This window comes from Dromiciops gliroides, chromosome 3, assembly GCF_019393635.1.
Source record: "Dromiciops gliroides isolate mDroGli1 chromosome 3, mDroGli1.pri, whole genome shotgun sequence".
Lineage (NCBI taxonomy): Eukaryota > Metazoa > Chordata > Mammalia > Microbiotheria > Microbiotheriidae > Dromiciops > Dromiciops gliroides.
The window spans coordinates 200,294,449-200,366,537 of NC_057863.1; the positions used below are offsets into that span (position 1 = coordinate 200,294,449).

Sequence of the window (72,089 nt, forward strand, 5' to 3'; positions counted from 1 at the left end):
AAGCTAAACCTCAGTCTTCTGATCTTCTGGTTGGGTAAGAAATTTCCCCTACCCTAACCTAAATCTTAAGTACTGCTGAATTGCCAGGTGTTTTTCCTTTAAATTTTTTCGAATGGACCTTTTAAACTCCCTAATTATCCTATTTTTGATTTTAGTCTGTTTAACCAGACAAATGGGAGATAAGATCATGTTAATGCTTTGTTTTTGTGGATTTTCTATTTTTCTTTTTATTTTTGTTAAAAGAGCCAGCAACTTACTCACACAAGGAAATATCTCTCCCTCTCCCAACCATGCTTTTTCAGAGAAACCTGAAGAGATTCCTGCAGCTTTTCCCAGTTCTAACAGTAATTGTTGCTTTAATTTTGCATGCCTGGAGGCAATGACCCACCCTCTAGAAGCTTTTAATCCCCTAGCACCTGGAGGCAAAGTGGGGGAAGAGGAATCCAGGCCTGAGTTCAAAATCAAGTCTGATTCAAATTGCTCTGGTCCCTCCCCTCCTCTCCAGACCCCACCCTCTACTCCTCCTATGGCCAAGCCCATAGCTTCCCCTGCCTGGGAAGTCCAGAGATCTGATGCACATGCTCAACTTTTTCTACCTGCATTTGCAGCTTCAGGCTCAGCCCTTCCCTGGCCTGGCTGTGCTTTTGAGACAATCTTAGAAAACTCTTTAAATTCCAGATATGCTCGATTTGTTCATAATTTTGCTAACCTGCTTTTGTCTTTCATTAGTAATCTTATAAAGCATTTGTATGGTGAAAAGCCCGACAGACAATATAGAGGGGTTAAAGAAGAAAAACTTAAGCTGAATAAGAATGACAATCATCAACATAGTTCAAGACTCTGCTTCTTTTGGCATGGAAGGGTATATATTGTACAGAAATGTAGAAGTAAACAGCAAGGTATTGATATGAGTATTGGGGATTTTAGATATCGGAATCAAAAGTGTTCTAAATTCACTCAGATTATTAATAGTATCAGTTCAGAGGTTACATAGGATTTCTATGCTATTACATATACATTTTGAAATTAATGGTATGGGTTTATTTTCATAGAGATTTTCATGCTTTTGAGATTGTGTCTTATACTTAGTTTTTAAAACAAGGAGAATATTTGTAAAAGCTTTTTATAGTCATGTGATCAAGTTTATATTTTATAATACTCTTATTAATATTAAGTTCACATTCATTTAGTCCTAGTTTGAATTTCATTGTTTTTTATTGTTCCATGTGTATTTTCTTCTATTCGTTTATCTATCTAATTTTGAAAAATTGCAAGATGGTTTTGATTTCATAATACAATGTTAATTCTAGGAGTATTGTGCTCCCATATTCTGAGTTGTTTGTTTTTGTTTTTCTCAACTGATTATTTGATCAAACTCTTTAAAGCATTTCCTTGGCAAATTGGTTGCCATGGCAAGTGTAAATTGATTCTAGAAGTATTATTTTTGATAAGCACATTCCAAAAAAAAAAAAAAAGAGGGGAACATTTGTAAAAGTTTTCTTTTTTCAAAAAAAAGTTTTCTTTGAGATTCTGTTGTGCTTTAACTTGTATTTAAATATGTTCAGATTTTTCAAAAAAGTAATTGTATACTAAGTTAAAAAAAGGGGTATTATTTGAAATTGTTGCATAATTATATATTGTGTTCTGAGTCAAGATGTATTCACATTTTTTGCAATCATTTATTATCCTCAATTTTTAAATCCATATGAGACTTGAATTATGGGAACTTATCATTTAAGACATTAATTGCCTTTATTCTGAGTTATCAGATGCCAGTTGGCCAAGATGCCATCCATTCACAAGAGGAATACATGCAAGAGCAGACACTGAACTGTCACATGAGGGGAGACATGCATGAAGTCAAGGTATGGCCGAGGGAACGGCTTTTGACAAATGTTGAGGTTGGATTCTCTTGGTTTAATATTTTATTTTCTTTTTCCCCACAATATTGTACAGATGGCTGGAAGTATTCATCCCACCCATCTCGCTCCTACACCTGGCTTCTATGCTCCCTCCTATATGCCTGATGCCATGGACATCTCAATCCCATGCATCTGATTAAGTCTGACTCAGTTTCCTCCAATATGTTCGGTGGCATGGACATATATTCCATCCACCTATTTTAAGCCTGGCATACTGCATGGGCAGTATATATTGCTCAAGTGTAGGAATGCTCATATCCCATCATTTCTCTGTTCTTTTATGGTAACCCCCATAATTATCTCAGGTGTCATGATAAATACACTGTTGAATTTGGCCATGACATCTGTTACCAATTATATAAGATTTTAAAATTTCTCATAATGGCATGAGGATAATTAGGCAGATGATGCAAAAAGTGATGAAACAAAGACAAAAATTATTTTTAATAATTAATATCGCAGCAATTGTCTTCTCAATTACCCTCCATAAGGGGGGGACTATAGTAATATTATAATTTTAAAGAATGGTTCAATTTTTTTTTATTATATGTTTCATGTGTAACAACTAAGATTCTGAATTCCCTTAGACATGTTTTTGAGAACTTTCATTGTTTGATTTGATTATTGACAAAGCTATTTTAAAGTTGTGTTAAGCTCAATTTTGTAGGAAATTTTCCTGGCTGATTACCAGCATCCACACATCAACCCCTGAAAAGACTTCCATTCCACGACTACACCTAGAGGACATCTGAGAAAAGACTTTCAGAGACTTTAAATGAACGGTTTTGATTTGTTGTTTTTGTTTTTTTTTTCTCTTTCTGTTATAATATACACCATCTGTAACATGTATTCTCTGCAGAGGCCCTCCCTTTGCAAGACTAATGTCAAAGCGTCGGTTCATGAGGACAAAAAAAAAATCGCCCCTCTGGACAAAACTTTCCTCTCTTCCTTTTCTATATTGTTGTTCACATATTATTAGTTAGCAATAGTTATTATATTGTTTTTACTGTTCCGTCAAGGAAACATTTTGTTTCTTGAGGAACAACAGGGGGACTGTAACGATTGGAATGACACCACCTGCTGGATACTTACTGTAGAAGAGTTCTGCCCATGAAGCGAAGGTCTTTGAGGGCAAGACCAGGAGTCTTTTCTTTGGCGGGGAGGAAGTGACGCAGACTAGTGGGAGGAGGAAGGAAGAGACTGGCGCTGACTCTAGGGCTTTTTCCTCTGGACTCGGGTGGAGAGCGGAGCTAGAAATGTGCTCTCCCTTTAATAGATAGGAATCTAGGCCTTTCTCTCTCTTTAACAAATTCTTATTCTCCTTAATAAATGCTTAAAAGTCTAACTCTTGCTAAAGCTTATAATTTATTGGCGACCACTCATTAAATATTTTAGACAGACTAGCTAGAATTTTAGCCCTTAACATCTGCCCTTGTCAGACCTCATCTGATATATTGGGTTTAACCTGCCATAAGTTAACAAAGACATTAGTAACTTTTAAAAAATCTAAAGGAGTTAAACCAAGTTGTTGAAGGACTTTGACTCAGTGTCACTTGAAGAACTCAATATTCTTGTAGAAAAGAAAGAGAAGACATAATATCTATGATAATTTGTTCAATTATTTGAAAATCTGTCATACAAAATAGTGATTATATTGTTCTGCTTGACCCCAGAAGGCAAAAATCATGAGCACTGAGAAATTTTAAGGAGGCAAAATTAAACTTGATATCAAGAAAAACCTTCCAAAAACTATAGCTGTCCAAAAGAGGAATGAGTTGCCTTGAAATATAGCAGCTTTTCATTATGGGAGATTTAGAACAGAAATGTCAGTAATCTTATCAGTTATGCTGCACTGCAAACTCCTTTCAGGTACAGGTTAGACTAAATTGCTATAAATGTTTTGCCAAATCTAATAGTCTATGATTACAGGAGAACCATAGGTTGGTAAGATATAGATATACATCATATCACATCACAGGTATAAACATGTTTATATAATATATCATTATATAATATAAATTGCTACATTGTATATAAATATGTATGCAATTTTATTGAAATTTTGTATTAGATTTATATTATCCAATATATAGTTCTGTTTTATGCTTTAACACTGGAAAATGTAAGGGGGAGCTGACTCATGAGGAACAAGTTTTGGGATCATATAGATTTTTGGTGAGCCGACTTGAAGGAATGTAAAATGGAGATCCCTGTTCTCTACTTCAGAGAATACACAGATATTGTATAAACATTTAGTGTCATTTTACCATCAGTAAAGAGAGGTCACTATGTCTACTTAATGCTTTTTATATGTATAACTAGTTCTGACTCAGCAGCCTATCAAAAATACCTTTCCTTCTACCTAAGGTAAGGAACACCTTTGTGTGCTATGAAGTGGAGATCAAGATCCTCCATTACAGGCACAACTAAAAATTGGTCCACAAAAATTTGCTATAAGAACATGTCTCTGTAAAGTTATCTAAGATATTAAATTTACTTAAATAATTCACCTTATCAATTATTATTCAAATATTATTATTATTCAAATATTGTTATTCAAGGACAAACAAGTCAAGTATCCCTGTATAGGTTTATTCTTTTGTGCCAAGGATGGATTTCAAATAGTTAGACGTATTCTGGAAATCTCACTTCTAAAAGAAGAGCAATTTATATATCTATGTCATCTTAATGATAATTGAATCTTTCAAGCAATGGAGGAACAAGTAAAATCTTTTTCGTATGAAGTTATGTGAAGAAGTAATATAAATTTATAAGAAGAAAAGCCATTTCACTATGGATAAATGGTCAAAGAATGTGAATAAATAATTTTCAAAGGCAGAAATCCAAACTATCAGCAACTATACATTAAAAAATGTTCCCAATAACTAATTAATAGACAAATGCAAATTAAATCAACATTTTTTTTATCTTGCACTCATTGGTTTGACAGAAATGACAAAAGAAGATAATGAAAAATTCTGGAAAGACTAAAGGAAAATAGACACATTAATTCACACTGGGTAGAGTGTGAATTGACACAGACATTCTTGGAAGGAATTTGGACATATGTCCCTCATTCACCAAACTCTACATACCCTTTAACCCAGAGATAACATTAATAAATCCAAAATGGATCAAAGATATGTAAAGGAACCATATGTACAAAAATATTAATATCATTTAAAATTCTTTCCATAGCTGCAAAAACCTGGAAAATAAGGAATTTTCAACATCTTGAGGAATAAATAACAAGCTGTGGTGAATGAATTTCATGGATAATTAGTGTGGCAAAAACAGAAATATATAGGTCTAGTGTAATTTGGGGAAATCACAATGAACTGATACTAAGTTAATGGAGCAGAAGAAGGATAACAATGTATACAATGACAATATTATAATTAAAAAGGGAGAACTATTTGATGGAATTTAAAAAATTTGTGCAAGTGATATCAACAATTTATCTACAATATCGAAAATATTTGTGAATGTTCCTCACAATTGCCTTGTAGATGAGATGAAAGCCATTAAACATTCTTTCCTTTCCCATTAAATGACTACTAATTTGCTGCTCAACTACCTCTAGAGCGTCTTATGGGTGATACTCATCTCTCTCCAGGAAATATGCCATACAGGAAATCAACTCTTAGGTGTCAGGTCTTTGATTTGTGCTGAAAAAAGGAAAAAAATAAGGTGAACAGGAACTTGAGGTCCAGAAAATTTGCTGAGGGCCACCAGATAAGTATTTATAATTTGTGATATGCTTCTATCAAATTACTTCTGTTAAGTGAGATAGTAGAAAGGAAGGTATTGTCATTAGGAGTATCTGTTCATATTTTTCATATGTTCAGTGAGGTGAAGCTATGGATAGAAGTGTATTTGGAGTCAAGAAGACCAATTCAAATATAGCTTTAAATAATTATTAGCTCTTTAACACCCCTCAAGTTTCCTTATCTATAAAATCAGGATAAGAAGGACAAATACCTCAAAGATTTGTTGGAAATATAAAATTAGATAGTATTTATAAAGTGAATTGAAAACTTCATAGTACTATATAAACATTAGCTTTAAAATGAGAGGAGAAAATAAAAAGGTAAAAAAGAACCTGAGTCCTTAGTTGAGATTAATTTTATTGTCTCTTGCTAAGGGGTGGCACCTCTAACAAAGGTGTATAATTCTATTATTTCCAAGCCAAACAGTTCATTTGAAGAACAAGGGTAGTCATTGAAAATTGTCCTTCAAGCAGTATCAAAAGATATACTGATATCCTCCTTAAAGAGATAAAATTTTTTAAAGTCCAAACAATGGTGTATTTTTCAATTTTTAATCAAGTAATTTGTTCAAGTTATTTAATAATTATATCTTTTGATCAATCTATTGTAACAAAAAACAGTTTTTCAGCAGCTTTAAAAATAAATTTTACTAGTACAGAAGGGGAAAAGTAAAGCTAAAAAATAGTGAATCAATGATTTGTAAGTCAGGTAGCATTTATTAAGCACCTACTATGAGTATGCTGTGCTAAGTTATATATATATATATATATATACATATACACACACACATATATATACATACATACACATATATATACACATATATAAATATACATATATGTTATATATATGTGAATATATGTATATATGTATATATATAAGAACGTAAGCTCAAACTTAGCACAACACACTCATAGCAGGTGCTTATATTATATATATTTATATAATCTATCTCCTTGCCCTCAGGGAGCTTACATTCTAATGTAAGAGGCAACATGCAAAAAGTTATAGAAAATAAGGTATATACAGTGTAAATTAAATATGATCACAGAAGGAAGGCACTGGCAGTGGGATGATAAAATGTTATTTGAAGAAGTTGGAATTTGAACTGATTCTTGTATAAATTTAGTGGAGGTGAAGTCAGAGAGCATTTCAGACATGAGGCACAGATTGTAAGAAAAAAAAATGTTATGTCCAAGGAATAACAAGCAGATTGGTGTAGATAGATTAAAAGGTAAATGAAGACTGGAAAGATAGAAAGGGGCCAGGTTGTGATGGAATGCAAAAGCCAAATGAACTTTGTTGTGAAAATAGTACATTTGGTAAGTGTATATAACATATAATTCTAAATGTCTAATAGGCATTTAATAATGTGCAAATAGAGTCCAGGAAAGAGGTTAGGGTTGCATAAATAGATCTGAGAATCAGCTGTATTTAGATTATAATTGAACCCATGGGAGTTGATGAGATCAACAAGAAACAGGATATAGGAAGGAAAGAAGGGCAACCAGGAGGGAGCCTTGGGGCATACCCACAGTTAGTAACCATGACCTGGCAGGAAAAAAAAAGTCACTGGGGTTTTAGAGGACTGAAAATGCTATATTAACAAAGATGTTTAAAAGAGCAGAAAAAAATGCTATTGAGAGTCTACATGAAGGGAATCCATTGGTCTAAAATGAGGGAGGTTACAATTTTGAAAGGACATTGTCAAGTTTAAGAATCTTCTGAAGATAATGGTCATAATGACAAAAGAACTAAGAAAATATTACATATAAAGCCAATTCAAAGGATTCAGGAATACTTCACATGGGGTAGAAGACAATTAGTAGAAACATGATAACTATATTTAAACAGAAAAGATACTTATTTGAAGGGAGATTAGACTTATTCTGCTTGCTTCCAGAGTTTAGAACTAGAAGTGATGTGTAGAAATTGAAGAAGCAAATTATTATTAAAGGAAATAAAAATAATCTTTCTAACAATTTGAGCTTACTCTAGTGTTATTGGGTACCTTGGGAAGCAATATATTTCCACACAAAGAAACACTCAGAAGTAGTTCTTTGGAATGGATTAGAAGACTTAGATTTTTAGATTTGTTAGACAAGATATTATTGATATCAATGAATCAATAATTGATCAAGTTCATATTATGCATGAGAAACTGTACTATGTTGATGCAAGGTCCAAATGAAGCAGTCATTTCCATTGTGAAGCTTGCATTATCTCAATAGGGCCACATTTCCATCTTAGTTCAAAATCTGTAAGTATAGTATTAGTAACGAAAATAACAATAACAACAATAGATAAAATTTATAGAGCATTGTCTATGTTCCAGGCATTGTGATAAACACTTTAAGAAGAACAATGAGGATGATGATGGTGGTGGTGGTGGTGATGATGATGATGATAACGTGTTTTTTTTTTTTTTCATTAGTACTAAATCACTTTATTGGGATGTAAATGGTGGTAGTTTTTTGGTACATTTTATGAAAATGTCAAATAACCAAAATATGAATGCACTGAAAATCAGGAGGAGTGGCACCCATAGTTCCCAGTGGTGGGGGGAGCCAGGTGTGGCTTAGCTCCCATTGTCACTGGCTCCAAAGTTGTGCTTGTCAAAAAGATATTCAACCATGTCAGAATTGAGGCCCCCATTTTGCACAGGTTGGTTATGTGATCACCCAGTTGTTTGATGGACTTTACCTGTTCGTCCAGGTAGTGGGTTTCAATGAAATCACATAAATGGGGTCATTTCTGTCAGTTGCTACCTTGTGCAGTTCCAGTAATGACTGACTTTTTTTCCAACTGCAGAGCACACTCCATTGTGTTCAGTTAGCTCTCCCAGTCATCTCAGTCTGGTTTCTTGATGTCCTCCAGGAAGATGCGGCCACCTCATTGATTCTGCAGTTTCATCAACTTCTCAGCATGCTCCTGCTCCTCGTGGAACTGATGCAGGAAATACATGGCAAAATTCTTCAGGGCCATGTCATCTCAATCAAAGTAGTAAGATACAGACAGGGAGATGGAGGAGTTGTAGAGCTTCAGGTTGATGGTGGCCTCAGAGTCATGGTGGTAGTTCTGTCCCACCTGAGAGGGAGATGAGGTCGTTATGGTGGTGGAGATTGTGTAGGCTTAGAAGAGGAGGCAGAGGGAGGAGGTGGATGCACAGTGTCTGTGGCTGAGGCTGGGGCAGCAACAAGGCAGTGACAGCCAGGGTGACTGAGGTGAACGCCAGCTGCTTGAATGGTAGGACAGAGAACTGTTGGTTAGTGGGGGTGAAGGTGGAGAGGTGGGTAAGGAAAGCTCCAGACAGGAATCTAGCAGTGGGTTCCATTCAAGCACTATTGAAGCAGGAAACCATAGCTACCAAATTCTCTTCCTTGCTCCTTTATACCTATGTAGTCTTGCAAAACATTTCCACATTAGTCAGATCATGAAAAACAACAGGCAAAAAACTTTAGAAAAAAGAAGCAACAAAAAAATGATGCTTCAATCTGTATTCAGATACCATCAGTTCTTAATCTGTACATGGATCGCATTTTTCATAAGTCCTTTAGAGTTGTTTTTGTTCATTGTATTACTGAAAATAACTAAGTCATTCATAGCAGGTCATCTTACAATATTGCTGTTATTTTGTATACAGTACATTTCACTTTGCATTAGCTCATGTAGATCTTTCTGAGTTTTTCTGATAGCATCATGGTCTTCATTATTTCATAGTAAACTACATTTATGTAGTACTTTAAAGAGAGACTTCCTTATAATAAACCTACAATGTTGATTATTGCAACAACAATAATAGAATTTATATAGTACCTAATACCTGACAAAGAATTTTCTTCACAATAGCCCAGCAAACCAAGTACCACAATTTTTATCATCCTCATTCTCATCATTACCATCATTTTACATTGTTCTTACCTCTGCTTCATTTTTTTTTCACAGTTATTTTTGGTGTGTTTTGTCACTAAATTTTCTAAGTCCAATGAAAAAAAGAAACAGCAAGGTCTCCAAGTAGTAGAAAATATGTTTATTGAGAGAGGGCTTATCTGACAATAAAGCTGGTCAGTAAGGAGTAGGAAATGAAAGACCCTGAGCCTAGGGACTCAGTGATTTTTATACCCATTCAAGGTTTAAACAAGCTGCTCCCAAATACACAAAAGATTAGAAGTTTTCATATACCACAAAAGACAGAGGGTAGATATTTTTATTGTCCCTGGTTATACTTGTCACATCACATCCTCTTGACCTTCTTTCAACATGTCAGTCTCCAGTGCTGATTAATTCCACATTGTTCTTTTTGTGACAAATACCTATAGGTTCATTTAGCACAGTGGATATTGGTAACTTTTTCTCTAAAGTTGATTGGTTCCTTCAACTTCAAAGATGCTATTTTTAATACCTTATGGTTAATCACAAGGATCAAGAGACATCCATTATAATGATCAAGAAATACATTTGCTACATAAAAACATATTACTGTATTTTCTTTATCCACTAAGGAATATTAAGAATACATAAAAACAAGTTACATATTTTAAGAGACTATGAGTAAATCAACATTTGTAGCCTATTATCACATATCTAAGGAGTGGGGAAAACCTCATTCACAATTTCTGTCCATCCTATTACTTCCCCATTATATTTACTCTATATTCTATCTTCTTTCACCTTATCCCTCCTCAAAAGTGTTTTGCTTCTGACTGTCTCCTCCCCCAATCTGCCCTCCATTCTTTCAAACCTCATCCTTATCCCCTTCCCCTCCTATTTGCCTGGAGGGTAATATAGATTACAATACCAAATTGAGTGTGTATGTTATTCCCTCCTTGAGCCAATTGTAATGAGAGTAAGGCTCACTCATTCCCCCCACACCTACCCCATCTTCCCCTCCACTCCATAAGTTTTTCTTGCTTCTTTTATATGAAACACTTCTCTCCATTCCACCTCCCCATTTTCCTTTCTCCCAGGGCATTCCTCTCCCCTAAATTTTATTTTTTTAAAGATATCATCCCTTTGTATGGAGCAAACTGCCTCAGTTTACCCAAATAACTCAAGGAGACCACCAAGTCAAGAAGAGACAGATTTATTACATTCCCATAGGAATGGGCAAGCTCAATACCTGAACCGCACCAGCTAATACATGCCTTGACCTTATATAGGAATGTTGGTCAGAGGGGAAGTCCCCACGCATACTAGGTTGAGCTCACAATCTAACATCCAATCCTGTCTCACCCAGGGTGCGTGTTCAGCTCATGATCAATGTATGGAGACATGCATACATGTTCCAGGAACAAGGGGGAAAAGGGGAGGGGGAACAAGGTCAAACCAAAGGAAGAGGAAACAGAGGAGTGACAGTCAGATGTTTCAGATCTCACAGTTCCCACTGACTCCCCTCTCCCGGCCCCTGTCTCTAAAGATATTCAACCTGAATAACAGGAAGAGTCACTCAGGTGCTTTAGCATTGTTTTGTAGTTGTGTTAATTCTAGAAGGATGACAGGGTTAAAATTTATCTTCGGCTATGTTGGGAAGAAAAGAATAATCCATTGTTGGGACCCCAGGGCCAAGGGGATTCTGCTCTGAGAAAAAGAGACAATGTCACTTAACATCTGGTCTCAACTTAATTGCTGCATCCTGTGCCGAGCCCCATCCTTTCTTCTTGAGTCCCGAGTATTGACTTGGTGGGCAAACTCCCTGACCCACTCAACAGGGACTGAGGTTCTGACACATGATGGATTGCAGACAAAACTAATATGTAGCTGACAAGTGGGGAGACTGAGCAGAAGTAAAAATACTGTTAATTGGCAATAAAACTTAAAGGAGACAGTGAGAATTTGACAAGCAATAAACTTCTAAACGAACTATACTGGGCCAGGGCTGGGTACATTCCAGACCTCATCCTCAGAGTTTAATCTGACTCAAATCCATAATCATATCATACACCTTCATATTCAACTCACACCTATGTTCTGTCTAAACATACTCCATTCAGCTGCCATAATAGTGAGAAAGTTCTTATGAGTTACAGGTATGATCTTCTCATGTAGCAATGTAAAATGTTTAACATTTTAATATCCCTTATGATTACTTTTCCCTGTTTACTTTTTTACATATTTCTAGGGTCTTATATTTGAAAGTAAAATTTTCTATTCAGCTCATCAAAGACGCCTAAAAGTCTTCTATTTCACTGAATTCCCATTTTCCCCCTGAATTATTACAGTTAGTTTTGCTGGGTAGGTGATTCTTGGTTGTAATCCCAGTTCCTTTGTCCTCTGGAATATCATATTATAAGCCCATGGACTCTTTACTGTAGAAGCTGTGCAATGTTGATGATACTGCGTACAATGTTCTTCTGATTCTGCTCATCTCACTCATCATCAACCCATGCAAGACCCTACAGGTTTCTCTGAACTCCTCCTGCTCATCATTTCTTAAAGCACAATAGTATTCCATTGCATTCATATACCACAACTTGTCCAGCCATTCCCCAACTGATGACCATCTCCTCAACTTCCAATTCCTTGCCACCACATAAAGAGCAGCTATAAATATTTTTGTACATGTGGGTCCTTTTTCCCTTTTTTATGACCTCTTTGGGAAAAAGACCCAAAAGTGGTATTGCTGGGTCAAAGTGTATGTATGGCTTTATAGGCCTTTGGGCATAATTGCAAATTGTTCTCCAGAATGCTTGGATCAGTTCACAGCTCTCCTAACAATGCATTAGTGCTCCAATTTTCCCACAGCTTCTCCAACATTTATTATTTGCCCTTTTTGTCATTTTGGCCAATCTGATAGGTGTCAGGTGGTACCTTAGAGCTGTTTTAATTTGCATCTCTCTAATCAATAGTGATTCAGAGAATTTTTTCATATGGCAATACATAAATTTGATTTCTTCATCAGAAAACTGCCTGTTCATATCCTTTGACCATTTGTCAATTGGGGAATTACTTGGATTCTTATAAATTTTATTTAGTTCCCTATATATTTTAAAGATGAGGCCTTTATCAGAAGTACTGGCCACAGAAATTGTTTCCCAGCTTTCTGCATCTCTTCTAATTTTGGATGCTGAAGCATAATATATTTTGCTAGAGCCTTTTACCTTTGCTTTGTGTGCATCTCTCTGCTTCAAATATGTTTCTTGTAAACAGCATATTGTGGGATTCTGGTTTTTAATCCACTCTGCAATTTGCTTCTGTTCTTTGGCAGAGTTCATCCCATTCACACCCACAGTTATTATTACTAGCTATCTATTCCCCTCCATTCCATTTACCACTTTTGTACTTTCCCCCACTTCTTTCACCCTATTCCTCCTCACCAATGTTTTGCTTCTTACCCCTGCCTCACTCAATCTGACCTCCCTTTTATCTCACCCTCCCTTTTCTTTTACCTTTTCTCTCTTGCTTCTCCCCTCTTCTGTCAATCCCCCCTTTTCCCCTTACCTTTTACTTCCCTAAAGAATAAGCTAAGTTTCTTTATCGAAGTCAATGTACATGTTATTCCCTCTTTAAATCACATCTAGTGAGAGTAAGGTTGAGACAATGTTCACCCCTCCCTTCTTTCCCTCTATTGTAATAGGGCTTTTTCATCTCTTCATGTTATGTAATTCACCCCATTCCACCTCCCCTTTCGTCTTCTACCCATAAACTCACTTTTTAACCCTTTAATTTTCTTTGTATCATCACATCAAAGACAGTTTATATTTATAACCCTCTGTATATAATCCTACTGTCTGCCCAAATACATATATAGTTCTCCAGAGTTATAAGTATTATTTTTCAGCGTAGGGATCAAAACAGTTTAACCTTATTCAGTATCCTTTTTTCCCCCTTGTTTTCCTTTCTAACTTCTCTTGAGTCTTATATGTTAAGATCAAATTTTCTATTCAGTCCTGGTCACCTTGAAAGTCACCAATTTCATTGCATGTCCATCTTTTCCCCTGAAAGAGAATGATCAGTTTTGCTGGTTAATAGATTTTTGGCTGCAATCCAAGCTCCTTTGGGTTTCAGAATATCATATTCCAAACCTTGAGATCCTTTAATGTTGATGCGGCCAGGTCCCGAGCAATCCTTGACCTTCCAGCTGCTTGGAATATTTTCACTTTCACCTGATAATTATGGAACTTGGCTACAATATTCCTTGGAGTTTTCCTTTTGGGGTCTCTTTCAGGAGGTGATTGGTGGATTCTTTCAATGTTGATTTTATCCTCTGATTCTATGATATCAGGGCAGTTCTCCTTAATAATTTCCTAGAATATGGTGTCTAGATTCTTTTTCCAATCATGGCTTTCAGGCACTACAATGATTCTCAAATTGTCTCTCCTGGATCTGTTTTCCAGGTCTGTTGTCTTTGCAATGAGGTATTTCAAATTTTCTTCTATTTTTTCATTCTTTGGTTATGCTTGTCTGATTCCTGGTGTCTCATCTAGTCATTATCTTCCATCTGTCCAATTTCATTTTATAACACATTGGTTTTTTTAAGTGAAATTATGCACCTTTTTCCCATTTAGCCAAATGAATTTTTTTTGCAGGGTAATGGGGGTTAAGTGACTTGCCCAGAGTCATACAGCTAGTAAGTGTCAAGTGTCTGAGGCCAGATTTGAACTCAGGTACTCCTGAATCCAGGGCCAGTGCTTTATCCACCAAATGAAATTTTTAAGGAATTGTTTTCTTCAGTCAATTTTTGTGCTTCCTTTCCCAGGCTGCTTATTCTTTTTTCATAATTTTCTTGTGTTGCTTTCATTTTTCTCCCCATTTTTCTTCTACCTCTCTCAATTGGTTTTTAAAATCCTTTTTGAGCTCTTCCAAGGAAGCTTTTTGTTCTTGAGATCAATTCATCTTCCCACTTCAGGCTTCACATGTAGGTAATTTGAGAATATTATCTTCATCTGAGTTTGTGTTTGCCTCTTCTGCGTTGACACAGAAGCTCTCAATGGTAAGAGCTCTTTTTTGTTTCTTACTCATATTGCGTCTTTTTTTTTTTTAAGTTGCGGTCTATTTTGTGGGCACTAGGGTCCCTTTTTACAGCTTCTTGTGCTGGGGTATAGGGATTGTATCAATGGCTTTCTACACTGAGGCCTCTATGGCTTTTGCATTTGTCACCTCCCTGGGCTTTCTGGTGGTGCACCCTAGGATCTCTAGGCCTGTTCGCGCCTGTCCTGTGGGTGGCCCTCTAGCTGGCTACCTGCCATATCAGCTGGTGCAAGTGGGTTTCGCCACTGTCCTGCTGTACCACCAGCTTGTTGAGCTAGGATCCAGGGGCTTTAGTTTCTTGGCTGTGGCCCATAGCTTCCTGCTGACTAGCCATGACCCCCTCCACATTGTGCTGCACTGTGGTGTGCTGTGCCTCCCTTTTGCCTTAGTGAGACAAAACTTTCCTGAAGTCTTCTAAATTATTTCTCATTGGAAGTCTGTGTCTCTCTGTCTCTTTGCAGGTTCTGTAGTTTCAGAATCCATCCAGAGGCTTATTTAATGTTCTTTCTGAGGGAACTGAAGGAGAGCTCAGGCAACTTGTTAGCTTCTCTCTGCTTTCTTGGCCCCACCCCTCATTACTTACTTTTGCAAAGTAGTTTCCATTGTCTGTGCTGGAGGAGGAGAAAACAAAAGGGGGGGGGGATTGACTTGCCAAAGGGAGCATTCTTGTAACCTTAAAATGAGTTTATGTGGTTTCTTTTCAGTGCAAAATTTACATTCTTAAGAGTATCTCTACTTATGATTTCCAGAAAATAAGAGCTGACAATGAAAATATAAATGTTTCAGTAAAGTTATATATTCTTCATAATATCCAAATTAATCAGCAGTAATCTCCATCACTCTCTTTTTCTCTCACTCTCTTTATCATACTCTCTCACTCACTATTTCTCCATCCCTCCTCTCTTCTCTCTCTCCCTTCTAGAGTCCTGAGTACATTTTTTTCAATGGCAACAATGGCTTTGAACTTAGAAAACTCTTGTACCATTTTCACCAGAAGAAAAAGGGATTGACTACTCTAAAGACTGAGTTATTATAGGCTGCTAGGTTTCCTGGATATGATTTATTCAATTAAATAATAATGGTTTTGCCACATGGTGAAAACTCATATTAAAATGTCATATTTCCATTAGGAAGGAATTGATTACCATATTTCAAAAATTATAACTTTGAATATTGCAAATTATAATATACCAGATCTCTTCAGATTATTCTTTTTCATGCTAAATAGGATCTAGCTTATGGTTTCCTTATCTAACCCTCATACTATAAAAATAAAAACTTTAAAATCCTTCAGTTTGTGATGCTAATCCACTGTTGGTGAAGTTGTGAAAAGATCCAACCATTCTATAAAGCAATTTGGAACTATAGCCAAAGGATTATAGAGCTGTGTACACTCTTTGATGCAGGGATATGACTGCTAGGTTTATATCCCAAAGACATTCACAACAAGAGAAAAAGATCTATTTGTACAAAAAATATTTTTGTGGTGGCAAAGAATTGCAAATCAAAGGAATGCTCATCAATGGAAAGGCTAAAAAAACTGTTATATATGAGTGTGGTGTAATATCATTTTGTATTATAAAACAATGACAAGCAGGAAGATTTCAAAAAGGTCTGGAAAGCCTTCCTTTTTTTTAAACTTTGTGTTCCAAATTTGATTCCTCCCTTCCTCCTCACCACTCCCTAAGAAATCAAGCAATTCAATATATATCATACATGTGCAGTCATGAAAAATATTTTCAAATTAGTCAGGTTGTGAAAGAAAACAGACAAGATAACTTTAGAAAAAGGAACTAATAAAAACATACATTCAAATACTTTCAGTTCTTTCCCTGTTCATGGTTTGCATTTTTCATACATCCTTTTGGTAGTATGCTGTTCATCCTTTCTTTCCCAATTACTATTGCTAACTTTATTACCCTCTATCCTATTACCTCTCCTTGATATTTATTTTATTTTCAATCATCTTTCACCATATCCCTCCTCAAAATTGTTTTGCTTTTTACTGTCTCCTCTCCCAATCTGCCCTCCCTTCCTTCCGCTCTCTCCCCTTATCCCCCTCCCCTCCAACTTTCCCTCAGGGCAATATATATATATATATATATATATATTGGGACCAAGAAGGCCCCAAGCCCAAATCCAGCCCCAGACATAAGCCACCCCACCCTTCTTACCCCTCAAAAAGGATAAACAAAAAATAAATGCCTTACAAATATCATCCCTTCACATTCAATTCACACCTATGCCCTCTATCTAAGTATATTGCTTTCAGGTGGCCTAATACTAAGAATGTTCTTATGAGTTAGAAGTATTATCTTCCATGTAGGAATAGAAAAAGTTTAACCTTTTACTATACCTCATGATTTCTGTTTACCTTTTTACCTGTTTCCTGTTTATCTTTTTATGCTTCTCTGGGGTCTTGTATTTGAAAGTCAAATTTTCTATTTAGTTCAGGCCTTTGTATTACAGATGCCTAAAAGTCCTATTCTTCATTAAAGTCCCATTTTTTCCCCTGGAAGATTATACTCAGTTTTTCTGGGTATGTGATTCTTGGTTGTAATCCCAGTTCCTTTTATCTCCAGAATATCATATTCCATGCCCTGCAGTCCTTTAATGTAGAAGTTGATAGATCTTCTGCTACCCTGACTGTAGTTCCACAGTACTTGAATTCCTTTTTTCTATCTGCTTGCAATATTTTCTCCTTGACCTGGGATCTCTGGAATTTGGCTATCAAATTCTGGGAGTTTTCCCTTTAGGATCTCTTTCTGGAGGTGAGCAGTGGATTCTTTCTATTTCTATTTTACCTTCAGCTTTTAGAATATCAGGGTAATTTTCCCTGACAATTTCCTGGAAAATTATGTCTAAGTTCTTTCTTTGATCATAATTTTCAGGTAGTCCAATAATTTTCAAATTATCTCTCCTGGATCTATTTCCCAGGTCAGCTGTTTTCCTAAGGAAATATTTCATATTGCCCTCTATTTTTTATTCATTTTACTTGCTTTATTGTGTCTTGATTTCTCATAAAGTCATTTGCTTCTATCTGCTCTATCCTAATTCTTAAGAAATGATTTTCTTCAGAAAGCTTATCTACCTCCTTTTCCATTTAGCCAATTTGGGTTTTCAAGATGTTAACTTTTTTTCATGACCTTCTGCATCACTCTCATTTCTCTTTTTATTTTTCCTCTAGCTATCTTGCTTTTCCCTATAAGTCTCTTACTTTATCTTCAATGTCCTTTTTTAATGATTCCATGGCCTGAAACCAATTCATATTTTTCTTGGAGGCTTTGGATGTAGGTTCTTTGACTTTGTTATTTTCTTCTGAGGGTTTATTTTGATCTACTTTGCCACTAAAGAAACTTTTGACGGGCTGCTGCTTTCTCTTCCTGGTCATCTTCCCTGCCTATTTTTTGGCTTTTAACTCCTTCTTAACATGGAGCACTGCTTAGGTGGTGCAGTGGATAGAGCACTGGCCCTGGAGTCAGGAGGATGTGAGTTCAAATCCAAGCTCAGACACTTAACACGTACTAGCTGTGTGACCCTGGGCAAGTCATTTAACCCCAATTGCCTCACCAAAAACAAACAAAAAAACATGGAGCACTGCTTTCAGGATGTACTGTACCAAGCTACAGGAGGTCCCAGGTGCTATGATTTAAAGAGAGGTTCATTCCCAACCTGCCTGTCCTGTAAATCATCACGGGCCTTTAAACCTGAAGCTGAAATCTGATTCTCTATGGTTGAAAGCTTGATGTGTCTGTGCCCCTCCCTCACTGGGACACTGCCATTCAGATCTGCGTCCTGATTAACATCACAGAGCTCTCACTTGTGCTCCAGCAGAGAACCCCACACACACACACATACTATTTCTCCCTGGCCAACCACTCAAACCCTTACCAGTCCATGAGCTGAGTTTCAGAGGAAGACACTGATGCTGAAGATTACACAGCTCTGGAGGTGCCGTCTGCCTGGGGCTGGAGCTGTGCCATGAGCTAAGCTCCCCTCTCACCCTGGTACAACAGATGATCCCTGCCACCTTTTTAAGCTGTCTTTGGCTGGAAAATGGTTTCACTCTGTTCTTGTATTATGGCATTTTTTGGAGGTTATGTGGACAGATCTGTTGGGATCTCCAAAAGTCATAGCCTTTCCTATGCCATCTAGGCTCCAGCCCTCTCTGGAAAGACCTGTATGAGCTGATGTATAGTAAAGTGAGCATAACCAGAATATTTTGCAAAGTTATAGTTTGATTTAGAACTGTTAATAACTTAAGTATTCTCAGCAATACAATGATCCAAAATAATCCCAAATGACTAATTAGGAAGCATGCTATCCACCTGCAAAGAAAGAAATTATATTGATTGAACACAGACTGAAACAATCTATTTTTCACTTTCTTTCATTTTTTATTCATGTTTTCTTATACAAAATGACTAATATGGTAATATTTCACATAAATCCACATGTATAATCTATATCTGATTGTTTACCACCTCAGGAGAGAGAGGGAGGGAGAGAGGGAATAAGTGATAAAATTTGGAACTCAAAACTTTAAATAAAAATGTTTATTAATTAAAAATACTTTGGCATATTTAGGATCATGGCAATCATCCATAAAATATATAATTGAATTTTCATCCTTTAAGATAATAATTCTATTATTATTTTGACTAGACATGACCATATACTATAGAACTGCCACAATTTATATCCCACCAGCAACCTATTTTCAACCTCTTGGCAATCAATATTTGTAGTGGTAGCCTTGTATATCATATAGATGCTAGTCATCAGCATGGCTTGTTTACTTTTGTCCCATTCATGAAAGTTCAACTCAAATGTCACCTACTCCATAAAATCTTATATGAGGACCCCTGTAAGTAATGATCTTTTCTCCCCTCAAAACTCATACATCATGCTATTTTGCATCTGTCTAACACAATTATCATAAAATATTTTTGAGTTATCTGTGAATGAATCTCATCCTCTGTAACTTACATGAATATAGGGAGCATATTTGAACTTGAATACGTCCCAGTGACTAATACATGGCCCTGTACACAGTAAGAACTTAATATAAATGTTTGTTGAAATGAAATTAACTAATAGCATAAGTTATTATTTGGCCATGTCATTTTGGATACAGCACATTAATAAAGCTAATAATTAGTTATCTGAACAATTGCCTTTTATATCTGATAAATTCTATGAACATAGTAGGTGCTTAATAATTATTATTTGGATTTTAATAATAAACTTTACAGTCATCATTTTATAAATAAGCATATCAGCTTTTGTATTTTCTTTTTTTCCTATAAAAACTTTAAGCCTGAGAGTGATCTATTTAGAACATTCTCACTGGCATATATTTTAATTTATTTAATCTTCTGTCCGTTTGTTGCACAAGTCAGATATTAAAATGCATCTATTATTCCTAATGCTTATTATATTTATCTTAGCAATAACTCCTGCTAATACAATATTTATAATGTGATTTTTCACTGAAAAAATAGATGAAACATAACACCTGCTTGCATTTCATACTATCTGTATTTTTCATTGTAATTCCCACCATGCCTAATAAATAGTGGGGGATAATAAATATTTGTTGACCAGAATTAAAGTACTGCCCTCTTTAAAAGCCTTTGTTTTAACTTTTCCATTACAGCATGCTTTTTTGAGGAAAGGGAAAACAAAATGAAAACTCAGATGCAGAAAAACATCTCAATGTGTTTTTAGGCCTCATACTTGTTAAAAACAAAGAACATTTAGCATGAGTAGGAATCTATGAGCCTATTTATAGTCCCATACAATAGTTTTTAAAAGAGAAAGAGAGGAATTCATTGCTTTGCAGTTCACCAAAGAAATAAATGTTTTTGTTTGGTAATTAAGATTATTTCATCAAATTATGTCAATGTAACTCAGTCTAGTTAGGAAAAAAAAAGTACATATCAAATTCCTCCTTCTCACATCGCTTTTGGAGCAGGTAATTTTCCTAACCTTTCAAAAAGAAACATATTCCCTTAATGTACAGGATATATGTATACACACACATACATGTATATACATATATACACACACACATATATACACATATACACATATATACGCATATATGTTTGTATAGGTATATCTGTATAGGTATGCATGTATGTGTGTAGATGTGAGTATTTATATATACATGTGTGTACACATGCACATAAATGTATATTTATATATATATGTGTGTATGTAATTTAAAATAAAGCAATTTTATCGTAAAGAGAAAATTTTATTTTTGAAAACAAAGCAGAAGGGACTTAATGAAAACAAAGTTACTTAAGAAATGAGCACAGGTGATATCTCACAGTTAATCTCCTTAAGTTCTCTAGCATAGCTAACTATAGGCAAGATTCAGTCTCTAGCTCAGGGGTCAAAAGGAATGCAGAGGTGATCTTTCCAAAGCTGCAGTTCAAATTAGTCTGTCTCGTGGGGTGGTCAAATGCCTTTTCTGGGATCCTCTCGAATTTTAAATTTTGGTACTTTAGGCATTTCATACTCAACAGAGATAAAGCAAGTATGTGTTATCCATTTCTGTAGGGATTTTCAAAACTTACTCTCAGACCACATTTTATTTTAAAAAATTTATAGCATTTTCTTATTTTCTAGACCTTTGTTAGATAGTCTTGGATAATATGTGTTTTAGGGAAAATAATTAATAGATAGTGTTTTTTTCTCTTTTAAACTCCTTAGAATCAAAGAACACCAAATTGGTATAAATCAAGTAACAAAAACAGTGTTTACTTGCAAGGTGATCATAAACTTGCAATGAATTCAAGTTTCAAATTAAATTTCCCATGTAAATAAATTGAATCATTTGTACTATAAAATTATGTTTTGCTTTTTAGAAATATTTGTTTTTTCTTTCTTTTTTAATCATAAATATATATATATATTTAATTTTCTGGTTACATGTAAAGATAGTTTTCAACATTTATTTTTGTTTGTTTTTGTTTTTGTGGGGTAATGAGGGTTAAGTGACTTGCCCAGGGTCACACAGCTAGTATGTGTCAAGTGTCTGAGCCTGGATTTGAACTCAGGTCCTACTGAATCCAGGGCTGGTGTCAACATTTATTTTTTATAAGATTTCTAGTTCTAAATTTCTTCCCTCCCTCCCTCCCTCCCTTCCCTCCCTCCTTCTCAAGAAAGTAAGCAATCTGATACAGGTTATATACATGCAATCACATTAATCATATGTCTGCATTAATCACTTTGCTAAAGAAGAATCAGAACAAAATTGAAAAACACAAACAAAAACAAAAAAAGGAGAAAGAGTATGGTTTAATCTGCATATAGAGTCCTCAGTTCTTTTTTTCTGAATGTGGCGAGCATTTTTCACCATGAGTCCTTTGGAATTATCTTGAATTATATTTAATTGCTGAAAAGAGTTCAGTCTATCACCTTTGATCATCACACAATATTATCAATACTGTGTACAATATTCTCCTGGTTATGCTCATTTCACTCAGTATCAGTTCATGTAAGTCTTTCCAGGTTTTTTTTTTTTTATTATTATCGTTTTTTCCTGACATCTGCCCGAGCGTTGTTTCTTACAGGGCAAGAGTATTACATTACATTTATATACCACAACTTGTTTAGGCATTCCCCAATTGATGGACATCCTCTTAATTAGAAATATTTAGAAAAACAGTGTAATTTTACACAACATTTTAGAGTTTCAACATATTTTCAACACATCCTCTCATTTGATCACAACATCCCCATGAGGTAGGGGTTGTTTTTGTGTGTATATGCTTGCATTGTTTATTTTTGTTTTTGTTTTTTTCTTTAAAAATATCCAGACCTTCAGTTTCATTGGCTTCTTCCCATTTTATAGATAAGGAAATTGGTGTACTTAAAGATAAATTGAATTGATTAGGGTTAGATACTGAGTAATTTCCAGAGTTGGAACCAGAACTAAGATTCTCTGATGCCAAATCAAATGCTTTTTAAATTTTATTACATTTACCTATTTTGTAGCAAGTCATACAATGTAGTCATATATCCACATGCAACTTTTCTACAACTGCATCAATAATGTCTTAAAACAGATGTTTAAATGTATAATATATATTAATTCAACAGAATGGGAAAGAAATCAAAGATATTGCATGTAGGAAGAAAGGAATTATAAATTTTATTATTAAAGGTACATTGTTAAAACAAGGTGATGGATTCATATACATTTGAGTACGAAAGCATGTAGGTTTTTTTTTATTTTAAAATATAAATACTTTTAAAGTAATGCAAAACAAAAATATTGGAAGAAGATAATTATGTAAGATTAGTTCTCCACATCCCTGCATTTTAACATCAGAGTAGTTGGTTTGTCACTCCACTTCTGTAACTATGTGAAGTTGGGGCAGGATCCTTTAGGCCTGTAAATGTTACTTTCCTCATCCAGAAAATAAGGCTAACAAAAATTTCATTTCCTATATCATAAGAAATTTTTAGATGGTTTAATAAGATAATTTATCTGTAGAGCACTTTGTTTTATAAGTGTTTTATAAATGTCAATTTTAAGCTATCTTGGATAAAACTTTATTTTTCTAATTACACGTAAAAACAATTTTTACATTCTTTTTTGAGATTTTGAGTTTAAAATTATTTCCCTCCCTCACCCCCCTTTTCTCCCCTTCCTAGGATGGTAAGCAATTTGATATAGTTTATACAAAGCATGCTATATAACAAAGAACCCCTAATTTGGAGTCAAAAGACTGAGGTTTGTCCTCACATTAAAATTTAGACAAATGTGACTTTTAAAAGTATTTGACTTTCCTGGGAATTAATTTCCTTTCTTAATTCTAGGCAAGTAGGTGGTGCAGTGACTAGAGTACTGGGTCTGGAGTCAGGAAAACCTGAGTTTAAATCTGGTTTCAGACACTTAGTACTTATGTGATTCTGTGCATGTCATCTACTCCTCTTTCCCTCATTTTCTGTTTTTTGATTGTTTTTGGTTTTGTTGTCATTGTTGTTGTTTGCAGGGCAATGGGGGTTAAATGACTTGCCCAGGGTCACACAGCTATTAAGTGTCAAGTGTCTGAGGCTAGATTTGAACTCAGGTCCTCCTGAATTGAGGGTCAATGCTTTATCCACTGCACCACCTAGCTGCTCCCTTTCCCTCATTTTCTAATCTATAAAATGAGCTGGAGAAGGAAATAGCAAGCCATTCCAGTATTTTTTCTAAGAAAAAGTGCTATTGTGTCACAAAGCACTAGACATGACTGAAAAAAATAAACACTAATAATACCTACCTCCCGGAGTTGTAGTGGAGATCAAATTAGATAATATTTTCAAATAGCTTTGAACAATATTTGACACATATAATTAATTATTAATAAGTACTTATTTCCTTTCTTCCTATAAAATACTATTGTTGATTTAGAAAATGCTAAGTTCCCATCTGTTTCCATCAGGGTTATAGCTGCACCATTTTACTCTCTGTTTGGTAATTAAGATAATTGAATTGTTTAAAGTTAAGTAGTCATATTCTTATATAAGGAAAGATAATACTTGAGGATTAACAGTAGATTTAGCATAAAGGAATTGATACCAAAATACCTCAAATTATAGGACACATAAATTTGGACACAGAAGAGAAATTCTTAAGCAAAAGAATGTGGCCAGAAATAGAGTGAAATTTCAGCAGTTATATGGATGACATACTAGAGACAGGGGGACCATTCATAAATAATATATCAGTCCTGATATGAGAGGATAAGAGTTTCAATTATAGTAATGGCTTCAGAAATAAATATCAAACTAAGGTCCAAGCTATGGAGTAGGCCAGTAACAGAAGAATCAGAGAATTGATTGATTGAGGAGTTTGGAATCAGGGCACCTGGACTCCAGTTCTGGTTCTGCTATTGTGTCATCTCTTTTTTTTATGGGGCAATGAGGATTAATTGACTTGCCCAGGGTCACACAGCTAATAAGTGTCAAGTGTCTGAGGCCAAATTTGAACTCAGGTCCTCCTGAATCCAAAGCTGGTGCTTTATCCACTGTGCCACCTAGTTGCCCCCCAAGAATTGATAAAGAAGGATGATCAGTATGAAAAATAAGGAAGATGAGGGGAAAAGAGATTAATTTCAATTAATTCAGTAAAAAAAAAATATTAAGTGCTAACTCTATTCAAGCCACTGTGCTAGGCATTAGAGTTAAAAAAAATACAAACTCTCTTTTTTAAATATGCTCATAATCTAATTGCATCATCATATTTACATAAAAAAGATTAAAGAAAAGCAGTGTTAATAGCAACCATGGAGAGATCTAGAAATAAATTTTAGAAAAAAAATCCATGAATAAAAAGCTCAGGGCAGTAGGTGGCGCAGTGGATAAAACACCGGCCCTGGATTCAGGAGTACCTGAGTTCAAATCCGGCCTCAGACACTTGACACTTACTAGCTGTGTGACCCTGGGCAAGTCACTTAACCCCCACTGCCCCCCCCCCCCAAAAAAAAGCTCCATGGATGAGATAGTATATAATCTGAACATTAAAGAACATGTAGCAATGGTGAAGCAGTTCATTTCTAGAATGGAGAAACAACCTAGGAAAATATATGAAAGAAAGTCAAAATTAGTAAAAACTGTACTGTAAAATGAGTCTAGAAAGGTAGATTAAAATCAATTTGTGGAGGTATCTAAATACCTAGTAGTAACATAGAATATTTGTGAATATGATTTTTCTAGTTGTGTGAAAGATGAATAGGAAAGAAAATACTGGAATCAAAGATGTTTTTGCAATATTGGAGTAGTCCAAGTAAGGTGATGAGAATTTGAACTAATGAGGAGGTAAACAGAGGTCATACTTTATAATGCTGTTGAGAAATAGTAACAACAATAACAATATCATCAAATTGGAAATCAAAGCCCATTATACTTCAATGGCTATTTATTTATAAAGATTTTATGCGTTAAAATAAAGTTTGGTGGATTTTTACAATGATCTATGTTTTCATCAATGTGGCAAACTTCCTCAATCAATACAAGTCCAAAACTTTTATTTGGGTCAGTACTAAAACTCAGCAGAAGCTGACACATAAACTTATGTTAAAGACTGTATTTGAACCCAAGTCTTCCTGAGTCCACACCCTGTACTCTCTTCACTATATTACACTGACACTTAGAATATACACTTAAATAGATATCATCTTGTTAATACACATCTTTCCTACAGTGATACAGTTAGGAATCTAGTTTTGCTTATACTTCATAGACATTGTCTCTTTCATTCTATAAGTTCACCATTTATGGTAGATCTAGCTTGTATTTGGAGGTACAGTCTTATTGACACCCTCAGGATACCAGTGGAACACATTGTAACGATTGGAATAACGCCACCTGCTGGATACTTACTGTAGAAGAGTTCTGCCCATGAAGGGAAGGTCTTTGAGGGCAAGACCAGGAGTCTTTTCTTGAGGAGTCAGGAAGTGACGCGGACTAGTGGGAGGAGGAAGGAAGAGACTGGCGCTCAGTCTCGGGCTCTTTCCTGGGGACGCTGGCGGAGAGCGGAGCTAGAAATGTGCTCTCCCTTTAATAGATAGGAATCTAGGCCTTTTCTTCTCTCTTTATCAAATTCTTATTCTCCTTAATAAATGCTTAAAAGTCTAACTCTTGCTAAAGCTTATAATTTATTGGCGACCACTCATTAAATATTTTAGACAGACTAGCTAGAATTTTACCCCTTAACAGATGGCTGACCACGAAGAGGAAAGCTAACCCTCAGTCTTCTTCTGATCTTCTGGTTGGGTAAGAAATTTCCCCTCCCTCTCCCTTTAACTGCTAAGTACTGGTGCACTGGCTGTGTTTTCCTTTAAATTTTTTCGAATGGACCTTTTAAACTCCCTAATTATCCTATTTTTGATTTTAGTCTGTTTAACCAGACAAATGGGAGATAAGATCATGTTAATGCTTTGTTTTTGTGGATTTTCTATTTTTCTTTTTCTTTTTGTTAAAAGAGCCAGCAACTTACTCACACAAGGAAATATCTCTCCCTCTCCCAACCATGCTTTTTCAGAGAAACCTGAAGAGATTCCTGCAGCTTTTCCCAATTCTAACACTAATTGTTGCTCTAATTTTGCATGCCTGGAGACAACGACCCACCCTCTGGAAGCTTTTAATCCCCTAGCCCCTGGAGGCAAAGTGGGGGAAGAGGAATCCAGGCCTGAGTTCAAAATCAAGTCTGATTCAAATTGCGCTGGTCCCTCCCCTCCTCTCCAGACCCCACCCTCTACTCCTCCTATGGCCAAGCCCATAGCTTCCCCTGCCTGGGAAGTCCAGAGATCTGATGCACATGCTCAACTTTTTCTACCTGCATTTGCAGCTTCAGGCTCAGCCCTTCCCCGGCCTGGCTGTGCTTTTGAGACAATCTTAGAAAACTCTTTAAATTCCAGATATGCTCGTTTTGTTCATAATTTTGCTAACCTGCTTTTGTCTTTCATTAGTAATCTTATAAAGCATTTGTATGGTGAAAAGCCCGACAGACAATATAGAGGGGTTAAAGAAGAAAAACTTAAGCCGAATAAGAATGACAATCATCAACATAGTTCAAGACTCCGATTCTTTTGCCATGGAAGGGTATATATTTTACAGAAATGTAGAAGTAAGCAGCAAGGTATTGATATGAGTATTGGGGATTTTAGATATCGGAATCAAAAGTGTTCTGAATTCACTCAGAGTAATAATATCAGTTCAGAGGTTACATAGGATTTCTATGCTATTACATATACATTTTGAAATTAATGGTATAGGTTTATTTTCATAGAGATTTTAATGCTTTTGAGATTGTGTCTTATACTTAGTTTCTAAAACAAGGAGAATATTTGTAAAAGCTTTTTATAGTCATGCGATCAAGTTTATATTTTGTAATACTCTTATTAATATTAAGTTCATATTCATTTAGATTTCCCTAGTTTGAATTTCATTGTCTTTTATTATTCCACATGTATTTTCTTCTATTCATTCATCTATCTATTTTTAAACATGGTTTTGATTTCATAATACAATGTTAATTCTAGGAGTATTGTGCTCCCATATTCTGAGTTGTTTGTTTTTGTTATTTTTTTTTCCTCAACTGATTATTTGATCAAACTCTTTAAAGCATTTCCCTGGCAAATTGGTTGCCATGGCAAGTGTAAATTGATTCTAGAAGTATTATTTTTGATAAGCATATTCCCAAAAAAAAAAAAAAAGAGGGGAACATTTGTAAAAGTTTTCTTTTTTTCAAAAAAAAAAGTTTTCTTTGAGATTCTGTTGTGCTTTAACTTGTATTTAAATATGTTCTGATTTTTCACAAAAGTAATTGTATACTAAGTAAAAAAAAAAGGGTATTATTTGAAATTGTTGCATAATTATATATTATATTTTGAGTCAAGATGTATTCACATTTTTTGCAATCATTTATTATCCTCAATTTTAAATCCATATGAGACTTGGATTATGGGAACTTATCATTTAAGACATTAATTGCCTTTATTCTGAGTTATCAGATGCCAGTTGGCCAAGATGCCATCCAATCACAAGAGGAATACATGCAAGAGCAGACACTGAACTGTCACATGAGGGGAGACATGCATGAAATCAAGGTATGGCCGAGGGAACGGCTTTTGACTAATGTTGAGGTTGGATTCTCTTGGTTTAATATTTTATTTTATTTTTCCCCACAATATTGTACAGATGGCTGGAAGTATTGATCCCACCCATCTCACTTCTACACCTGGCTTCTATGCTCCCTCCTATATGCCTGATGCCATGGGCATCTTAATCCCATGGATCTGATTAAGTCTGACTCAGTTTCCTCCAATATGTTCGGTGGCATGGACGTATATTCCATCCACCTATTTTAAGCCTGGCATACTGTATGGGCAGTATATATTGCTCAAGTGTGGGAATGCTCATATCCCATCATTTCTCTGTTCTTTTATGGTAACCCCCATAATTATCTCAGGTGTCATGATAAATACAGTGTTGAATTTGGCCTTGACACCTGTTACCAATTATATTAGATTTTCTAATTTCTCATAATGGCATGAGGATAATTAGGCAGATGATGCAAAAAGTGATGAAACAAAGATAAAAATTATTTTTAAAAATTAATATCGCAGCAATTGTCTTCTCAATTACCCTCCATAAAGGGGGACTATAGTAATATTATAATTTTAAAGAATGTTTCAATTTTTGTTTTATTATATGTTTCATGTGTAACAACTAAGATTCTGAATTCCCTTAGACATGTTTTTGAGAACTTTCATTGTTTCATTTGATTATTGACAAAGCTATTTTAAAGTTGTGTTAAGCTCAATTTTGTAGGAAATTTTCCTGGCTGATTACCAGCATCCACACATCAACCCCTGAAAAGACTTCCATTCCACGACTACACCTAGAGGACATCTGAGAAAAGACTTTCAGAGACTTTAAATGAACAGTTTTGATTTGTTGTTTTTGTTGTTTTTTTTTCTCTTTCTGTTATAATATACACCATCTGTAACATGTATTCTCTGCAGAGGCCCTCCCTTTGCAAGACTAATGTCAAAGCGTCGGTTCATGAGGACAAAAAAAAAAAAAATCGCCCCTCTGAACAAAACTTTCCTCTCTTCCTTTTCTATATTGTTGTTCACATATTATTAGTTAGCAATAGTTATTATATTCTTTTTACTGTTCCGTCAAGGAAACATTTTGTTTCTTGAGGAACAACAGGGGGGACTGTAACAATTGGAATAACGCCACCTGCTGGATACTTACTGTAGAAGAGTTCTGCCCATGAAGGGAAGGTCTTTGAGGGCAAGACCAGGAGTCTTTTCTTGAGGAGTCAGGAAGTGACACGGACTAGTGGGAGGAGGAAGGAAGAGACTGGCGCTCAGTCTCGGGCTCTTTCCTGGGGACGCTGGCGGAGAGCGGAGCTAGAAATGTGCTCTCCCTTTAATAGATAGGAATCTAGGCCTTTTCTTCTCTCTTTATCAAATTCTTATTCTCCTTAATAAACGCTTAAAAGTCTAACTCTTGCTAAAGCTTATAATTTATTGGCGACCACTCATTAAATATTTTAGACAGACTAGCTAGAATTTTACCCCTTAACAACATGGATTATTATTTGGAAATTTCTTCACCATGCCTTCTTTCCCCCTATCATATTTGATATCTTTTACTCTATTTCATAGCTCTTTATTGTAATCTATGGCTCATCATGAGCCTCTCAGTCGCCAAATGAGTGATAATCATTTTAAGTCTCCAGTGGTTGTAGTGTTTTATGATTCACACTCATATAATAGCATTGATAAAATTTAAAAATCATTTTTAATACTTATAATGTTTGAACTTAAAATAGTTTATATTCAAATAAACAAAATGTAACCACCTTATATGATATTTGTATGACTTAAGGTGAAAATTAATATTTTCTGGTCTTGATATACAGAGATTATATTGTTCAGTCATCATTATTAGTCCATGCATTTTTTGTTATTTGGATGGATTTGAATTGAAAAATCCATGTTTTCTCTTAGTAGTCTGTGTAAAGTTAAGATATATGTGTATGTACATATTTCAGTATGCTAAGGAAAACTCCCCAGCCCCCTTCATGTCATGCCCTTTCCTTTACAATTCTTACTCTAAGAACAGCAATCAAATCAATGCTACCATTCCTGAAAAGGATATGTCAATCAATCATTTGCCATAAAACTACAATCACTATTTTCTCTGACTTCCATGTCCAAAACACTTTTCTTTGATCACACTCTTCATGTGCTATCTTCCTCTATTAGACTATAATATTCGTGAGAACAGTAACTCTTATGCCTCCCTGTATTGTATCACTAGATATGAGTGAGATGCCTGATGTAGAGTAGATGCTTTATTTATATATATGTGTGTGTGTGTATGTATGTATATATGCATATATATATTTATATATATGTATGTATGTATGTATATATATATAATTTAATCAAGAATTAGAACTTTCATCTCTATAATCTGTGAGATATCAGGAAAAATATATTTTCCCCCAAGCCCAGCAAATTATACAGTAAACAAAAATAATGATCTAAGTTCAGGTATTAAATTATGAAGCTTTTCCTCCAAATCCCAGCAACAAGCATTTTTCCCATTTTTATAAAAATCATTACTTCACAAAATTATTTTGCCAATCATGATCCCTAAACAGTAGCAATTTTGATGCTTTTTATATATTTTAAATTTTATAATGGAGTAATTTATATTTAAAATAAGTGTTAAACAAAGAATTTAATTTCAGGTACCTTTTCACATGATTCATTCTCTCACTGGTAATGTGAATCTATTTTGCAGCAATCATTTAATTTAAAAACTATAAGTCATTGAAGTCAAATTTATACAATTTATAATTCTAAAAAGTACATAATTAGATAAAATAATGTATGTAATAAAACATGTCCTCTTTAACTGTTATTGCTGATACGTATGTCTGAGAACAGAATATAATATGGATCATTAATTTCTATTTTCACAATAGCTACCAATCATTTTATTTTGCTGCCTTCTTTCTTTCTTTGGTTTAGATTTAGAATATTTTCTAGTTTGTACATATTACCTTAATTATGCTCTAACTATCTATTCTTATTCATCTCAACTCCAAAATATGAAATTGTATAATCCTATTAAGATTCATACAATTTTAGATTTTTTTAACCTATTAGTGCTTATTATGAGAAATAAAATTGTTTAATGAATAGACAGGTGGCCTTAGAGGCAGGAAGTCTCAAATTTAAGCCATTTCTTATTTACCCTGCATGTATATACATTCATATACATATACACATATATACACATATGTGTACATATATACACATTTTCATGCATAACATACATAAATTCATACATACATGAATGTACTTATCTATACACACATACACACCTGTACTTATTTATATTTGTTTGCATGTTGTCTTCCCCACTAAATTTAAGCTCTTTAAAGGAAGGGACTTTTTGCCTCTTTTGGCATCCCTATCACTTCCCATAATGTTTGACATATAATTGGTGCCTATTAAATGTTTATTTATTAATTGAAAAGTCCCACCATTGATACACTGTTTGTATGACTTTGGGCAACTCATTTAACCTCTTAGTATTCTAAGCAAACTTCTAAAACTATAAGTTATAGAGAAGGTGCTGAACTATTGGTATAGAGGTCTTCATGTCAGAGGCCTTGGTCTATACTAATGAGAAAAAAGATCTTATCCCTACTTCAAATATTTTTCATAAATATTTATGAACAGTTAATGATATCTTATTTGTATATATTATGAACTCAAAGCACATATGTAACAATGAATCTGAAGCTAGTGAAATTGTCACTGAACTAAACTTTTAAAATAGACTTTCTATAAAATAGGGGGAAAAAACCTCTACTAAAACTATGGTGAAATATTTGCAATGTCACACACTCATAGGGAATGATGTGTTAGAAAAGTAGATAAAAATCACACACAGGGTCTAAACCTTGGAAGGGGCACCAGAAACTTTTTGAATAGGAACTACCAAAAATTCAAAAAATGGTTATCAGAGCATAGGCCTTAAAGATGTAGTTGTTCTAGGAAGGGATGAGCTCATACAGTACTTTGAAAAAAGTATACATCCTGTATCTGGGTAAGACTATTAAGAAAGGTATGGGGGTGGGGGCAGAGTCAAGATGGTGGAGGAGAGGCTGTGACTCCTGCAAACTCCTGATAAACCCATCCAATCACTCTCAAATAATGCCATAAAACTTCCAGAGCAGTCTAACTCACATAAGAACAGAACGAGACTATTTTCTCGCCAAAGATCGCAACTGTGATCACCTGCTGTTCAGGCTGAGAGAAGAGCTCAGCATGCATTCTGGACCCAGCCAGGAACAAACCATGCCTCCAGCACCTCAGAGTCTTCAGTGCCAGCAACTTCTTCTGAGGCTCCACTCACAGACGAGTGAGGGGGATTGGAAGTCGGCTGGGGTGAAGTGTCTGAAATCTCTGCTGGAGTTGGAGCAAAGCACCCTGGTTCTAAACCAGTGGGCTGAATCAAGCAGTGGCTGTCCAGTGTGGGAGGGGCACAGGCATGTCAAGCTTCCAAACATAGAGAACCAAATTTCAATCAGACATCAGCTTACAGGTTGAAATGAGTAGGCAAAGAAAACAGCTGACAATAGACAGCTTCTTTGGGGGACAGGTAGACCAGAATACATCCTCAGAACAAGATGATAACAGCATCAAAACTCCAACATCCAAAGGTTCCAAGAAAAATATCAATTAGTCACAGGGCATGGAAGCCCTCAAAAGGGATTTGAAGAGAAAGTAGGAGAGATAGAAGGAAGATTTAGAGAGGTAGAGGGAAAAGATGGAAAGAGAAAGGAGAGTGATGCAGTAAAGTCATGAGAAAAAAAGTCAACAGCTTGAAAAGCCAAATGGAAAAGGAGATACAAAAGCTCTCTAATGAAAATAAGTGCCTAAGAACTAGGATTGAACAAATAGAAGTTAGTGACTTTATGAGAAACCAAGACACAAGAAAGCAAATCCAAATGAATAAAAAAAAGAGGGAAATATGAAATATCTCCTGGAAAAAATAGCTCACATGGAAAATAGATCCAGGACAGATAATTTGAAAATCAGTGGACTACCTGAAAACTATGATCAAAATAAGAGCCTAGACATCATCTTCCAAGAAATTCTCAGGGAAAATTACCCAGATATTCTAGAAGCAGAAGGTAAAATAGAAATTGAAAGAATCCACAGATCACCTCCAGAAAGAGATCCCCAAAGGAAAACTTCCAGAAATATTATAGCCAAGTTCCAGAGATCCCAGGTCAAGGAGAAAATATTGCAAGCAGCTAGAAAAAAAGAATTCACCATGGCCCTGCCAAAAAAAAAATAATTCAAATACTGTGGAGCTATAGTAAGAATAACACAAGATCTAGCAACATCTACATTAAAGGCTCAGAGGGCATGGCATATGACATTCTGGAGAGCAAAGAGAGGTATGGGAATGTCATGTAGGAAGTGTCCCACCCCCATGTTACTGTCATGTTAACCAATCCAATAGATGTGAGGTGGTACCATAGAGTTGTTTTACTTTTCATTTCTCTAATCCATAATGATTTAGAGCATTTTTTCATATAACTATAGATAGCTTTGATCTCTTCATCTGAAAATTGCCTATTCATATTTTTTTTTGCTATTTACCAATTAGGAAATTACTTGTATTCTTAAAAATTTAACTCAGTTCTCTCTCTCCCTCTCCCTCCCTCTCTCTCTCTCTCTCTCTCTCTCTCTCTCTCTCTCTCTGTCTCTCTCTCTCTCTCTCTCTCTCTCTCTCCCCTCTTTCTCTCCCTCTCCCCCCCTCCATATATATATAAGTTAAATGAGGCCTTTATCTGAGATACTTGTTGCAATTTTCCTCCATTTTTCTGCATTCCTTTTCATTTTAATCACATTGTAAATAAATATAAATTTAAAAAATAATTGCATTGTTTCATTTATGCAAAAATAAGTAACCATTTTTAAAAGTAAATTTATTTTTTATCTTAAAATTTTTTGCCTTTTTAATTTTGAGTTCCAAATTGCCTCCCAGAGGAATGAGGTATTTTGTCAAAAGTTTTTTTTTTCCCCTCTATTAAGATAACCATAGTTTTTGTTGTTTTTTTTTCCATTATTGTTGTTGTTTCTTTTTTGATAAGGTCAATTATGCTGATAAGCATTCTAATATTGAACCAGACCTGCATTGCTGTTATTAAATCCATATATATATATAGTATATTATCTTTGTGATATATCCTTGTAGTATTGGTAGTATTTAATTTAATTTTTTTTGTAGTTATAGTCTATCATTTTCTTTCTCTGTTTTTGCTCACACTGGTTTAGGTATCAAAAACATATTTGAGTAAAAAAAATATATTTGAGTCTTAAGAGCAATTTGGTATGCTTCCTTTTTCTACCTATTTTTTTTTCCAACTAGCTTATGTAGAATTGAGCTTAAATGTTCCTGAAATATTTCATAGAATTCACTTGTAAATCCTTCTGGTATACAGGATATTTTCTTAGAAAGCTCCTTGATGACTTGTTCAATTTCTTTCTCTTAAGGGAGGTATTCTTTTTCCTCTTCTGTTAACCTGGGCAGTGTATATTTTTATAAATATTTACCTATTTTCACATACATTGTCAGTTTTACTGGAATTTAAGTTAGCAAAATAACTCCTAATAATTGCTTTAATTTTATCTTCATTGTTAGTACATTCATCTTTTTTTTTTCATTTCTAATACTAGTAATTGTTTTTTTAAATCAAATTAAGCCATAGCTTGTCTATGTTGTTGAATTTGTTTCCCCATAAAACTAGCTCCTACTTTTATTTATTAATTCAATGTTTTTTGTTTGTTTGTAGTTATTACTCTTTCCCTTGATTTTCAGGATTTTTATTTGGGTTTTATTTTGGTTATTTCATTTAGTTTATTTAATTGGGAATTTAAAATTTGTACTTTTTATTTTATTTTTTAATTATAGAGTCAGGAATCTGCTTCCTCTCTCTTTATGTACACATTTACCAGAATAAAATTTCCCCTAAGTACTGCTTTGGTGGCATCACATAAATTTTGTAATTTTGTTTAATTGTTGTCATTTTCTTCAATGAAAGCCTTGATTACTCCTATCATTTATTCTCTCACCTACTCATTCTTTAGGGTTCAATTATTTAGTTTTAATTACTTTTTTTTTTGTTTTTTGGGGTTTTTTTGTGAGGCAATTGGGGTTAAGTGACTTGCCCAGGGTCACACAGCTAGTAAGTGTTAAGTGTCTGATGACGGATTTGAACTCAGGTACTCCTGACTCCAGGGCCAGTGCTCTATACACTGTGCCACCTAGCCACCCCTAGTTTTAATTACTTTTTAATCTATGCTTCCACAGTCCTATATTATATGTAATTTTTGTTTCATTATGATCTAAAAGGGATGCATTTAATATTTCTATTTCTCTGCATTTTGTAAGGTTAATCCTAATTCACAACTTCATATACCTGAGAACAAAGTTTTAATCCTTTCTATTCCCATTCAGTTTTATCCAGAGTTCTATAATATCTAAATGTTGAAAGATTCAATTTATCTCCTTGATTTATTTTTTATTTATTTTATGATAAGTTTTATCTATCTCTGAGATGGTAAAAATGAGGTTCCCCCACTAGAATAGTTTTACTCTTTATTTCTCTTATTTCTTCCTCTAATTGATTTCACTTTATTTACTCTTATTTCTTCCTCTAATTGATTTCACTTTTCCTATATTTTAAAATCCATGCCATTTGGTGCATATAAGTTTAGTATTGCTTTTATATATATATATTTACATATATGTATGCACACACACACATATATATACATATTTCCATAAGTTCTTTCCTTTATAATAAATGATCCATTGATTTGTGTGATTCTGAATGTGGTCCCTTAGTACATGAAATTTCTGGCTCATTGCCATAGTTTGTTGTGTGTGTTTTTTTAATTTTATCTTTACAGATTTTGACTATGACTATCCTGGGTATTTTCAGTTTGTGGATTCTTTCAGGAAGCAAGTAGGAGGTTATTTCTATTTTCAGTTTTCCCCCTCTAGATATAATTGATCTGAGTAGTTTTCTTTTAAGATTTTTTGAAATTGCTCCCCAACCCTTCTATTTATTTATTTGTTTCTTTCTTTATTTTTCTGAGAGTTTCTTTATTCTTTTATTTTTATTTTTTGGGGGTGGGATAAAGAGTGGAAAGAGAATTTCTTCTTTCTCTTTTAGACTGGATAACTGTTCAGTGGATTAACATATGATGCCGAGATGATAAATTATATACATTTTAGCAATTTTTTTTAGTACCAAGATTCTTTCTATAAAATTACAGGCAAAATACCCATCTCCCTGTCTCCCCATGCTTTTTTAAACTAATTTTATCATTGCTTTTGGATCACAGAAGTGGGGATTTCTCTTCCAAAGAACTTACCTATAGATACACAAACCTTCTTCTATTTTCTCTCCATTGGTGAGAGTTCACATTCATTATGTCTGCTGTAGCACAGCACTCCCAGAATCTTTTGAATGCATTAATAATTTTTACCATAGTTATTCTTGAAACCTGACCGAGCTGATTCAGCAATGCAAGGTTAGATAGCAATGAATTCAGATACATAATAGTGTGTATGTGCTTCATTCAAGGTTTTATCAAACTATGATAAAGATTATTAGTGCATCCCCAACCCTTCTTACAACCACTAGCCACTTAGGACTGAAAGTGGGCCTTCCTGTGGGCAGAGTAGAGGGAGAGAGAAGGCCACAGTATCAGATTTTTTTAAACATACATGCTCTCATCTGGCCTTGCAACATAGGGAGAACTTGTGTTTCCCAGATTTATGTAGCTGATGATGAGTGTCCATCAAACCATGGAGTTCCTGACAATAACTTGGAACTGCTAAGGGCAGAGAAACTAGGGGCACTCTGGGTAGACTGTGATATCTACCACACAAGGGCCTCCACCATGGAGAGCCAACATCAGTGTATCATTCTTCCATTGAATAATTCTGTGATTTCTTTCCAGATATCCAGAATAGTGACTGCCACTGTCTCAGCCGTTCTCCAGGGACACTCTGAGATCTTGGGGTTGTAGATTAAAATAAATCTAAATAATCTATGAATATGAATAGTATGGAAGAAAATCAAGACGGAGTTTTGAAGCTGTACTGTTTCATCTGATAACAATCACAGTACCAATTAAATTCCTGAAGAACTGCTGGTAAAACAATTTTTATGGCCCGTACTTCTGATAAAGGCCTCATTTCTAAAATATATAGGGAACTAAATCAAATTTATAAGAATCCAAGTAATGTCCCAATTGAGAAATGGTCAAAGGATATGAACAGGCAGTTTTCAGATGAAAAAATCAAATCTATCTGTTGTCATATGGAAAAATGTTCTAAAAACCTATATATTAGAGAAATTCAAATTAAAACACTCCTGAGGTACCACCTGACACCTATCAGATTGGCCAAAATGACAAAAAAGGCAAATAATAAATGTTGGAGAAGTTGTAGAAAAATTCAAACACTAATGCATTGTTAGGGGAACTCTGACCTGATCCAACCATTCTGGAGAACAATTTGCAATTATGCCCAAAAGGGCTATAAAGCTGTGTATACCCTTTGACCCAGCAATATAACTTTTGAGTCTTTTTCCCAAAGAGATGTAAGAAGGAAAAGGACCCACATGTACAAAAATATTTATAGCTGCGCTTTATGTGGTAGCAAGGAATTGGAAGTTGAGGGGATGCCCATCCATTGGGGAATGGCTGGACAAGTTGTGTTATATGAATGTAATGGAATACTATTGTGCTGTAAGAAACTTTGAGCAGGAGGAGTTCAGAGAAACCTGGAGGGTCTTGAGTGAGCTGATGATGAGTGAGATGAGCAGAACCAGAAGAACATTGTACATAGTCTCATCAACATTATGTGTTGATCTACTGTGATGGATTATATTCTTCTCACCAGTGCAAAGGTACAGAAGAGTTCCAGGGAACTCATGATGGAGGAAGAGCTCCAAATCCAGGAAAAAAAAAAGTGTGGAATATATATGCTGAGTGAACCATACTGTTTATTTTGTCTTTGGTGCTGCTGTTTTTCTATTTTGAAGTTTTTTGTCATTGCTCTGAATTTTCTCTTATGGCATGACTAATGCAGAAATATGTTTAATGTTATATATATGACCTATACCAGATTGCCTGCTGTTTGGGGGAGGGAGGAGGGATGAGGGGAAGGGAGAAAAATCTGAAAAAGGAAAGCTTGTATAAACGAAGGTTGAGAACTATCTGTACATGTAATGAGAAAAAAAAATAAAATGCTTTATTAGAAAAAGTAAAAAAATAAATAAACAAGCTGCAATAATGACTAATAAGCAAAAAAGAGCCCTCTCCATTGAGAGCTTCTGTATCAATAGGGAAGAGGCAAACACAAACTCAGATGAGGACAATACTCTCAAATTGCCTACATCTGAAGCCTCCCGAGGGAATGTGAATTGGTCTCAAGAACAAAAAGCCTTCGTGGAAGAGCTCAAAAAGGATTTTAAAAACCAATTGAGAGAGGTAGAAGAAAAAATGCGGAGAGAAATGAAAGCAAAACAAGAAAAGTATGAAAAAAGAATCAGCAGCTCAAAAAAAGAAGCATAAAGATTGACTGAAGAAAACAATTCCTTAAAAAATTCATCTGGCCAAATGAAAAAAAAAAGAAGGTGCATAATCTCACTGAAGAAAACAATGCCATAAAAATTAAAATTGGACAGTTGGAATATAAGGATTCCATGAGACACCAGGAATCAGTGAAGGAGAATCAAAAGAATGAAAAAAAAATAGAAGAAAATGTGAAATACCTCATTGGAAAGACAACTGATGTGGAAAACAGATCGAGGAGAGACAATTTGAGAATCATTGGACTGCCAGAAAGCCATGACCAGAAAAAGAATCTAGACACCATATTCCAGGAAATTATTAAGGAGAACTGCCCTGATATCATAGAATCAGAGGATAAAATCATCATTGAAAGAATCCACCGATCACCTCCTGAAAGAGACCCCAAAAGGAAAACTCCAAGGAATATTGTAGCCAAATTCCAGAATTATCAGGTGAAGGAGAAAATATTCCAAGCAGCCAGAAAGAAGCAATTTAAATATCATGGAGCCACAGTCAGGATTGCTCAGGAACTGGCACATTCAACATTAAAAGACTGCAAGACTTGGAATATGATATTCCAGAAGGCAAAGGAGCTTGGATTGCAGCCAAGAAACTATTACCCAGCAAAAATGTGCATTCTCTTTCAGGGGAAAACATGGACATTCAGTGACATTGGGAATTTTCAATGTTTCCTGATAAAAAGACCAGAATTGAAAAGAAAATTCTATCTTAACATACAAAACTCAAGAAAAGTTTATAAAGGTAAACAAAGGGGAAAAAAAGCTACTCAATTAGGTTAAACTGTTTACATCCCTACAGGAAAAGATAATAGTCATAACTCTTAAGAACTATAAATGTATTTGGGCAGAGAGAAGGACTATACACAGAGGGTATAAATATAAATTGTCTTTGATGTGATGATACAAAGGAAATTAAGGGATTAAAAAGGGAGTCTATGGGGAGGAGAGGAAAGGGGAGGTGGAATGGGGTGAATTACATCATATGAATAGGTGAAAAAAAAACCTATTACAATAGAGGGAAAGGAAGGAGGGGTGAACGTTGTTTCAACCCTACCCTCATCAGATTTGCTTCAAAGAGGGAATAACATATACATTCAGAGGGATAAAGAAATTTAGCTTATTCTTTAGGGAAGTAAGAGGGGAAGGGAAAGAGGGGGACTGACAGAAGGGAGACAAAAGCAAGGGAGAAAAGGGTAAAGAAAAGGGAGAGGGGTGATAAAAAGGGAGGGCAGATTAGGGGAGGCAAAGGTAAGAAGCAAAACATTGGTGAGGAGGACTAGGGTGAAAGAAAGGGGAAAAAGTACACAGGGGGTAAATAGAATGGAGGAGAATAGACAGTTAGTAATAAGAACTGTGAATGTGAATGGGATAAATTCTGCAATAAAATGGAAGTGAATTGCAGAGTGGATTAAAAACCAGAATCCTTCAATATGCTGTTTACAAGAAACACATTTGAAGCAGAGAGATACACACAGAGTAAAGGTAAAAGGCTAGAGCAGAATATATTATGCTTCAGCTAATGTAAAAAAAAAGCAGGGGTAGCAATCCTTATCTCAGACAAAGCACAGGCAAAAAAAGATCTCATTAAAAGAGATTAGGGGGGTGGAGCCAAGATGGCAGAGAGGAAACAGCAAGCTACCTGAGCTCTCCTTCTGTTCCCTCAAAAAGAACATTAAATCAAGCCTGTAGAAGGATTCTGAAACTACAGAAACTGCAAAGAGACAGAGAGACACAGTCTTCCAAACAGAGATAATTTAGAAGACTTCAGGAAAAGGTCAGTCTGACTCGGGCTAAAGGGAGGCCCAGCGCAGGGCAGCAGCCCAGCACCGAGGGGGTTGGGGCAAGTCAGCAGGAGCTGAGGGCCACAGCCAAACAACTGAGGCCCCTGGAACCTGGCTCAAAAATCTGGTTGCTAAGAAGGACAGTGGAAAATAAGGTCAAAATGGATACACAATTTAGACATAAGAGGTGATACCATAGGTAAATTAGGAGAGAAAGGAATAGTCTACCTATCAGATCTTTGGAAAGGAAAACAGTTTATGACCGAACAAGAGACAGAGTATATTATAAAATGCAAAATGGATGATTTTGATTACATTAAATTAAAAAAAAAATTGTACAATCAGAAGCAATGCATCCAAAATTAGAAGGAAGGCAGAAAGCTAGGAAACAATTTCTGTGGCCAGTACTTCTGATAAAGGCCTCATTTCTAAAATATATAGGGAACTAAATCAAATTTATAAAAATCCAAGTCATTCCCCAATTGAGAAATGGTCAAAGGATATGAACCAGAAGAACATTGAGTGTTGACCTACTGTGATGGACTATATTCTTCTCACCAATGCAATGGTACAGAAGAGTTCCAGGGAACTCATGATAGAAGAGGATCTCCAAATCCAAGGGGAAAAAAAAAACGAGCTGCGGCGTATAGATGCTGAATGAACCATACTATTTCTTTTGTTTTTTGGTGCTGTTATTTTTTTCTATTTTGAGGTTTTTCATCATTGCTCTGATTTTTCTCTTATAACATGACTAATGCAGAAATAGGATTAATGTTATTGTTTGCGTGTGTGTGTGTATATATATATATATATTTATAACCTATATAAGATTACCTGCTGTCTAGTGGAGGGAGGAGGGAGAAAAATCTGAAATTGTAAAGCTTGTATAAACAAAAGTTGAGAACTATCTCTACATGTAACTGGAAAAAAATACTTTATTAATTTAAAAAAAGAGATTAGGAAGGAAACTACATCTTGCTAAAAGGCACTATATATAATGAAGCAATATCAATATTAAAGATGTATGTGCCAAGTGGTTTAGCATCCAAATTCCTATAGGAAAAGTTAAATGAGTTACAAGAGTAATTAGACAGTAATGCTCTACTAGTGGGGGATCTGAATCTCCCCCTCTCAGAATTAGATAAATCTAGCTGAAAAATAAATAAGAAAGAAGTGAATAGATTACTAGAAAAGTTAGACATGATAGATGTCTGGAGAAAACTGAATGGGGATAGAAAGGAATATACCTTTTTCTCAGCAGTACATGGCACATTTTCAAAAATTGACCATATATTAGGTCACAAAACCATCATAGTCAAATGTAGAAAGGCAGAAGCAGTAAATGCATCCTTCTCAGATCATGATGCAATAAAAATTACATGTAAAAATGAGCCATGTAAAAGTAGACTTAAAATCAGTTGGAAACTAAATAATTTCATTCTAAAAAACGAATGGGTCAAACAACAGATCATAAAAACAATCAATAACTATATCCAAGAGAATGACAATAATGAGACAACATACCAAAATCTATGGGATGCAGCCAAAGCAGTGCTTAGGGGAAAATTTATAGCTCTAACTGCTTACATGAATAAAAAAAGAGAAAAAAGTAGATTAATGAATTGGGCATGCAACTTAAAAAGCTAAAAAAGATCAAATTAGAAATCCCCAATTAGATAATAAACTAGAGATCCTAAAAATTAAAGGAGAAATTAATAAGATTGGAAACAAGAAAACTATAGAATTAATCAATAAAACTAAGATCTGGTTTTATGAAAAAACCAATAAAATAGATAAAATATTGGTTAATTTGATTAAAAAAGAGAAAGAAGAAAACCAAATTACCAGTATCAAAAATGAAAAGGGTGATGTTACCACCAATGAAGTAGAAATTAAATCAATAATAAGGAATTATTTTGCCCAACTGTATGCCAATAAATTTGACAATCTAAATGAAATGGATGAATATTTACAAAAATACAAACTGCCCAGGTTAACTAAAGAGGAAATAATATCCTTAAATAAACCCATATTAGAAAAAAGAAATTGAACAAGCCATTAATGAACTCCCTAATGAAATCCCCAGGGCCAGATGGGTTTACAGGTGATTTTTACCAAACATTTAAAGAACATTTAATTCCAATATTATACAAATTATTTGGAAAAATAGGTGGAGAAGGAGTTCTACCAAATTCATTTTATGATACAAATATGGTGTTGATACCAAAACCAGGCAAAGCAAAAATAGAGAAAGAAAATTATAGACTAATTTCCCTAATGAATATTGATGCTAAAATCTTAAATAAGATATTAGCAAGAAGATTACAGCAAGTGATCACCAGGATAATACACTATGACCAGGTGGGATTTACACCAGGAATGTAGGCCTGGTTCAACATTAGGAACAATATTAACATAATCAACCGCATCAATAAGAAAACTAACCAAAATCATATGATTATCTCAATAGATGCAGAGAAAGCTTTTGACAAAATACAGCCACAATTCCTAATAATAACACTAGAGAGCTTAGGAATAGGTGGAGCTTTCCTTAAAATAATAAACAGTATCTATCTAAAACCATCAGCATTATATGCAATAGAAATATTGCATTATATGCAATAGAAATAAGTTAGAGGCCTTCCCAATAAGATCAGGGGTAAAACAGGGATGTCCTTTATCACGCCTTTTATTTAATATTGTACTAGAAATGTTGGCTTTAGCAATCAGAGAAGAAAAAGGAATTAAAGGAATTAGAATAGGCAAGGAGGAAAGAAAAGTATCACTCTTTGCAGATGATATGATGGTATACTTAGAGAATCCTAAAGAATCAACTCAAAAATTACTTGAAACAATTAAGAACTTCAGCAAAGTAGCAGGATGTAAAATAAATCCACATAAATCATCAGCATTTCTATACATGACCAACAAAGTCCAGCAGTATGAGATAGAAAGAGAAATTCTATTTAAAGTAATGGTAGATAATATAAAATTCTTGGGAGTCTACTTGTCAAGACAAACTGAGGAACTCTATTAACACACCTACCAAACACTCTTCACACAAATCAAATCAGATCTAAATAATTGGAAAGATATCAATAGCTCAGGGATAGGCAGAGCTAATGTAGTAAAAATGACAATTATACCTAAATTAATTTACTTAATCAGTGACATACCAGTCAGACTACCTAAAATTATTTTGTGCATCTAGAAAAAATAATAACAAAATTCATCTGGAAAAAAAGTCAAGAATATCAAGGAAAATAATGAAAGAAAATACACAGGAAAGTGGGTTAGCTCTACCAAATCTGGAGCCTTACTATAAAGCGGCAGTCATCAAAACTATGTGGCTAAGAAATAGAGTGGAGGATCAATTGAATAAGCTAGGCACAGGAGACACAGTGGTAAAAGACACTAATAATGTAGTGTTTGATAAGCCCAAAGACTCCAGGTTCTGGGATAGGAACTCAGTATTTGACAAAAACTGCTGGGAAAACTGGAACATTGTATGGCAGAAATTAGGCATAGACTAACATCTTACACATTATACTAAAATAAAGTCAAAATGGATACATGATTTAGATAAAAAAGGTGATACCATAGGTAAATTAGTAGAGGAAGGAATAATCTACCTTTCAGATCTTTTGAAAGGAGAACAGTTTATGACCAAACAAGAGATAGAGGATATTACGAAACGCAAAATGGATGATTTTGATTACACTAAATTAAAAAGTTTCTGTACAAACAGAAGCAATACATCCAAAATTAGAAGGGAGGCAGAAAGCTGTGAAACAATTTTTATGGCCCGTACTTCTGATAAAGGCCTCATTTCTAAAATATTTAGGGAAGTAAATCAAATTTATAAGAATCCAAGTAATGTCCCAATTGAGAAATGGTCAAAGGATATGAACAGGCAGTTTTCAGATGAAAAAATCAAATCTATCTGTTGTCATATGGAAAAATGTTCTAAAAACCTATATATTAGAGAAATTCAAATTAAAACACTCCTGAGGTACCACCTGACACCTATCAGATTGGCTAAAATGACAAAAAAGGCAAATAATAAATGTTGGAGAAGTTGTAGAAAAATTCAAACACTAATGCATTGTTAGGGGAACTCTGACCTGATCCAACCATTCTGGAGAACAATTTGCAATTATACCCAAAGGGCTATAAAGCTGTGTATACCCTTTGACCCAGCAATATAACTTTTGAGTCTTTTTCTCAAAGAGATCATGGAAAAGGGAAAAGGACCCACATGGAAAAAAAATTTTATACCTGCGCTTTATGTGGTGGCAAGGAATTGGAAGTTGAGGGGAATGCTCATCAATTGGGGAATGGCTGTACAACTTGTGTTATATGAATGTAATGGAATACTGTTGTGCTGTAAGAAACAATGAGTAGGAGGAGTTCAGAGAAACCTGGAGGGTCTTGCATGAGTTGATGATGAGTGAGATGAGCAGAACCAGAAGAACATTGTACACAGTATCATCAACATTGTGTGTTGATCTACTGTGATGGTCTAGATTCTTCTCAACAATGCAATGGTACAGAAGAGTTCCAGGGGAGTCATGATGGAAGAGGAATTCCAAATCCAGGAAAACAAAAGAACTGTGGAGTAGAGATGCTGATTGAAACATATGATTTCTTTTGTTTTGGGTGCTGTTGTTTTTCTATTTTGAGGGGTTTTTTTCCTCATTGCTCTGATTTTTCTCTTATAACATGACTAATGAAGAAATATAGTTAATGTTTTTATATGACCTATATCAGATTGCCTGCTGTCTGGGGAGGGGGGGGAGGGAGGGGAAGGATGGCGAAAAATCTGAAATTGGAAAGCTTGTATAAACAAATGTTGAGAACTATCTTTACATATAACTGAAAAAAATGCTTTTATCAGAAAAACAAATTTGCAACACCATAGCATCATCTACATTATATAGGAAATGAATTTATATTGTATGTGAAAAATCAAATCTCATACATGGTGAAAAATAAAGAAAACATAATTTTCAAAAAGCCATTGAAGCATCATGACTTTTGGCCCAACCGGTACATTGAAGAACATGTGCTTAAATACTTTGAAGAAACCAAATATCCATTTGATATGGGAATCAGTATTCTCTAAATGTTCTGTTTACTTTGTGAAGGCTATATCTTTAATGATAACCCTGAAGGGGTTATAAAACTGATCAGAAGTACTGTCTTAGCAATTAGAAGCTAGAAGTAGGATCTGTCTGTGAGAAGGGGTAGGATATTTCACTCAATGGCTTCAGGAGAGGAAGTGTTCCAACCTTAGGAGGCTCCTTGGGGACATCCCTAAATGTTGACAGCTTTGTGGCATTGGTGCTAATGACTGCTGGCTACAGCACTAAGATTTGGTTTGAAAAGAGCACCAGAGAATAACAGAAAGCAGATCAAAGAAAGTAAATCAAGGAGCTAGAGGAGAAGAAGAAGGATGAAAAGCAGTGAAGGCAGATGAAAACCAACAACCCCCAAAATGTGAAAGTCTATTTTCTCATTTTCACCAATAGAATTTGATTCCCAGGAAGTTCAGAGAGATAGAAACAAGTTCCCTTACCTTGAGAAGAGTGCATAACAGAAAATCCAAGCCATTTTATTCCACCCACCATAAGATAGTAGTGACTTATTTTGTAACTGGGTTATACCTAGGATATACCTGTTGCATCATATCTCTCCTTCAAGTACTGTCACTTCCAAAGATCCATAGAATATTTTTTGATCCTTGGTAAAACAGAAGAATTTTTTGCTAAAACAGCCAACTGCTTAGATGTCAGGTAAATTGGCAAATGGATCTGCTGATGATGAATCAGTGAGAAATTACAGAACTGAGCCATGCAGTAGGCAGGTTTTACCCAATGTCTGTAACTGTGTGTCTTCTATAAATAAGAGCTTAGAAGTAATGCAAGCTAAAGATCAAAGTTCAAAATACATTTCTCTCTGTCACGAATTACGAACTCTTCCATGTTATGTGGCCTAAGAAATGACCCAACTTGCTGTGCTCCATTCCATTTGAAGCCTGGTCCTTGATTTTGTGGCTATAATTAGCAAGATGCTAAGCAATTTATCTGAGCTACTGGATAAATACAGCAAGAACTGGAACTGGAGGGAACCAGGAGTTGTATTCTAATTACCTTCTTCCAGGGAAAACTTACTAAGCTGGTTCTAAAGGCAATGATTACAGTACTTCATGGGCAACTACTTAGGGTACACACATAAAATGCAATTACAAATCAAATACTGTTGAACCTTTCTGGGGTCAGTACCTAGAATTATCTGAATGATTTGCAGAGAAAATCATAATGAGTACATGATGATGGATATGTTGACCAATTTCACAAAGATGGAAGTCCTGGAAGGGAGCAACTCTGAATGTGACTGGTAGAATAGCAGACTATTTATGATCTTAATATTTTCCTGAAGAACTTTAATCTTTGTTTGTTTGTTTTTTTTCAGGGCAATGAGGGTTAAGTGACTTGCCCAGGGTCACACAGCTAGTTAAGTGTCAAGTGTCTGAGTCTGGATTTCAACTCAGGTCCTCATGACTTCAGGGCCGGTGCTTTATCCATTGCACCACCTAGCTGCCCCCCAGAACTTTAATCTTATTTTTTAAAATATCTTCTTTTATTTCTTCCATATACTTCCATTCAAATTCAGCAGTTTCTCTTGATTCCTAGCATTCATTATTTTAGGGATCCACTTCTGTTTACTCATATCTCTAGTCTTAGATTGGGACTTTGTGCTAGGGCCAGTTTCTTCTTTCTCTCGCACTCATGCATGGATGGCTAGGCTCCTGTCTTGTCCCTCCTAAAGTCTGTATGCCTCCACCACTGCTCTGCAATAGCTCTAGGTGGGTGGTTTGTTCCCAGATTCCCTCCTTCTCTTCAGCTCTGATCTAGAACAGGAGGCTGACCATCCTTGAACCTCAAGCAAAATTTTATTGATCTCCAAGTGGTCTGGGTTCAAACATTTTGAAGGATCTAAAATAAAAGTGCCTATAGGTTTCTATCTCCCTTATACAGATCTTGTAGGGGTTGAGGAGCTTAATGATTTTTGTTTTATTGATTGTAGTTTCACTTGATGCCCCCAATTCTATTCACACTACCCCTGGGAAGTTTCTTAGGGGAGCTGGAATCAATTATAACTTTTTACATCACTATTCTCAAAATTAAGCCATATTTACTAGTTACTAAACAGTGATTAAATATAATAGCAAATATCCCTCTTATGCTAATCCCTGGCCTCTATGAAGAAGATGTGTACTTCATTTACAGTTTTCTGCAACCTTCAACAGCTTTTCAAAAACTGAATTTGGCTTACTGCTAGGGACCTTTTCTTTTACATTATTTTTTGTTTGTTTGTTTTTTGATGAGGTATGTTCATTCATTCATACTTATTTCATTATATACAAATCTTCCCATGTTTCTCCAAATTCATCATATTCATCATTTTTGCTTATAGTAATAATTACATTTATATGACAATTTTTTCAGCCGTTCTCCAATCAATGGACACCTACTTTCTTTCTAGGTTTTTGTTACTATAAAGTGTGCTGCAATTGTTTCCTAATGTAACTTGAGAAATAGGATTCTAAAGGTATTCAAGGATTCAGATTGAGTTCTGAAAGCATTTATTCAAAAAGAATCATTATTTATATTTTAATATTAAATTGCAGTCATGTGCTTTGTTGATAAAATGTTCTTAAATGACTCTATTTTCTCTTCCCCTGTCAGCACAAAGGAATGCCACATATAACGCTTCTTAACAATAATGTAGTTAGATACAAATAGTTCAAGTAAAATGTCATTATACAATTAGTGGCAATATCTGTTTCAGCAGATATTGTTCCATTAAAAAAAGATTCCCTTAAATATTTCATATTTAATTACTCAATTTAATAATGCAACAAACAGTAAAATATTTGCCAAGACAAATAATTAAAATACACCTCTCCCTAAATTACATTTGCTAACCTTTCCCATAAAAGTCATAAAAATGTGAGTGAGCAAAAATTTAATCTTTATTTTAGGAAAGTGTTAATCAAATCACAATTTTCTAAATAACAGACCAAAAAAATGATTAGGTTCTGAAAACTTCTTTCATATAAATTGACATAGTTCTTCTGATAACACAAATAGATTAGAACATGTTTAAAGGGGTGGAGGGTTTGGGGTTTTAGGGGGTTTGGTTTTGGTCTTTTGGTGAGAGAGTGTGTGCGTGAGTTTGTTCCCTTTCTTTTGCTGGAATGTATATCAATTAGAAAAATACAATTTATGCATTTTTTTAAGCAAATTATTACTTTTATCCTGATTTTAGTGGAATTATCTATTCTTACCCCTTTGTCTAAATCATCCATCTTCTTAAAGTTAATACAGTACTAGCTTAGTCTTTTGATATGCATGCTAGAGTTTAGCTACTCATACAACAAGAATTAGATTTTTTTTTTTAATGTCAGTCTGACTCTGAGTGTTAAACTGATACCCATAGAATGTTCAGAATAATGCCTCAAATTCAGAGGATGGATTTTCTTTGAAAAAGTATGGGTGACAAGAACAACACTAGGCAAGGAGGTATAAATCGGTTACAATTTGAAATATATGAAGCCATAGCCACATCAGGAAGTTAACAGATCCATTAGGTACTAAAGCACTGCAGTATTCTTCCCTATTAATTTTCTGAAGGTTCTGTAAATTTTGCTTTGTTCTTTCTTTTAATTTCTTAGTAAACCTGGTAGCATTTTCACAGTAGGATTCCTAAAATCTTCTTTTATTTACCTTCCCTCCTTCTTATGGTCTTTTTCTTTTTAAAATTTTCCTCCTAAAATTATCTAAAAATCCCCATCTTTCCTGACATTAAAATGTTCTCTCTCACTGGATAAGAGAGTATTTTACAGATTTAGAATGGTTTAGTCATAATATATTGCATTTTCTCTTCCTTTTCTTTCTTTTCTTATATTTTTAAAAGTATTAATTTTCTTCCTCCCTTGTGTTTATGTGAAAAAAACACTCCCATTGAAATGAAGATTTGGGATATACTTCAAACAACTTCTAATTTGTACAGCTAGTTAATTTAACACACATAATCTAGGTCTCTAGTATTTTTTTTTTTTGGTGAGGAAATTGGGGTTAAGTAACTTGCCCAGGGTCACACTGCTAGTAAGTGTCAAGTGTCTGAGGTTGGATTTGAACTCAGGTACTCCTGAATCCAGGGCTGGTGCTCTATCCACTGTGCCACCTAGCTGCCCCAGTCTTTAGTATTTTATAGCTTCCCCAGGGACATAGTCACCAACTCCTCTTATAAACATATATATTAAAAAGTTTTCAAAATTGAAAAGATAGATTTCAGACCCTGTGGGAAACAAATAGACCCCAAATCAAAGTTCATGCAAAATTCTGATATGTGTCATTTTACCCCTGAAGGACTCTACAAACTCTTTTACCTATAGCATAAAGAACAAAGAGAGAACTTAGAATTTGTCCAAAGTTTCTTTCAAGTTCTGGTTTTCTATGTGGCATTGTTTTTCTTGAAGTTCACATCTATGGCTATTCTTATAATAATCATTTAATTGGACCTTTTCAAAAACCTGACTGAGGCAGGAGAAAGCCTGCTCTGAAGAAGATTCATGTTCACTAGAGATCTGAAGTGCATCTATCAGAGATCCCAAATTTAGAAAACCAGAATACTTCCCTTTCTAGAATTCAGTATAGCAAGATATGATCCATAGCCTTACTCTTTCTTCAGCCTTCACCCTCTACAATTCACCTCAAAAATGCCCCACAAATAACACCAGTAACTGATATTTAGTATCTTCCTGTAGTACAATGATTTCTAAAATAGAGACTATGGAATGACTCCACAGGGGTCATGATTCAAGTGCAAAACAACAACAACAAAAAAAAAAAACACCACCAGTTGTCAACAAATTAGAAGAAAGGAATATGGGACACATGCCCCCTTCCCTTTCCCCAAGTTGACCATGGGCTTCTCTCCAACACAACTGCATCAACCCCTTCAGCTGTTTCCCCATATTGGTTCCCATATAGCTTCCATGTTCATGGCTTTTCTACCCCCTGTTATAATTTGACATAACCCAAACACTGTGATGAGTAAAACTAAATGTGTGGAAGCCTATTTCTGTCCCAAGTGTAGGGAAAGTTAGCTAGGGTTTACTTATAAACTAAAAGCTTTAGCACCAGTCTTTAGGCATTAAGTATTTATTAAAGAGTCAAGAGAGAACACATGGAGTTCAGAAAGATAGGAAGCCTATCTACCCTAGAGGAGAGAGAAGAGTTCAGCCTGGCCTACTTTTTCTCCCAAGTCTTCTGTCACCACCACCTAGTTAGAGCAACGAACTGTGTGAGAGAGAACAGCACTTCCCGCATACCCCAGAAGAAGAAGTCTTTACACACGGTTTCAAGCTGATTGGCTAATGTCACACAAATCCATTGGTTCACTGGACTTGAGGGTGGTCTCATGTTGATGTCATAGTCCACATCCTCTGAGAATATTCCCTTTTGGGAGTCAGGCAGGTATGGTTTTAATCAAGTCAACTTTAAGTGAGTTAATCAGCAGTCAGTCAAGCTCACTTAATTCAATCTATCCAAATCAATTTCCTCTGGTTGGCATCTTTGGGCATTGGCAAAAAGCCCAGTGTTTCTTATAACACCAAAAGCAATACAATCAAAATTTCCTGCCTACTATCATAAGGGTCTTCATACCCTCTCCACTATATCATTCCACAGTTTCTCTTCAGTAGATCATAACGGGACACTAGTTACTGCCCTGTAACTATGTAACCATGTAGTATGGTCACTATGCAACTATTACAGAAAAGGGACCAGAGAGTAACAAAGCCCCCCTTTCACATATGCATGTGTGTGCGTGCATACACACACACACAGAAACAACATTTTTTCTTAAACTGAAAGTAACAGAATAAGTAGGCATGGATAAGTTAGAGTTAAATATATATTTTCCTGAAAACCTATCCATGTTCCAAATTTCATTTGGTCTATTGAGAGCATGATCATACTTTCAGTTTCTCAAATTTTCACACTTATCTTTGAGTCTTCATTCAATTGAATTTACTTGCTTCAATTTTTCCATTGTTTTCTTAATTTCTGAATCTGGATTTTTCTCAGTTCTCTTCTTTCTTGAAATTTACATAGCATTTTACCATTCTTTCCTCCTGGATATTTACTTTTTGTTTTGTTTTGGGTTGCTGTTACATTTCCTTTTCTTGATTCTTCACCAACCTGTTTACTTATTTCTTCAAAGAACTCTTTAGAGTGTTTTCCAAGGTCATCTCCAGTTGTCCTGATATATTTCTTGCTACTGGCTCCAAATGGCTCTGGAGAACAGAGTAAGGCCGGTGACTTTGTGACAGCCCTTCTTCAATTAAATCCACTCCATTGCAAGTCATGACATTACCTCACAGATATCATGGTCCTCTTCCAGAAAGGACAACCAACAACAACAAAAATCCCCAAGCCTATATCATAAACACTCCTATTTTTTTCTCACTTGATGGCTTTCTCAGTTCCAAGGTGTTAAATTAGCATTCCTATTCAGATGACTCAGATCCATTCAGAAACTATTCTAAATCAAGCCCTGTTGGTTTGAGAGTATATTGTTAAAATTTCAGTGTGTACATTAATACATAAGAAATTGAAGAATTGATACAAATGAAATTGATTTATTGTTTTTAAATGAGAATATGATGGAAAATTATAATGCAGATTAAACTTAAAAGTGTGCTATGAATACAAGTTTTCTGCCCAGAGAACCTGCTATTAAATATTTGCCAACACACCATTGGATCCATTCTTATATTCAGTCTTCATCTCTCTTCTAAATGCTAGTCCTGCATAACAAACTACCATTTGGACATTTCAACCTTGATCTTCCATAGGCATCTCAGATTCATTATACTCAAAACAAAACTCATTCCTTTTTCCCTTTCATCTACATATCTTCTGAAATTTTTGGTTGATGATCCTTCTTGGTACGCATATTTTCAACCTTGCATTATTCTCGACATTGAAATTTCCATCAATGACTTTTTTCTACTGCTACAATGTTCTAAAATCTGTTCTCTCTACTCTTTGTCCACCTTGCCCCTCAACACCTAGTTGATGATGGCTTTTATTTTATTATTATTATTATTATTATTATTTTATTTTTTATTATTTTTATTATTTTATTTTTTAAGTTTCCCAGCCCCATCTGTCTCACAGCTCAAAACCACTGTTGTAGATACCTTAAAACCTTTGCACACTATGGTTTTTGTGGCCTCAGGCTACAAATAGACCTAAGGAAATTTATAGGTACTATTTCCCCTTTATACATTATAAGTATATTTCTCTCTCTACTTCCAAGTATACTCATAATAACATCATATTTTGCATCCTTTTTTCCCCAATGCCCAGTTAGCATGTCTCTCTATATCACTTTTCATAGGTTTAATTGTGTGGGTATATTGCATACTATCAGTCCTTGGATATCTAGTTGAGTTACATCAAATAATGTGACTTCTTTCCTGAAATTTCTAAAGAAAGGATATGGCAGGGTATGAATTATATCTTTTTGAACTGCATATTAGGGAGGGAGATATTGATGTTTTCCAAATTTGGAATCTCTGATAGATGTACTCAAGATCTCTGCTGGACAAGAATCTTCTTCAAAGCAGGCCTTTTCCTGCCTCAATCAGTAAGTAAACATTTACCAAGCATTTTCTATGTGTCACACAATGTGTTAAGTGCTAGGAAATTATGAAAAAAGAAAAACAGTACCTGCCCTCAAGGAGTTTATAATTTAATGGGGGAAGACTACATATACGCCCCAGCAAAAAGGAAAATGAAAAGGGAAAGGAATGATATGAATAAAAATTGGGAGAGAAGGTATTTGGTGTAAGTGCATGATGTAAGTGTGAGATAGAGAAGAATATAATCACCTGAGAAATGAAGCAAAGGGCTAGCCTGGAGTTTTTCCTTAATTTGAGGATTTGGGGGAGCACTCTCTGGCTTCAAATCATAGAAGGTCATGGGGTAGAGGGCACTGACAGAGTATGAGTTTCCAGGCTGATGTAGTCATATTGCAGGATGAAGAGCTTCCCAGGTCATGATCAAGATGTTTGGAAGAGGGTAGACTTCATTGAGGGACTCTGCAGTAATGACATTTTCCACAAATCTCCAATAATGAACATTGGACCTCAGAAATATCTTCATTTCTTGATAATTCCTTCAATGTTGACAGGTAAGTAATTCTTGGGAATGTATTCTGAAATGGTGTGGGCACTACCGTGATTCCTCGGATAGAAGCACACTGAATTTCATAATAAAATAATTCTCAGGACTATTCATATTATTAAGGCCAACTTTTTCTTTTCAAATATCTTCTTTAATTCAGATTCTGCAAACTTGGAATCCATATGTTGTTTTTTTTTTTTTTCCAACCAGACTGTATTACAGTTTACCTTTTAATAGAAAGGTAAACTTCCATAAAATAATAGTTTCTTGGCAAATTGAAATGGGACTGTTTAACTTATTAAAAAGAACAAATTGTGTTCAAATACCATAATAGTCCCTACTTATATATAATGAACTAATTACAATTGAATAGTATATATTCATTAATCTGCCAGGAACCACATTTTACAATACTTTAAAATCTGTGATAAATTGTAATTCTTTAAAAATATCCTTTTTCTCAGATTTCAGTAATTCATACTACCTAGCTAACCAGTCCGCATTAGTGAAATTTAACTACTTTATAATTTTGGTGTTGTTTTTTAATCCAAGACTGACAGAGCTTAGTTAAGTATTTGCATTAATCATTATTGTTGTTGGTATTTTAAATTCATCAAATTATCCCAAAAGGTTACAAATGTATAACCAGATGGCAAAAAATATTATTAATCCCATCATCTGAATAAATAATAAATTTCCCTGTTTCATATTCCTATACAATAAAAATGCATTCTTGTATGTGATAGCATGCCTCATTCATGAGTAAGTTTTCAACTAAAATTATTTCATTTTAATAGCATGAATTTATGAGCTTCATCCATTATAATTGAATGTCTATGTTTCCAGTAACCATGCCATCACTTATCAGTATCATATTTTATGTGAGTCAAAGGAACTAAGGAGTAATATGGGTGCCTCTGTACATAAGGATTGGAAAAATCCTTGTAAGATGTTACAACAGGTGATATTTTCCTCATTTTCAATACTATCTATAGTGTATTTCTGCATTTATTGTAAGTATTGACAATCTTGATTTGTTGTAAAGCCATAATTTTAACTACTTAAATCCAGGAAAAATCTATGGTTTATTCTTTTTTAGTAGGGTCATTAATTTTTTGCAATTATATATCAATTTGACAATTATATTCTGTTTATTAAAAATACAGAGAAATTTTGCTCCTGGAAGTCCTTAATTTTTCTTATGACTAACTGGAGTCCCTTATTATTAAGTAATTCCAAATCAGAGATGGAGAGGAAGATGACTGGCTGAAACAAGGTGAGAATGAATTTACATGAGTTTTTTTTAAATCTTTAGGCAAAATAGGCTACACAGATTTTGTTGTTATTGATATCCTAGGCTTGTCATCATCTTCTCCCTGGGACTTTGAATTCTGTCCCTGGGAAGCTGGTTTCTGATATGTGAGCTTTCACTTTAAAAATGTAAATAGATTCCTATACCACATCCTCACCATCTACATAGCTTGGAAATGTGTATCCACCACATTAACTCCATTTCTAGCTCATCTTTATGTCTTCTCTTCCCAAACTAGAATGTAAGACAATTAGCACAAGGATTCTCTTTCATTCTTATATTTGTATCCCCAACATTTTAGCATAGTTTCTGGCACATAGTAAGTATTTAACAAATACACTATCAGCTATCTATCCACCCAGTTTTGCCACTGTTCTTATTGATATTGATAATGGCATATCCCATTGAAGAGGCAAGAAATATTGAGAGTCTAATATGGAATAAATCCTGTGTATAAAGAAATTAAACACTTTCTCTCCATGAGCTCTCTCATAACTTTCTTGCAAGATTTCATGATAGGTCAAAACATAACATACTTATGCCTAATGAAAGCAATGACTCTGAGCCACAGTAATTCATATAGTGACATATTATAATGTGTAAAACTCTCCCCCTATATTAGTGTATAATAACAGCATATCATAACTTTAATTTCAAATGTGGTTTCTTGATATTTTGGAGAAATCTACAAAGGTATCTATATATAAATATTTTATTTTAAAATATCACTAATGCAAATTTTGATAGAAAATTGCATGTTAAAAACATTTTTTTCAATTTGAGAGATAAAAAAATGTTCTTAAAAACACTCAATTAAAATTTTAAATATTTTCAGGAATTTGTGGAAGTATAGTCTTGTGATTTCTTTGAGAAATAAGAAGCTCCCAGTGAGGAAACTCCTTTTCTTGCTGTGGATAAAAACAATTTCCTTTTCTGTATATAGATCAGATTTTCCCAGGGTTCCACCACCAAAATGTGTCAAAGGTGCTATAACAGTCTGACTCCTCTAACTCTGAGTGTTGCATTCTATCTACTACACCAAGCTACATCACTAGAATGAATCACTGATTTGGAATTCACAGTTCAGAGTTAAATTTAAATATAATATAATATATTTATATAAGTTATTTCCCAAGCGATAAATTTTCAAAGGATATTAACAGGCTCTTTTCAGATGAGGAAATCAAAACTTTCTATAGTCATATGAAAAAAATGCTCTAAATCACTATTGATTAGAGATATATAAATTAAAACAATTCTGAGGTACCACCTCAAACCTAAAATGACAGAAAAGGGAAATGATGAATGTCAGAGGGGATACAGGAAAATTGGGAGACTAAAGCACAGTCAGTGGATTTGTGTTACCATTCTGGAGAACAATTTGGAACTATGCTGCAAGGGTGAAAAAAAAAAAAACTATGCATAGCCTTTTATTCAGCAATACTACTACTAGGTCTATATCTGAAAGAATTTTTTTAAAAGGGTAAGACATGTATCCATAAAAAAAAAAAAATTATAGACTGGCCTTAAAAGGGTCAGGGCGGGGCCTTTGGGTCTCATAGAACCCCATTATTTTCTCACAGAATGGAAAAATACTCTGCTATCTTTGTCAAGAAAACCCCACATAGATCAAAATAATGCCATAGGACAATTCCTGGAGCACCAATATCCACAGAAGAATGTGTTGAAATCATATGCCAACCAAGGATGGCTTGGAAGGTCCAGAAGGAGGAAGCTGCTGTGCTGAGACAGGAGGGGAAACCAACCCCACAGTAACCCTGACACAGAGCCATTCCCAGGAAGGCCTCACCAGAGAAAGATACCCCCAGAGCTTCTGAATCAGCATCAGCAAGAGTGCAGACTACAGGTGTCTCTGCTGGTACTTAGGCAGAACTTGGTTTTTCACCCCTGCTGGGAACCAGGAGGTGGGCTTGAGTAGCAGTGGCCCAAGTGGGGCATGGTCACAGGCTTGTCAGAGCTAACGACCACAGCACACAAAGCTAGTTGATTAGCAAGTTGGTCTGGGGACATCTATGGACCACAGAACAGGCCAGGTGAGTGAAGAAGTTGCTACTCCTTAAATCATATCATCTGAGACCAACCCGAAACTTGGGATAGTGAAGCCTGGAAATAGTGCCCCACTTTAAGGAGCTAAAAGTCAAGTAAGAGAAAGGAAATATGAGCAGACAGAGAAAGTTAAGAACCATAGAAAGTTTCTTTATTGACAAGGAAGATGAAGGTGTACCCTCAGAAGATGTCATGGTCAGGGCCCCTATATCTAAAGGTTCCAAGAAAAATATGAATTGGTCTCAGTCAATTAGAGGCCAAAAAGGACTTTGAAGATAAAGTTAGAGAGGTAGAGGAAAAAATGTAAAGAAAATTAAGGGTGATGCAGGAAGGACATGTGAAAAAAGTCAAAGGCTTGAAAAGCCAAATGGAAAAGCTCTCTGATGAAAAATAATTGGCTAAGAATTAGGATTGAAAAAATGGAATCTAGTGACTTTATGAGAAACCAAGTCACAATAAAGCAAATCCAAATGAATAAAAAAATAGAGGGCAATGTGAAATATCTTGTGGGAAAATCTGCTGACCAGAAAAATAGAGCCAGGAGAGATCATTTGAAAATTATTGGTCTACCTAGAAACCATGATCAAGGAAAGAGTTTAGACATCATCTTTCAAGAAATTGTCAGGGGAAAGTGCCCTGATATTCTAGAAGCAAAAGATACAATAGAAATGGAAAGAATCCACCAATCACTTCCTGAACAAGATCCCAAAATGTAAACACCCAGTAATATTATAGCCAAATTCCAGAGTACTCAGATCAAGGAGAAAATATTGCAAGCTGCCAAAAAGAAAGTATTCAAATACTGTGGAGCTCCAGTAAGGATAACACAAGATCTAGCAGCTTCTACATTAAAGGACCAGAAGGCATGGAATATTATATTCCAGAGGGAAAAGGAATTGGGTTTACAACCAAGAATCACATAGCCAGCAAAACTGGGTATGATCTTTCGGATGACAAAATGGGACTTCAATGAAAAAGAGGACATTCAAGTATTCCAGATGAAAAGATCTGAACTGAATGGCAAATTTGACTTTCAAATACAAGACCTTAGAGAACCACAAAATAATTGGAGTTGGATGACATACCTGGGATTGTGCAGTGGGTGAATGTCTTGTGTCTGAGACTGGGTTTTAACAGAAATCCCCCTGGATCCAGGCTGGATGCTTTGTCCACTGTGTCACCTAGCTGTGCCATGATGACATCTTTAGGGTTAAAATGAGGTGTGAGAGGAATGCCCTGGGTCAGGTGGAAGGGCAGAGATATCATGGGGTGAAATCCCACATGAAAGAAACAGGAAAGGGCTTATGGAGTGGGGGAAGAGATAGGGGTGGAGCAGGGCAGGAAATGAATTTTACTCTCATCAGAAAAGGCTCAAAAACCTTAAACTCATCAGAGTTGCCTCAAGTAGGGATTAACACACACACCCCCAATTAGGTGGAGTAATCTATTTAATCTGGGCAGTAAATGAGCCTAACACTCACCAGAATTGTCTCAAAGACCTCAATCTCATCAGAATTGGCTCAAGGAGGAAATATCATAGACACTCAATTGGGTGGAGTAAACTGTCTAACCCTGCAGGAAAATAAGAGGGAAAGGGGATAAAGAGAGAGGGGCAAAAGAAGGGAGGGCAAATTGGGGGCAGGGGGGACAGACAGAAGCAAATCCTTTTTGAAGAGGGATAGGGTAAAAGAAGATGGATAATAGAATAAATATCATGGAGAAGGGACTAGGATGGAAGGGAAACAGTTAACAATAGCAATCATGAAAAAGAGAAAAGGGGGAAAAATTGTACAAAAAATATTTATAGCAACTCTTTGTGGTGGCTAAGAATTGGGAATCAAGGGAATGTCCATCAATTGAGGAATGACTCAAGAAGCTGTGGTATATGATTGTAATGCAATGGTATTGTGCTGAACTGGGAGGACATTGTGCATAGTGACAGCAGTATTGTTCTATGAGCAATTATGAATGACTTAACTACTCTCAGCAATACAATGATCCAAGACGATCCCAAGGGACTATTGGGGAAGCTTACTATCCACCTCCATAGAAAAAACTGATAAAAAGAGCACTTGTGGATTGTGTGTGTGTATATATATATATAACCTATATCAGATTGGTTGATGTCTTGTGGAGGGGGGAGGAAAGGGAGGGAGGGAGAAAAATTCAGAACTCTAAATCTTTTGAAAATGAATGTTGAAAGCTACCCTGACATGTAAGTGGAAAAAATAAAAGTTTGTTGCAAAAAAAAAAAAAAGAAAAAATATATAGCAACATTTTTTGCAGTGGCAAAGAATTGGAAATTGAGAGAGTCCCATCAATTAGAGAATGGCTTCAACAAGTTTTGGTATATGATAGTAATATGTTTTCAGAAAAAAAAACCAAAAAACTTGAAGACTTACATGAACTGATTCAAAGTTAAGTGAGCAGAATCAGGATAATATTTTACACAATAATAGCAATATTGTAGCATAATAAACTGTAAATGACTTAGTTATTATCAGCAATAAAGTGATCTCAGACAATCCTAAAGGACTCAAGATAAAAAATGCTAGTGGATGCAGAGAAAAAACTGATTGAGTCTAAATGCAGATAAAAGGATACTATTTTTCCACTTTTTTTAGTTTTTTAATCTGTTTCTTCTTTCAGAAGTCTAATATGAAAGTAAGTTTTATGTGGTTGAACATTATACATATATGTGTGTATGTATGTATATATGTATGTGTATCTATCTGTGTGTATACGCATGTGTACAGACATACACGTATGTCTAATCCCATAAAACATAGTTCCATACATATACATGTATGCATGTATGCATACATTCATGAATGATATATATCATATAGAAAGTCTATACAGTGCTATATCTATATATGCATATAGTAGTAGTAGTAGGCTTTTGCCAGTCGAGGACAACCGTGGATCAGCACCTTGAAGAACCACAGGCAACAGTGTGGCTGTGCAGTCCCATATGGGAGCTGCAGCTCCTGCCTCAACGAGGACATCAGAAAAATGTGCTCTCTGTTGCCCCTCAGTTCCTGCGTCTCATTCGTTTGTCTTCTTCCAGAGCTTGGAGGCCCATTTCAGCTGTGTGCAAGCTGCTCCTGAGTACTGAACTCCATCGGGCATGGTCCTTGGCCACCTCCTCCCAGCTGCCAATGTCTATTCCCAGAACCCTCAAGTCTCACTTGCATACATCTCTGTAGAGAAGCTGGGGGGCGTCCAGTATGTCTTTGGCCTGGGGTTAACTCGCCATAGAGTAGGTCTTTAGGAATGTGCCCATTTTGCATGCAGTGCACATGACCAAGGCAGCGTAGCAGTCTTTGTTTCAGTAGCATGTACATGCTCAGAAGTTGCATGCATTGGAGCACTTCTGTGTTGGTGATCCTATCTGACCAAGATATGCCAAGGATGTGCCAAAGGCAGTGCATATGGAAGCTGTTAAGCTTCTTCTCTTGTCTAGTGTATGTAGTCCATGTTTCGCTGCCATACAGTAAGGTACTCAGGACGCATGCTCTATAGATGGCAAATTTGGTTCATCTTGTCAGTTTACTGTTTGCCTAGACATTCTTGGCAAGCTTAGACATGTTCCTCTGATTGGTCTCAGAATCAAGTGACAAATTGTCACTGACAATAGAGCCAAAATACGAGAATTGCCTTATGACATCCAACTGGCAGCTACCAATGTGTATTAATGGAGGCGACATAGCATTAATGTCCTGGCTCATGTATGAATTGGTTTCAAATGAGGCAGAGTTGCACAGTCACTAGCCTCTCTTTTAGAATCATTGAAGTCCAGTGGCAAGACAAAAGGCAGGACTGGCAATGGTCTTAAATATAGTGGAGTATCTTGGCATCTTCAATACCTGTCCAAGCTCTAAGTGCTCCACAGCACCCGCTTCAGCTACCTGCATGAACTTTGAAACAAATTGTTGTCATCCAGTGATTCTGCTGGGGGAAATATTCATATACTTGAGGTAAATAGTCCCATAATTCAGTAATGAGTATCCCATCAGTTACCCTCAATCTGGTTTAACCTCTCTGCCCAGATGGTTTACTGGGCTGTGACTGCTGTGAATGCTACAGCTTCTTGGAAGCACAGGTTAGAGTTGAAATCCTGGTGGACAACAAAAGGGGATTGGCAAGCTCTCACAACAGCCAACATTGAACACCTCATACATAGAGATATTTGATACTGTTTATCATTTTTATTTTTATTTTACTTTTTTTTTTTTTTTGCTGGGACAATGAGGGTTAAGTGACTTGCCCAGGGTCACACAGCTAGTGTTAAATGTCTGAGACTGGATTTGTACTCAGGTCCTCCTGAATCCAGAGCCAGTGCTTTATCCACTGTGCCACCTAGCTATCCCTTTGATACATGCTAAAATGGTTTATTACCTCAGGAGCAGGATTATCATTGCCATTTTTTCTTTTCTTTTCTATTATTCATTTTATTTATTTATTTGTTTGTTTGTTTATTTTTGTGGGGCAATGAGGGTTAGGTGACTTGTCCAGGATCACACAGCTAGTAAGTGTCAGGTGTTTGAGGATGGATTTGAACTCAGGTCCTCCTGAATCCAGGTTCAATGCTTTATCTACTCTGCCACCTAGCTGCCTCTATGATTGACATTTTCACCTAGATTCATTGAATACATTTTTACTAGTCAGATCTACTCACTGGCCATATCCAAGATTATTATTCTGTAGAAGTTTCTGGGTAAAAAATGTGAAAAGATGTTCATCTGCTCCTTTGTCTATAGTGCCACTGCACATATATTATCATTTGTATATTTCCTGGATCATGCCATTCTATTTATGAAATATTCCCATTGTCACAGAATCACAGAATCATGAACTGAGAGCTAGAAGTTATGTTAGAATACAAGATTAGGTGACTTGCAGAAGGTCATACAAGTAATAAATGGCTAAGCCACATTTTGAACACAGATGCTCTGATGCTGGTGTAGCATTCTTTCTTCTCTATTATGCTACCTCCAAATGCAATCATAGAGCAAATGATCTCTATGTCTCAAGACCAATATACGGCTATTGGTATTCTTTAATGGTATTCTTACATACTCATGTCATCTTGTCTTGCATGCCATATTAGTAAGGCTATTCTCCATTAATGAATGCAGCATTGGGAATTTGGCACACTGGAAAAGTATTAATAAGAGAGAAAGAATTTTGAGGCACTAACATGTTGCAGAAAACATATATGGATCTGTGAAATATGGAATGCATACTATATTAGGGAACTTTTGTATGTCTAAAAGACATGTACTGAGTTTCTAAATGTTGTGGGATATTGTTACTGTTTCATCTTTTTGGTTTTCCATTTTACTATTGCTTTTTCATAGATATGTTCAAATATTCCAAGGAATTTCATTAAATACTGGAAATGTTAAATATAATAACTGCCAAAAAAACATCCAAATAAGGTCATAGGAAAATGCCTGGAGCACCAAAACTCACAGAAGAATGTGCTGAAATCATCTTTTTTTTTTTTTGAGATATTTTATTTTTTCCGTTACATGTAAAGATAGTTCTCAACTTTTGTTTATACATGCTTTACAATTTCAGATTTTTCTCCCTCCCTCCCCTCCCTCCCCCTTCCCCTAGACAGCAGGTAATCTGATATAGGTTATATCTATATATCTCTATACATATACATATAGATATATATACACACATATATATATACACATAATAACATTAATCCTATTTCTGCATTAATCCTGTTACAAGAGAAAGAATCAGAGCAGTGATGCAAAACCTCAAAATAGAAAAAAAAAAACAGCATCCAAAACAAAAGAAATAATATGGTTCAATCAGCATCTATACTCCACAGTTCTTTCTTTCTTTTTTTTTCTTGGATTTGGAGATCCTCTTCTATCATGAGTTCCCTGGAACTCTTCTGTACCATTGCATTGGTGAGAAGAATATAGTCCATCACAGTAGGTCAACACTCAATGTTGATGATACTGTGTACAATGTTCTTCTGGTTCTGCTCATCTCACTCATCATCAGCTCACGTAAGACCCTCCAGGTTTCTCTGAACTCTTCCTGCTCATCATTTCTTACAGCACAATAGTATTCCATTGTATTCATATACCACAACTTGTCCATCCATTCCCCAATTGATGGGCACCCCCTCAACTTCCCATTCCTTGCTACCACGTAAAGAGAAGCTATAAATATTTTTGTACATGTGGGTCCCTTTCCCCCTTCCATGATTTCTTTGGGCAAAAGACCTAAAAGTGGGATTGCAGGGTCAAAGGGTATGCACAGCTTTATCGCCCTTTGGGCATAATTCCAAATTGCTCTCCAGAATGGTTGGATCAGCTCACAGCTCCACCAACAATGCATTAGTGTTCCAATTTTCCCACAGCCTCTCCAACATTTATTATCTTCCTTTTTTGTCATTTTAGCCAATCTGATAGGTGTCAGGTGGTACCTCAGAGTTGTTTTAATTTGCATCTCTCTAATCATTAGAGATTTAGAGCATTTTTTCATATGGGAATAGATAGCTTTGGTTTCTTCATCAGAAAACTGCCTGTTCATATCCTTTGACCATTTCTCAATTGGGGAATGACTTGGATTCTTATAAATTTGATTTAATTCCCTATATATTTTAGAAATGAGGCCTTTATCAGAAGCACTGGCCTCAAAAATTGTTTCCCAGCTTTCTGCCTCCCTTCCAATTTTGGATGCATTGCTTCTGTTTGTACAAAAATTTTTTAATTTAATATAATCAAAATCATCCACTTTGCATTTTATAATATACTCTATCTCATGTTTGGTCAAAAACTGTTCTCCTTTCCAAAGATCTGATAGGTACACTATTCCTTTCTCTCCTAATTTACCTATGGTATCACCTCTTATGTCTAAATCATGTATCTATCCATTTTGACCTTATTTTAGTATAAGGTGTAAGATGTTGGTCTATGCCTAATTTCTGCCATACTATCTTCCAGTTTTCCCAGCAGTTTTTGTCAAATACTGAGTTCCTATCCCAGAAGCTGGAGTCTTTGGGTTTATCAAATACTACATTACTAGTGTCATTTACTACTGCATTTCCTGAGCCTAGCCTATTTCATTGATCTACCACTCTATTTTTTAGCCAGTACCAGATAGTTTTGATGACTGCCGCTTTATAGTAAAGCTCCAGGTTTGGTACCGCTAACCCACCTTCCTGTGAATTTTTTTTTCATTATTTCCCTGGATATTCTTGATTTTTTGTTTTTCCAGATGAATTTTGTTATTATTTTTTCTAGCTGTATAAAATAATTTTTAGGTAGCCTGATTGGTATGGCACTGAATAAGTAAATTAATTTAGGCAGTATTGTCATTTTTACTATATTAGCTCTGCCTATCCATGAGCAATTGATATCTTTCCAATTATTTAGATCTGATTTGATTTGTGTGAAGAGTGTTTGGTAGTTGTGTTCATAGAGTTCCTGGGTTTGTCTTGGCAAGTAGACTCCCAAGTATTTTATATTATCTACCATTACTTTAAATGGAATTTCTCTTTCTATCTCTTGCTGCTGGACTTTGTTGGTCATGTATAGAAATGCTGATGATTTATGTGGATTTATTTTATATCCTGCTACTTTGCTAAAGTTGTTAGTTGCTTCAAGTAGTTTTTGACTTGATTCTCGAGGATTCCTTAAGTATACCATCTGCAAAGAGTGATAGTTTTGTTTCCTCCTTGGCTATTCTAATTCCTTTAATTCCTTTCTCTTCTCTGATTGCTAAAGCTAACATTTCTAGGACAATATTAAATAATAGGGGTGATAATGGACATCCCTGTTTCACCCCTGATCTTATTGGGAAGGCCTCTAATTTATCTCCATTGCATATAATACTTGCTGATGGCTTTAGGTAGATACTGTTTATTATTCTAAGGAAAGCTCCCCCTATTCCTAAACTCTCTAGTGTTTTTATTAGGAATGGGTGCTGTACTTTGTCAAAAGCTTTCTCTGCATCTATTGAGATAATCATATGATTTTGGTTGGTTTTCTTATTGATGTGGTTGATTATGTTAATAGTTTTCCTAATGTTGAACCAGCCCTGCATTCCTGGGATAAATCCCACCTGGTCATAGTGTATTATCCTGGTGATCACTTGCTGTAATCTCCTTGCTAATATCTTATTTAAGATTTTAGCATCAATATTCATTACGGAAATTGGTCTATAATTTTCTTTCTCTGTTTTTGCTTTGCCTGGTTTTGGTATCACCACCATATTTGTGTCATAAAACGAATTTGGTAGAACTCCTTCTTCCCCTATTTTTCCAAATAATTTGTATAATATTGGAATTAATTGTTCTTTAAATGTTTGGTAAAATTCACTCGTAAACCCATCTGGCCCTGGGGATTTTTTCTTAGGGAGTTCATTAATAGCTTGTTCAATTTCTTTTTCTAATATGGGTTTATTTAAGGATTTTATTTCCTCTTCAGTTAACCTGGGCAGTTTGGATTTTTGTAAATATTCATCCATTTCATTTAAATTGTCAAATTTATTGGCATACAGTTGGGCAAAATATTTCCTAATTATTGCTTTAATTTCCACTTCATTGGTGGTAGCATCACCCTTTTCATTTTTGATACTGGTAATTTGGTTTTCTTCTTTCTTTTATTCAATCAAATTAACCAGTATTTTATCTATTTTATTGGTTTTTTCATAAAACCAGCTCTTAGTTTTATTGATTAATTCTATAGTTTTTTTGCTTTCAATCTTATTGATTTCTCCTTTAATTTTCAGGATCTCTAATTTAAGTGTCTAATTGGGGATTTCTAATTTGTTCTTTTTCTAGCTTTTTAAGTTGCATGCCCAATTCATTAATCTCCTCTTTCTCTTTCTTATTCATGTAAGCATTTAGAGCTATAAATTTTCCCCTAAGCACTGCTTTGGCTGCATCCCATAGATTTTGGTATGTTGTCTCACTATTGTCATTCTCTTGGATAAAGTTATTGATTGTTTCTATGATTTCTTGTTTGGCCCATTCATTCTTTAGAATGAAATTATTTAGTTTCCAATTGATTTTCATTCTACTTTTCCCTGGCTCTTTCTTACATGTAATTTTTATTGCATCATGATCTGAGAAGGATGCATTTACTATTTCTGCCTTTCTACATTTGACTATGATGTTTTTGTGCCCTAATACATGGTCAATTTTTGAAAATGTGCCATGTACTGCTGAGAAAAAGGTATATTCCTTTCTATCCCCATTCAATTTTCTCCAGACATCTATCATGTCTAACTTTTCTAGTAATCTATTCACCTCTTTCACTTCTTTCTTATTTATTTTTTGGCTAGATTTATCTAATTCTGAGAGGGGGAGATTCAGATCCCCCACTAGTATAGTATTACTATCTAATTCCTCTTGTAACTCATTTAGCTTCTCCTCTAAGAACTTGGATGCTATACCACTTGGTGCATACATATTTAATATTGATATTACTTCATTATCTATAGTACCTTTAAGTAAGATGTAATTTCCTTCCTTATCTCTTTTAATGAGATCTATTTTTGCCTGCACTTTGTCTGAGATAAGGATTGCTACCCCTGCCTTTTTTACTTTAGCTGAGGCATAATATATTCTGCTCCAGCCTTTTACCTTTACTCTGTGTGTATCTCTCTGCTTCAAATGTGTTTCTTGTAAACAGCATATTGTAGGGTTCTGGTTTTTAATCCACTCTGCAATTCGCTTCCGTTTTATAGCAGCGTTCATCCCATTCACATTCACAGTTATTATTACTGACTCTCTATTCACCTCCATTCTATTTACCCCCTTTGTACTTTTCCCCCCTTCTTTCACCCTATTCCTCCTCACCGACGTTTTACTTCTTACCCCTGCCTCCCCCGATCTGCCCTCCCTTTTTATCACCCCCCTCTCTTTTCTTTACCCTTTTCTCCCTTGCTTTTGTCTTCCCTTCTATCAGTCCCCCCCTTTCCCTTCCCCTTTTGTTTCCCTAAAGAATGAGTTAAGTTTCTTTATCCCAATGAACGTATATGTTATTCCCTCTTTGAGTCAAATCTAATGAGAATAGGGTTGAAACCATGTTCCCCCCTCCTTTCTTTCCCTCTATTGTAATAGGTTTTTTTCCACCTCTTCATATGATATAATTCATCCCATTCCACCTCCCCTTTCCTCTCCTCTCCATAGACTCCCTTTTTATCCCCTTAATTCTTTTGTATCATCACATCAAAGACAATTTATATTTATACCCTCTATATAAAGTCCTTCTCTCTGCCCAAATACATTTACAGTTCTTAAGAGTTATGAGTATTATCTTCCTGTGTAGGGATATAAACAGTTTAACCTAATAGGGTACCTTTTTTTTTTCCCCTCTGTTTACCTTTTTAAACTTCTCTTGAGTCTTGTATGTTGAGATCAAATTTTCTATTCAGTTCTGGTCTTTTCACCAGGAAAGATTGAAAGTACCCAATGTCATTAAATGTCCATCTTTTGCCCTGAAAGAAAATGCACATTTTTGCTGGGTAATAGATTCTCGGCTGCAATTCAATCTCCTTTGCCTTCCGGAATATCATATTCCAAGCCTTGCGGTCCTTTAATGTTGAAGCTGCCAGGTCCTGAGCAATCCTGACTGTGGCTCCATGATATTTAAATTGCTTCTTTCTGGCTGCTTGGAGTATTTTCTCCTTCACCTGATAATTCTGGAATTTGGCTACAATATTCCTTGGAGTTTTCCTTTTGGGGTCTCTTTCAGGAGGTGATCGGTGGCTTCTTTCAATGATGATTTTATCCTCTGATTCTATGATATCAGGGCAGTTCTCCTTAATAATTTCCTGGAATATGGTATCTAGATTCTTTTTCTGGTCATGGCTTTCAGGCAGTCCAATGATTCTCAAATTGTCTCTCCTCGATCTGTTTTCCAGATCAGTTGTCTTTCCAATGAGGTATTTCACATTTTCTTCTATTTTTTCATTTTTTTTATTCTGCTTGACTGATTCTTGGTGTCTCATGGATTCCTTTTCTTCCAACTGTCCCACTTTAATTTTTAAGGCATTGTTTTCTTCAGTGAGATTATGCACCTTTTTTTCCATTTGGCTAAGTGAATTTTTTAAGGTATTGTTTTCTTCAGTGAGATTATGCAGCTTTTTTTCCATTTGGCCAAATGAATTTTTTAAGGCTTTGTTTTCTTCAGCTTCCTTTTCCAAGCTGCTGATTCTTTTTTCATAGTTTTTTTTGTTTTGCTTTCATTTCTCTCCCCATTTTTTCTTATACCTCTTGCAATTGATTTTTAAAATCCTTTTTGAGCTCTTCCAGGAAGGCTTTTTGTTCTTGCGACCAATTCACCTTTCCTTGTGAGGCTTCAGATGTAGACAATTTGAGGCTATTGTCCTCATCTGAGTTTGTGTTGGCTTCTTCCCTATTGATACAGAAGCTCTCAATGGAGAGGGCTCTTTTTTGCTTCTTACTCTTTATTGCAACTTATTTATTTATTCTTTAAGTTGAGGTCTGCTCTGGGGGCACCAGGGTCCCTGTTTGGGGCTTCTTGTGCAGGTGTATAGGTGCTGTGTGACCAGGCTTTTACTCTGAGGCCTTTATGGTGTGTGGAGATGCCCCGCCCTGCACTTCCTGTATGATTGTGCTCGGCCAGCCAGGCGCCAGACCCGGGCATCTGATCCCGCTGTTCATGGCCCTCTTGGCCAGTGCAGGTAAGTTTTTCCACTGTCCTTCTTGGCCACCAGATTTTTGAACCAGGTTCCGGGAGCCTCAGTTGTTCGGCTGTGGCCCGCAGCTCCTGCTGACTTGCCCCGACCCCCTCGGCGCTGGGTTGCTGCCCTGCGCTGGGCCTCCCTTTTGCCCGAGTCAGACCGACCTTTTCCTGAAGTCTTCTAAATTATCTCTAGTTGGAGGACTGTGTCTCTCTGTCTCTTTGCAGGTTCTGTAGTTTCAGAATCCGTCCAGAGGCTTGATTTAATGTTCGTTTTGAGGGAACAGAAGGAGAGCTCAGGCAGCTTGCTGCTTCCTCTCTGCCATCCTGAAATCATCTTCTAACCAAGAATGGCTTGGAAGGTCAGAAGGAGGGAGCTGCTGTGCTGATACATGAGTCAGGCCCAACCCTACAGTCACCCTGACACAGATCCAGTCTCAGGAAGTCCTCACCAGAGAAGGAGACCCCCAGAGGCTCTGAATCAGCTGAAGCAACAGTGTTGTCTGGAACTAAGCTCACAGTCTGTTGAGTGGGCTGAGCCCTGGACAGGGGAGAGACTACAGGGGTCTATGCTGGTGCTAAGGTAGAACTTAGATTTTATACCCCTGCTGTGAACCAGGTGGTAGGCTCGAGTAGAAGTGGCCCAGGTAGGGGAGGGGCACAGGCTTGTCAGAGCTAAGAACCACAACACACAAAGCTCTTTGATTCGCAAGTTGGTCTGGGGTCATCTAGGACCAGGAAACAGGCCAGGTGAGGGAAGAACCTGATTCTCCTTAAATCATACCACCTGGGACTTCTTAAGCTTGTGATACTGCAGCCTGGAAACAATGCCCCACTTTAAGGAGCTAAAAGTCCAGTAAAAGAAAGGCAAGATGAGCTGACAGAGAAAGGTGAGGAAGTTTCTTCAGTAACAAGGAAGACCAAGGGGCACCCTCAGGGGAAGATGTCAACATCAGGGCCCCTATATCTAAAGCTTCCAAGAAAAATATGAATTGGTCTCAGGTCATAGAGGTGCTCAAAAAGGACTTTGAAGATAAAATTAGAGAGGTAGAGGAAAAAATGGAAAGAGAAATGAGGGTGATGCAGGAAAGACATGAGAGAAAAGTCAATAGATTGAAACGTCAAATGGAAAAGGAGGTACAAAAGCTCTCTGATGAAAATAATTGCCTAAGAATTAGGATTGAACAAATGGAAGCCAGTGACTTTATGAGAAACCAAGACACAATAAAGCAAATCCAAATGAATTAAAAAATAGAGGGCAATGTGAAATATCTTCTGGGAAAAACTGCTGACCTGGAAAATAAGTCCAGAAGAGATAATTTGAAAATTATTGGTCTACCTGAAAACCACGATCAAGGAAAGATCTTAGACACCATCTTCCAAGATATTCTCAGGGAAAATTGCCCTGAAATTCTAGAAGCAGCAGCTAAAATAGAAATTGAAAGAATCCACCAATCACCTCCAGAAAGAGATCCCAAAAAGAAAACTCCTAGGAATATTATAACCAAATTCCAGAGATCTCAGGTCACGGAGAAAATATTGCAAGCTGCCAAAAGAGAAAGAATTCAAATACTGTGGAGCCCCAGTCAGGATAGCACAAGATCTTGCAGCTTCTACATTAAAGGACTGGAAGGCATGGAATATGATATTCCAAAGCGCAAAGGAAATGGGATTACAACCAAGAATCACCAACCCAGCAAAACTCAGCATTATCTTTCAGTGGAAAAAATGGGACTTTAATGAAAAAGAAGACTTTCAGATATTTGTGATGAAAAGGCCTGAACTGAATGGCAAATTTCACTTTCAAATACAAGACCCTAGATAACCATAAAAAAATTGGAGCTGGGGGACATACCTGGGGTCATACAGTGGGCGACTGTCTTGTGTCTGAGGCCAGGTTTTGACAGGGATCCCCCTGGGTCCAGGGGTGATGATTTATCCTCTGTGTCATTTAGCTAGATGATAACATCGTTAGGGTTAAATTGAGGGGTGAAGGGAATTCACTGGGGGAGGGGGAAGGGCAGAAGCAAAATCCTACACGAAAGTAACAGGAAAAGGATTATGGAGTGGGGGAAGAGATGGGAGAGGAGCAGGGCAGTAAATGAATTTTACACTCATCAGAAAAGGCTCAAAGATCTTAAATTCTTCCGAGCTGCCTCAAGGAGGGACTAATAGAAACACCCAACTAGGTGGAGTAATCTATTTAATCTGGGCAGTAAATGACCCTAACACTCATTAAAATTGGCTCAAAGACCTCAATCTCATTAGAATTGGCTCAAGGAGGGACTAATGTACACACTCAATTGGGTAGAGTAATCTCTATAACCCTGCATAAAAATAGGAGGGGAAGGGGATAAAGAGAGAGGGGCAAAAGAAGGAAGGGCAGAGTGGGGGAGGGGACAGGCAGAAGCAAATCCCTTTTGAAGAGTGATAGGATGAAAGAAGATGGATAATAGAACAAATATCATGGGGAAGGGAATAGGATGGAAGGGAAACAGTTAACAATAGTAATGAAAAAGAGAAAAGGGGGAAAATTGTATAAAAAATATTTATAGCAACTCTTGGTGGAGGCTAAGAATTGAGAATCAAGGGAATATCCATCAATTGAGGAATGATGGAAAAAGCTGTGTTTATATGAGTGTAGTGGAATGGACTTGTGCTAAAGGAAATGACAAACAGGATGATCCCCAAAAAACCTTGAAAGACTAATGAACATCGATGTATGGTGAAATGAGCAGAGCTAAGAGGACATTGTGTGCAGGGACAGCAGTATTGTTCAATGAGTAATTGTGAATGACTTAGCTACTCTCAGCAGTACAATGATCCAGGACAATCCCAAGGAACTAATGAGGAAGCATACTATGCACTGCTATAGAAAGAACTGATAAAAAGAACAGTTGTGGATTGTACATATATAACCTGATTGCAATCTTGTGGAGGGGGGAGGAAAGGTAGGGAGGGAGGGAGGGAGAAAAATTTGGAACTCTAAATTTTATGAAAATGAATGTTGAAAACTACCCAATAAATATAATCACTTGTTTTATGTGTTTATTTAGGTCATCATTTTGATCCCTCACCTAAAAGAC

The 72,089-nt window shown here is 35.6% G+C and overlaps 2 pseudogenes; one reads left to right on the forward strand and one right to left on the reverse strand.

Annotated features, from left to right (window-relative positions):
* Positions 1–8,270: 8,270 nt before the first annotated feature.
* Positions 8,271–9,231, reverse strand: LOC122747337 (annotated as a pseudogene).
* Positions 9,232–14,744: 5,513 nt separating this feature from the next.
* Positions 14,745–46,971, forward strand: LOC122747338 (annotated as a pseudogene).
* Positions 46,972–72,089: the final 25,118 nt, after the last annotated feature.